Source organism: Magnolia sinica, chromosome 12 (assembly GCF_029962835.1).
Source record: "Magnolia sinica isolate HGM2019 chromosome 12, MsV1, whole genome shotgun sequence".
Lineage (NCBI taxonomy): Eukaryota > Viridiplantae > Streptophyta > Magnoliopsida > Magnoliales > Magnoliaceae > Magnolia > Magnolia sinica.
In genome coordinates, this window is record NC_080584.1 from 53,705,068 (window position 1) to 53,777,156 (window position 72,089).

Here is a 72,089-nt window from a genome sequence, read left to right on the forward strand (position 1 = left end):
GATAAAATAGGATTTCCAAAGTAACACGGGATTAATGGACGTGATGAGGTCAAACACCGTCTTCCTCAAGGGATAATTACTTTGAATCCACAAATTTTTTCTGGACTCACAGAGATTCCTTGAATCCACGAGGAAAAATAGAAATAAATTATAATAAATTTAAATTTAATCTATTGATAATTGTCTCTTCTGTATGTGTCTCATTACACCATTAATAAAAGGAAAAAACTATATTAAAATTCGTAATTATCAAGAATAGCAAAAATCTAACTCAAATAAAAATCATAATACTAGTAAAACTCCTCTAAGACTAATTTCTAAAAAATAAAAATTTCAAATAAACCTAATTAGAAGAGTCCTGATATGATTGCAAGTTATTTATAAAAATAAATAAATCTAGAAGTCTAAAAATAAAAAAATATTAAAAAATCGAAATTACTAAAAATATTATTATTTTCTTAAAATGTCTTTTTGAGCTGAAAGTGTGCGTTTTCTTACGAAACAGATAGATACGATCCACCATATGGGTCGATTCACCTCAGATGGCTCGTTATAGTAAAGATTGATAAGTTGTACCCCCGTAATGATACTCGGATCAAAAGTTATAGCAAATTATGATTCACCTTCCTTTGATCAAACTTTGCTAGAAATGTATCTATGACATGTCTTACATCAGACCCCTCTAGTTGGAAAAAAAAAAAAATATGTCCACGAGTTACTCAAGGGACTTTGCTTATAATAATCAAATAATTCATAGCACTGATGTTTATCAAATATTTTCTTATACTTTGCATTAGACTCTTGAACTAATACAATACATACACTTATGCTCTCCTTGACTTGACTAGTAGGGATCAGTTCCTTCACTTGTGCCTGCAATATCTCGCATTCTTTCCAATAATGTGGGTAATTAGGCAAACTTGCCCCTGAGATAAAATCAATGTAGTTTTGTATATCTTGTAAGGGAGATAATTCCTTAGGGAATCCATTGAGCACAATCATTTTGAACTCTTGCAACATTGATTTCAAATCCTATATAATGTTCATAAGCTCCATATATTTTGCATTTTCAACTAATAGATATACATCTCTTGTCACCTCAGATTGTTTAACGAAATCATGTTTGATTATGAGAGAATGTCCCTCCACTTTAAAAGCCTTGAGTTAGTTTTCCGTTCCCATAGAGACAAGGATAATCTTTCTACCGTCTTTAATACATATAAATATGTTCTCACGACCTTTATGCATAACACAACATTATATTGTCATGGTCAACCAAGTAACATGCGACAAGCTTCTGGTCGAATACGTCATACATTACTTCGTCTTTATAATATTTACCAATGAAAAAGGATATACAACATCGTTCAGTTACTTCTATTTTGTTAACCTCGTTAATCCATCCAATCGTGTATGGATATGGGTGTTTTTCTGTTTTTAGTTGCAACTTTTCCACTATTATTTTTTATATGAGATTCTTACTGCTTCTGACATCGATGATTACATTACAGACTTTTTGGGTTATAGTGCACCTCATTCGAAAGATGTTGTGCCGCTGTAAATCTATCTCTACCTTTGGTTTATATAATGGCTTCTTCGTGATCAAACTAGTAGCTTATGATTCACTATTATCGAGTGGTGGCCTGCGATTTATTACTAGTTTTACACCACGAGCATGATGAGAGAAAGCTTCATCGTCAATCCCATATTACTTATTATTACAAATATGGATCTTCCCGACGGCTTCATCAAATGGTTGATCGCTGCCTGCAGTCCTTGCATGCTTGTTTATTCTCTCACTACACTATGTTGAAAGCCACCGCTATTAAAGGATAATTCCCTGGAGCACCGTCCATGGAATTATCACCCGCACCTTTGTTAGATGCCATTGTCCCGAGAAAAAGCATCACTCTAATACCAAACTAACACATGGACGGACGTGATGAGGTCGAGCACCATCTTCTTCAAGGGATAATTACTCCAAATCTACAAAGTTTATTTAGACTCCTAATAGAGATTCCTCGAATCCATGATGGAAAATAGAAATAAATTTTAAAAAATTTTAAAAATAATTGATTGATAATTGTCTCTTTAATATGTGTCCCATTACACCATTAATAAAGAAAAAAATACTAAACCAAAATTCATAATTACCAAAAATATCAAAATTCTAACTTTAATAAAAATTCAAATTCTAGTAAAACTCTTCTCAAGCCTAATTTCTAAAAATAAAAATTACAAATAAACTTTTGCTAGAAGAGTCCTGCCAAGGCAAACATTGTGCCTAACGCTCTCAGCAGAAAATAATATAAGCAATAAGTTATAACCAGTCAATGACCTAAGAATGAGAGATATTGATTTTTGTGAGAGAATTTGACTTCAAGTTGCAATTCGTAAAACAGAAGATTCGTATATGCAATCTTCTGATAAAGCAAACTTTGAAGGAATAAATCATAGAAGTGCATGGTGAAGATGAGTGGTTACTGAAAAATGATAATTAAAGATCAAAATGATGATATGTCATAATATAGGATTGGCACAGATAAGGGAATTCGGTACTGCAATCATTTGTTTGTACTTAATGTTCTAGAACTAAAAGAAGAACTTTCAATCAAAGCTCATCGAATGAAATTTACCATCCATTCTAGGAGTACTAAAATGTAGTACGTAAAATTAAGCAAAGTGGTGGACCTCGAGCTATGCCTACTTAAACCAATAGACCAAATTAAAGTAAGGCAATTTAAAATTAAGGCTTCCAGGCGAAAGTGAGACTAATCACATAGACTATAAATGATATACTAATTAGAGCAACTAACCTATAATCAATAGTGTGCTTATGTGTGTTTTACAAGTTAAATGCCTAGCATATAATCTAATTCAAGTATTCATATGATTTAATTAATCAAATACAAAAGCATGAATAAAAATATACGCAATTCACAATTTCAAATACGAGCATGTATAATGGTTTGGTTTCCCTACTCACTCCTGGTGGACGCATTCTCCTTAAGTGTACCGGTATTCACTGTCGGAGAATTTTAATAGGTTCACCTCTAACCTTTACAGCCCTACATAAAGACCTTGACATATACTACTACAAGAAGCTCTTTTAGAGACTTGGTTTTCTATCGACTAACCAACATGTCTTAGTCTAAGGACCAACGTTTACTCCCACTAGAGGTTCTCACGGATACTAACATATACGCACCGGTGTCCGATGAATTCAATCATAAACAAAAGCCTAGGTCCTACAGAAGAACCTATTGGACTTTGGGTCACAAACTCTTACTCTCAATCATATACGTCTGGACTCGTATAATACACTTGTTGAATTGAACATCTTTGATCCGTCCTATTTGAGTCACTTCTTCAAAGCTCTCCTATACTTGAATTCTCTCATTAATTGCTCCCACATTTATTGATGCCCAAGGTTTAGCTTCATGAACAAACACCTTGTATGTGATGCTCCATTTGAAGTGACTAAGGTGATGGGAGGGTGGTAAAATCTCCTACAACTAATGGGATAGTTGAAATTTTATGAGATTCACTTAGAAGGTTCTTCTAGAAGATTTGGACAAAGGATATGCCAATAAGATTAGGTCTAATCTCTAAAACTTATTGAATTCAAGTTCATATTCTCGTTGGAGGTTGGAATCCTCATTAGAGTGTTAAAGCATATGAAAATGACTTGAAACTTATGGAATTAGAGGTATAAGATTTGGAATATTATTGTGGAATCACATAACCTACTATTACACCAAAAACCCTCCAAATGCTCAAGAACCAAATATCCTTTATAAAAAATTCGATCTCCAACAGTTAAAAAATGAGCAAAAAATGACTCCTTCATTAGGATCGAAAGACCCTTCAATAGATCAAGCATAAAGAATTTCCAACTGAAATTTGCTAGACAGATTTGATTCCCTTACTCGATGTCATTAAGTAGTCTTCGATATCATTGAGTAATTTATTCAATCCAATCGAATGGGATCCTGTTGCCATCGAGCAGCTCAAGTATACAAGTCAATGCTTGTTAAACAGTTCTGAGTTTCCTATTTGATACCATCAAGTGGATCTTTAATGCCATCAAGACCCATCGACAGCTTGTTGATGGGATCAAAGACTACTCGAAAATTGTTATTTTAAGCATATAATTTCATAGCAGCTTCATACCTCTTTTAGCCTTACTTATCATGTTCAAGTTAGGCTCTCAATGCTAAGGAATGATTAAATAAGTTTTACCTATTAATCCATAACCTTTAGGGTTGTTTTGGGTCAAGGGTTAGGGTCACCAAGCCACATTATATACATGTTCTTTGCTTCTTGATGCCCATGTCCTCTTGAGTCATCGATCTTTAGCTTCCAAGGGCTCAATCGACTACCGGATATATGAACTCATATGATTGACAAACAAGGTACGCAACTAAGTTCATTAACACTAGAATATGAAGAGACTATTCTAGCAGTAGAATAGTACATGAGTTTGTTTCTTGTTGTTTTACTTGTCAACAAGTAAAGGAAAATCATCAGAATCCATTAGGTTTATTGCAACTGTTGAAAATACTTGAATGGAAATGAGATTATATCTCTATGGACTTTATAGTTGGAGTTCCCAAAACTCAAAAGAAGCATAATTCAATTTAGATAATTGGTAATCGGCTAATAAATTCAGCATATGTTATTTCCATTTGCATTAAGTATTCAATGCATGAGCTCACCAAGTTATACATTAAAGAAGTAATGCGACTTCATGGAGTGCCTAGTCCCATTGTGTTAGATGGTGACCCTCGCTTTATGTCGAGATTCTAGACAAACTTACAAGAAGCTATGGGCACCACTTTAGACTAAAGTATACCTTATCATCTACAATCCAATCAGCAAGGAGAATGAGTAAATTAGATACTTGAAGACATGATACGAGCATGTGCTCTCTCGACTTCAAAAGAAGTTGGAACGATAATTTGCATTTCACTAAGTTCACCTACAACAACAGTTACCAAGCAAGCATTGTAATGGTTCTATATGAAGTTTTATATGGGTGTCCATGTCGTGCACCTAACTCTTTGACAGAAGTAGGTGAGAAGAGTTTGATTGGGCCAGATATTGTCCAATAGGCTACTAAGAAGGTCAATATTATCAAGAAGCGTCTACAAGCCGCTCAGAGTCAACCTAAGAGTTATGTAGATAATCGAAGGCGTGATTTAGAGTTCTTCGTGGGGGACCACATGTTTCTGAAGGTCTCCCCATTGAAATGACTTATGCAATTTGGCATGAAAGGGAAGCTTGTGCCTCGTTTTATCGGACCGTTTGAGGTATCAGAATGGCTCAGATCAGTAGCTTACCGTATTGCGATCTCTCCCTTATCTCTCTTATCTCTTGTATATCCCATATTGTGGACGTCTTCTTCTTAAAAGATGATACGTGAGAAATTAACTCTTAACCAAGAGTACCCGAGAGAGAGAGAGAGAGAGAGAGAGAGAGAGAGAGAGAGAGAGCAAAGAGGGAGAGTAGAGAGAATTTTGAAGAGAAGCTTGATCTGTGTTAGTAATAAGTTCTTTTTACTTTGTTTTCTTGTAATCTATATTAATTCCACCATGATATATGTGATGAACAGTTTGGATTAACCATACATCCATCACATGCATACACGTAACATATGCAGGAAGATCTAAATCATTGTGCAATTGTCTTTGGCTTTTGCATAGGGAACTAGGTTTGCCCCACAATGGCCTATGAAACTAGATCCACAAAATTCATTTATTTTCCGAGGTCAAAATATGCAAGAACTTCAAGGATCGTGCCAATGTAATTATTAGGGGGACCATTCAAATCAATGGTGATGGATAAAACATCATGTATTTTATACGGTGTCGGATCACTGGACGTGTCCCGTGTGAGATCCGATCTAGACAGTCTATCTGATTTTTTGCGATCGAACTACAATGATCTCCTAAATATCATATCGATCTGATTATATGGTGGCCCACTCTGATCAGACAACATTTATTATTAAATCATGTAGTCTTAAATGATGTGGACTATGAAGGTTTTAGATCAAGTTTATCAATGGACCTCTCTCCCAATTGATCATAAGAGGGCTAATGGTCAGTCTGGATCTAACCAACATTAATAGATGGATTCTAAAATATATATTAAAAAAATCACTAATTTTGATTTTGATTCGTCAAACTGAAGTAAGTCCATAGATTGTTGATTCGACCTTTGATTCGATTCGATTCGATCAGTAGGTCATCAATACTAGTCGATTTGATCAACAAATCATTAATTTGCATCGATTCGATTGATAGTGTGTCGATTAGATCAACAGTGCGTCAATCTGATTGACAGATAATGAAACAAATCTATTCGATTCTAAAATTAAAAATCCGGATTGATGAACCCATTATAATTGTAATTTCGAATTGGGTATACATCTCCAGATATTTTAAATGTTGCTGACATGATGGTCAGCCACTTTAATTGATCAAATGGGTTCCACTTTAGATCTTAATGTTTTATATTAGGGATTAGATATAAGATTAAATTAAGATCTTAATACCATATGTTAAGAGATAGATATGACCGAACATGATTGGACAACATATTGACCCAATCTGGAAAACTAATTAATCAAGAGTGGGCCCCACATTGTGATTTCATCTAAATTGAGAAATTATTATAAATGTATATTGCTTTAGGGAGTACTTAGGTTATGTTGATTGGATTATTACTCGAACGGAATCAAACTCACCTAATTTTCCAGATGAGTGATCCCAATGTGTTTCCTCTTCATTGGAAATTAAAATAGACATGTTTGTTATTAGTTTAATTGGTTGATGTACTATTTTGATATGTTATTTTGATGCTGTTTGATTTAGCTAATGTTAAAGTATGTTAATGTATGTTTACATATCAATCTCTTAATATATATATTCACATGTATAAATGCTTGATTGAAAAGGATGAGTAACTATAAACTATTAAGGAATGGTCAAACCTAACATCATTCACTTCATAGGACATGAATGGTTGATCCTAGGGGACTTCCCCAAAAGAAAAATTGATCCTTATAGAATCATTACCAAATGCAAGCCATGCCCATGCCAACTAAATACTAGAAGTCTGCCCAAGCGACGGATGTGGGTTAATGATCATCTAACCCAAGCAGATGGACGATGATCCCATCAAATGCATTCATGAATATAAACAAAGTTAATGGTTATTCAACGCGCTCTTTGTTATTTTACTCTCTTAATTATAATGTTAATGAATCATGCTGGAAATTCTAAGTAGGCCTGGCCAACTTACTTTCTATTGATGAAAAAATGTATAAATGTAACTAAGGTTGAACCATTGGTACAAGGACAAGAAGATGCGACCAAACTAGTGAATGATCCATAAGACACGTGGCCTTACTTGACTAAGGAGGAGCTCACGACATTGGATTGATTGTTGATCGCTCTATTTCATTACTTAGAATTTATATTTTTTTTATTTTGAAATAGCTTTTATTTAATTATTGCAATTATGGAATGAATTATGTTGAACATGAATTTACTGCTCATTGAATTAATACATGATAGTACACTTGAAGAATGACCTCAGATAGTTGGTTCTTTGAATGATTATAAATATGTAAAATGAATGGGAGATGTTTTCTTATTTATTGGGTGTGAATGATCGTGTATGGAACTTAAATGGAAAATAATCAATGCATCTGAATAATTATATATTTTACAAGATTAAGTACTCTTGGTACCCGAATTTCAAGTCATGACATCCTAAGTATTAAGTGCATGTAAAATCCATCCTTTCCAACAAGTTGGCCCCACCACTGAGGATTGCCTAATGCATTGGTCATTGCTACCTATGCATTAAACAAACCACACTATATAAAGCAATATCTAGACATGGGTAAATCGCGAAACATAAGCATGGTCCACTAAATGAGTGGTAATTACCGACTTCTTCAGAATGTGATCATCACGACCAGTTCAACCTATTAGATTGATTAGATGTCATATATATGAAAGGTTGGAAGTCACTCTTGTTGGACATTAACCTATAATCCAGCTGGGTGATCTTGAGAGCACTACATTTAGAAAAATAATAAATAATAAATCCCTTGTTTTTTGACTTGGCCACCGAGATGTTATATGTGAGATCTACTCGGACATTATATGTGTAATCTCATGTTGTGTTCACAGCCAAAAAAATAAGTTGACCTATGATTTGAGACTGCCAAAGCAAGGAAGTCTTGACCGTCCATATTAAAGGCCATAGATCAGATCGCTAACATTTATTATAAACTCTTCAGTCCAACCAGCTTGGAAACCTAGGGTTAATAACCAGGAGGAGTTACACTTGGGAAATTCGTGGTGGCTTGGGTTGGCCCCACCATGGTATTAATGTGAAATCTACCTTAACAATTACGTGCATCACCTTGTTTTAGGATAAGGCCAAATCAGCCCTACTCATGATTCAGGTGGACCATACGATGATTCAAATAGAGTACAAGGCAAATATCCCCCACGGAAAAAATCATTAATAGACTGATTTTTTAACACCACTCCTAAGTTTTAGTGTGGCATCTAATGGTTAAAGTGGATTCAATATATCGTTATAGTGGGCCCCATAAAAATCAAGGGTGGATGTCTCTCTCCGACAATTCATATCTATCTATTTGTTAGGTCCACGATCGGTTGCTTAGTGATTCTAAGGAACACTTTCGTTAGACAATCCATAGTCATTCCATACATGGATTGGAAAAGGATTGAAAAGGAGATGGCTATAGGTGAAAAAGGGTAATTTTTGTGTAGTAAATCGTGAAGTATTCCTTACAATAATCCCAATCCATGTAAGGGATTATTAGGATTGTCTGACAGAAGTATTCCGTACAATCATAAGCAATTCATCATGGCCCTAACAAATAGCAATTCATCTTGAGCCTTGACCGTCCATATTAAAGGCCATATATCGAATGGTTAACTTTTATGATATCAGAATGATAGCCCATGAAATATGGGCTGGGACCTAATGAACAATGCAGATCATTGGGGATTAATGGATTGGATTGCCTAATTGTCGAAATGCAGCTACGTGCACTAAAAGCATATTTCTCTCGATATATGTGGGAAATTATCAGCACATTGCGGTGGAAGCGGATTGGCTGGTGTGGGTACGTGTCGTGCGAAGACGCGCGCTTACGCTCCTTGAGCTCCTGGTTGTAGGAACGTACAAAGGAGATCAAAGTAACATGGGTCCGACAACGACAACGATGTATTTATTATATCCACGCCGTCCATCTATTTTCCGAGATCTTTTTAGAGTATGAACCTAAAAATGAGTCATATCCAAATCTCAAATGGACCGCACCACAAGCAGAAGTGGAACAATGATTCACACCGTTAAAACATTCATAAGGCCCACCATAACTTTTATTTTCCATCAAATATGTTCATAAGTTCACACACACCTGGATGAAGAGCAAAAAAAAAAATATCATATTGATCCAAAACTTCTGTGACCCCCAAAAGGGTTTCAATGGTAGATGTTCAATCCCCCACTGCTTTTTACAGTGTGGTCCACCTGATCTTTGGATCTATCTTATTTTTTGGCTCAGGCCTTGCGACAAGCTCTCCAAATGGACGGACGGTTTGGATATAACACATACCTCATGATGGGACCTACAGAACTTGGTGACGTCAACACACAGCTGTGGGGTCCACCAGCCAATCCGCTTCCGGGGCAAAGAGTGTCATGAGCACCACCATGACGTGTTGATAACATCCACTCCGACCATCTTTCACACCCTCCCTCATTTACACATGGGCAGAAAAAATGGAGCCAATCCATAACTCTGGTTGCCACACAATCAGGGAGAGTTGAGAAGGGATGCCCACCGTTAATTCATGTAGAGGGCCCACCGTATCATGTACATGACATCATATCCATTCGTATGAAGCATCCATCCAAGAAGATCCCACAGCAAACAATCAGACCATTCTGAAACTTTTTGAGTGTATATCTACGTAACTGTTTCAAGATTCAATCCGTCTTCAAAGATTCAACTCATGGAAATTACCGTTACTACTTTCACAAAGCTACAAAAACACCATAACCTTATCTGCCATGATCAATGCTTAAACTATTGCTATAGATTAGAAAGAATGAAGGCATTGTAGATATCGGCCGTCTGTTTGCATCTCAACATAGACTACTTGGAATTTTCTATGAATTTAATATGCTTTTCTATTTTGTTTAATCCAGTTAACAGCTGCAGCCTTGTTTGCTACTGGACCAATCACATAATAACACGTTAAAATGACACAAGCTCCAACGAACAGTGTGTCACACGTGTACAACGTCCCTACCCTTCATACAGAAGCTCTATCATGGATGGGCCATAGCCTGAAAATCACATTCATTCATTGAATGCTAACTGCTCATGACTTTTCTTTTCATCATCCCTTCTCTCAAAATTCTCATCATATGATCGCAGTTGTCCAACTAGCATGGCAAGTGTATCAGATGCCCGTGGTCACACGTCTACTCTAATTAGATCTATAAATTCTTAAACCTAGCAACTTTCCATATCCAAGGAGTGAAGTAGAGAGTCCACCCTGCTTTCAAGTACCGTTTATGTAGTTAGCTAATTCTTCTATTTTCATATAGAAGTCTCTCCCTTGCCCAGGGTGTGGGCCGCTTTTTCTTCTTTCTAGCCTAGGATATAGGCTTTTCCTTACTCCAGGTGTGAGCTTCTTTTCTTGACCTGAGGCGCGGGTGTTTTTACTTTCATTTTTCCTTTCTTGTTTTCTCTTTCCTGTATTTTTGGGTTATTTCGTCATTGATTTGTAATAAGAGAGTTTACTTTCTTGCCTACCAAAAAAAAGAAAGAGAATCAATAGGAGAAATGGTATTAGACAATAGGACCCAAGTTGTAAGGAACACCACCCATGCTCTATGGGATGGGGTGGACAACCCTTACAGCAGGCTACTGCGCATAGAAGTCCTCGTGAGCTTGAACACAGTCCTTCTGGTGTTCCTTTTCTTCTTTGGCTCATCCCGGCGTCGATGGAAAAGCACAATCCTAAGGACTTGCATATGGACTGCCTACACTTTGTCCCACAGCATAGTACCCTACACGGTGGGACTCATGCAATCGGCTCCCTTCCGCAATGACCTGTTTGCCATATGGGCAGTGTTTTTGCTCTACTCTTTCGGAAGTGTTGACTCCATCTCAGCATACAACCTTGAAGACAACCAACAAGTTAAAAAGTATGCATTTGAAGGACTAGTTCAGGTGGTTCTCATTACCTACTTGATGGTCACGTACATCTCTGGAATGCCAGTGGAGTGGGAGCTTTGGTGTTTTTGGTCTATCGGTGTTACCAAGATATTTGAAAGATGGTGTGCCTTCCTATCTGCAAGCAGATCATCTTGGCTACTGAGAAAAACTAGATTGGTTGCGGACGTCATGATCTATGAGCATGAACTGAGTAGTCCAGGCAAAGCAGATCCAACTGTCATGAGAGGGTACAATTATTTGGTAACTGGAGAAGAAGAAATAGCTGTGAGAGATGACACACCATTCCACCCACAGAGATTGAAGATTACCCATGAAATTATTACTCTTCAGAAGATTTGGGAATGCCATGGAAGACTCGTAACCCCTGACGGAGATCCGGACAGAAAGTTGAAGGACATGTGCCTCTCATTTGCCTGGTATAAGATGCTGAAACGGAGATTCACTGGGTATCCATTGCATGAATGCGACGTTACGAAAACCTGGGAGCTCATCAACCGTGGGTTCCTTTCCAGCAATATCTCACATGAAAGAGCTTTTAGAGTAATTGAGGTAGAGCTTGGATTCATCTATGATACCTTCTACACAAAGTATGAAGAAATTTTCTGTAAGGGAAAGTTCCCCAGGTATAAGTGCTTGTACCTCCTCCAGATCCTATTGTTTTGTTCCGCGATAATTCTAATGCTTAGCAACTATCAAACACCAATGGGGCACCTAAACCGAGTCACAGAGAGTGGGACTGACATCGATGTCCTGATTACCTATGTAGTTATAAGCACAATCTTCATTCTGGAACTTTCACAATTAGTCGCAATTGTATTTTCAGATTGGGTGAAGGTATTGGTGATATGTAGCTATGTTGAGAGACCCACATCTCTCCGCGAGAAGGCTGTCTGGTTTGTTTGCTGGCCACAGCTCTTCAAACCATGGGAGCGGAAAATTGGGCAGTACTCACTTCTTTAATCTTTCAACTACAGCCCTCTGAATCTACTATGCCTGATGACCATTGGTTTTGTAGATAAGACTAGAGAAGGGCAGAAAGCCAGCAGCTCCGTAAACTTGCCTGAAGAAGTGAAGAGTGCAGTACTTTGCTCCCTACGAACCAACGGCCGTCAACTGTCAAATGGGCAGTCTTCCTTGCAAAGAAACCAAATGGGAGATGAGCTCTCTTGGGCATGCAGCCTAGAGACGCACACTCACAGCATTTTGGTTTGGCACATTGCCAACAGTTTCTGTGAGATTGCACCTCCGCAACAACATACTGAAGAGCAGCCAGCTGACCGCCAAAGAGAAGAAGAGAACCACCGCCTTGTCGCCACCAGCTTATCTAGATATTGTGCTTACCTGGTGGCCTTTGTCCCGGTATTATTGCCTGATCATGCTTATACCACTGAATTGATTTTTGACAAAGTTGTACAGGAAGCAAGGAAGATTCTTGAAGAATGCCAGCCCAAAAGTAGATTATATGAAAACATGATGACAATCGATGGAGGGAATTCTGCTGGAACTATAATAGGAGACGGCATTAAACTGGGGAAGCAACTCTTAGAGATACAAGACCAAGGGCAGAGATGGAAGGTGTTGGCTGATTTTTGGGCAGAGATGATGCTGTTTCTTGCACCTTCAGACAATGCAACCGCACATGCAGAGAACCTCGCAAATGTTGGAGAATTCATCACTCATTTATGGGCTTTGCTTACTCACGCAGGCATCCTCCATAGAAACTCAAACCTCCCGGCCTGATTTAGAGAGCCAATTTCAGCTCCTCGCTTCTATCTAAAAGAGCCCCGAATAAGCCTATTTATTTTGTTGAGGATTGTTCAGATAGTATGTCATTTTTCTTATTCTACTTATGACTCAATGGCTTATCTTGGTTTCTACCCATTCAGTAAATAAGTGTTGTAGATTTCCATCATTGCATTAGTAATTTTTAAATCTCTCTCTAATTCTCCTTTATCTTCCTCTTCTTCTTCTTTTTTTCTTTTTTTTTTTTTTCCCTTGTAAATCTCTTCTATTAATCTCTTATCCTCCTCTTTTCTTTTCCTCTTCTGACTTTTTTCTCTTCCATTAATCTTTCTCCTATCCTTTTCTTCTTCTTTTTTAATCTCTTCCAATTTTCACTTATGTGGGGTCCATCCTTAATATCCACCATCCATCATGTGGGGCAACCTTTGATGTGGACTGTCCATTATGTTGGGTGCACCTTGGCCTGATCTTCAATGCAAACCCTCCATCCTATCGGCCTACCTACAATGTTGACCGTCCACCTTACGAGGCCCACCTATGTGGACTATCCACCTTGTGAGGCCCACATTAGATGTGGACCATCCATCATGTGAGACATTGGATGGGGATCGTCCATTATGCAGGACCAAACTTGGAATTTGGCCGTCCATCATGCAAGGCCCACCCTGGGCCATTCATCATTACAGGCCAACTTTTGATACGGGCCATCCATTTTATGGGGCCCACCTTGATGACGGTTATCCATCATATGGGACTCACCATCAATGTTAATTGTCCATATGGGGACCACCTTCAATGTCCAATGCCTATCATGTTGAGCCCACCTTTGATGTAGACCATCCATCCTGTCGGCCCTATCTTCGATGTGGGCCATCCATCATGCAGGACCACTTTTTATACGGACCGTCCATCATGCAGGACCACATTTTATGTGGACTGTTCATCATGTGTAGGACCACCTTTTTCTATGGAATGTCCTAGAGAAAAGCAAAAGAGTAGGACAACAGTTTGCTTAATTGTGGCTACAACTTTAAGGTATTAAGCAATTTTTGAAGAGTAGATTACCAAGTTGACTTCTGAAAAGTAGCTGATGTGCTGCTGGCCCAAAAAGCAAAAACAAATTTTATTTTAAAAAAAAAAAAATTACTTATCAAAGTGTATCAAAATAGGCCCCCAAGAATCCAACTTGACCTTCTGAATTTTAAGGAATGATATTAGCAAAAGTAACAATAATAAGGAAAATTCACCAAATCAGGCCAGTTTTGGTTAGTATCTTCAAACTGGGCCCTGAAAACCCCTAAGCGTCACAGTTAAATGCGATCTTCTTTCCTGTCCACTCCGTTATGAAAGCTGGCTCTCTTTTTTTCAGTCAGAATTATAGCATCTAAAATTAGCGACTGAAATTTTCTGGCTAAACTAAGAAAACCTAAATTTAATTGCACCTTCGTGGAGGGCAGAATGAGTCATGGAATAATCTCTAGTTGTGGCTATGTTATTGCTAATCAGTTTAACATAAATAGCAAATATACTCACAAGCAACCATGTTTATGGTGAGAATTAGACTAGCCTCCATAATCTTACTTGCAGACTAAAAAATGCACTTCATCACATGTAAGTTCCGGTTAGTAGCATAATGTGGTGATTGTGAGCATATAGCGGCAGTACTTGGTGTTTCAAAAACAACAGAATGGTTGTTCTACCTGTGTTTCAAGTGCACTAGTCATTCCCTAAGACTTAGCTATTGCCATACCCAGGTAAAAATCCCCAATCAAAAGGATATGATTGCTTTTGCTATTTTACCTACTTCCTCCGAAGTACTGAATCCTATTCCTTCCATTTATTATCACTATACCTAGCCTTGGCACTTTAGCAATCCATTTTGATGGCCGCAAGGACAGGAAGTGGGATCAATCATTTAGAATGATTTCTTAGTGGTGAAAGACACATTATGGGCCCCACTACCTAGATGGTTCCGATCGAGGAACACTAATGCCATGTTTACAATGGGCATTTGCATAAGCATGGATGATAATACTAATACTCTGCCAAGTGCCAACAGATCAAATAAATCCTTTCAAAACATACTTTTATTAATGCTATACTTCTTCTTGTCTAATAAATATAAGAATAGGTAAAAGAGGCAATAGAATCTCCAGAAGACGAAAGAGAGCCCTGCATGCATGTTGAAATGAAGAATCTAAGTTGCAGGATCCTCCTAACTCAGTGCTGCTCTTGCTACGAATCACTTTTTGGACTCACACTACCATTCCCACTTACAACCTTTATAATTGATAACTTTTGAAACAGGCTTCCCTGCTCCTGCACCCAAATCTGCCGTTGCTTCGCTTCACACTTCGTGCAACTATAGAAGAAATTATAGAATCCTCATCTCATTCCTAAAACTAATGAAAACATAAGAGACTGTTTGGATGTATCCCGAATTGTGGGTGAAATGACTATCCCATGTGAAATGGAAAAGCATCCATTTTTCCATTTTCCAAGCTCCAAGGCAGAGTTACCTTGTGTCCTCACCGATAAGAATGGTGCCTTCTTTTTCTTATCCAAATTTAGTCAAGTTGGGATAAATGAGATATTAGAACTGCAAACAATCTGCTTAGTTGATGGGAAACTACAATAATTACTGAAGTTTCCTACAGATGATCGTAATGAGGAAGTGGCCATCAATATGAATAGTATCAAAATCAATCCAATAATGCATCCAAATAAACACTCCGATAGGTCTGTAAATTAAACATGCTCACCGAGGGACAAAGGGCAATAAGTGCCAAGGGAGGGAGGGAGGGAGGGAGGGAGAGTGAAACTACATTGTAACAGCTTCCGTAGCCCCTAAGATCCTCCTAAGCACACACTCGTTGCTTTTTGAAAGTTAGATGGAAAAGAGATAATTACTGCTTTCTTAACCATGTATTTGCAGGCCAGAAAACAAAAGCTTTGAGATGTCCACTAAGGAGATTTTTGGGGCATGTGTCTAACCAAGGTGGGTCACAAAGAACCAAGGGTCTGGGTCGCCAATCCATTGGCCCTGCAGTGTTTTAAATAGAGAATACATGTAGCATAGCGTCAACCCCTCTGGAACATGAGATGTAAGCTACATAGCGTGTAGCGTAACATACACGTTACTTCTAGATTTTTAGGCAAGGTTGCACTTGGTTGCACCAATTTCATGATATTCTGCACCAAATTAGGCTGATTAATAATGAAATTTAACAAAATTTCATGATATTTGGTGCTGTTAAATTTCGTGATATTTGGTGCGACCAAACACAACCTGTAAGTAATAGCAAAGGGCAACGATTAAGTATAAAGGCATAACAAAACTGATTTACTATTGTTACTTATATTACTTTACCAAAAGCATTGAAAAGATTTACTAATCATTATTGAAAATGGAAAAATATAACAAATCATCGAAAACATTAATTGATTTTAATGTTGTAGTGAACATATATTATTTTCCTAAAGCATTGAACAAATCAACTAATCATTATTGAAAATAGAAAAATATAACAAATCATTAAAAACATTAATTAATTTTAATATTGTAGTGAAAAATAAATTGTAATGTGAGCTACAGAGTGTAGCATGTAATGTATGCAAATTGTCATTTACCATATGCTACATGTGACTTAAGCTATTTACATGAGCTACATAGCTTTAAAACTAAGCTATGCTATGTAGTAGAAGCTATACACGACATTGCGTAGCAATTTAAAACACTGCTCCATTGAGAGGGGCCTAGGTGGAGGTGAAAGCTGGGAAAAACTAATCCAGGAAATGCACAAGAAACTCAAAGGAACTGTGGTGGGCTTTCTTTTTTTTTTGGGTCAATTGAAAGACATCAATTGTCACTCAGTTGGCTCCTGCTGAAAGGTGAATACTCAAATTAGTGGTTGAATGGTTCCCAAGATGTGGAACGATCTGGGCCCCCAATTAAATGCATTCCATAGATTGACAATCAGCAAAACATTTGCTAAATACTCAAATTAGTGGTTGAATGGTTCCCAAGATGCGGAACGATCTGGGCCCCCAAATAAATGCATTCCATAGATTGACAATCAGCAAAACATTTGCTAAAGGACAAATCAGATCTATCCAAAGTTGGTCAGAATATCAATGGTAAGGTTTTATGTCATTTGGGTACAGGCCTGGGATATATCTTTGGAGGTGTGGCTAGAGGAGGTGCTAATGCGTATCTGTTAATGTCAAGGAGGGGTGGTTGAAATCGATTCCAGATATGCAAATAGGGATGAGATTCAGTGCCAGATTGCGGGTCCAAAAGAGGAGAGGAGATCCATAGCCTAATTCTGGAGATTTTTGGATTGCTGGGTCATGCATTAGTTAGCATGAAGGTTTTTCTTAGGTAACAATTTTATTGGAAAAGCTCGAAAAGCCGTGAAATAAAACAGAGATGACAAGAGATCATCTAAAAGACAAAACATGACCCTCATTTAGAGCTGTACACAAACCGAGTTAGCTTGGTTAGCTCACTCAACTCGACTTGAAAAAGCTCAATTCAACTCAGTTAGAAACTGAGTTCAAGCCGAGTCGAGCTGATTTTTTGAGCTTGAAAAAAATTTCAAGCCGAGTTCGAGCTTGCCCAAGCTCGACTCGACTCGGATCGAACCTCAACTCGAATCGACTCGGTTCGAATCAGCTCTGTGACTTGGTTATTTTGATATTGATGAAGCTCGCCGGGTGTTTGATGAAATGATTCAACAAAACTATTGTTTCAAGGTGTGTACATTCTCTGCAGGATCAGTTAGTGGTGAGGAAGGAATGAATACAAAACAAACGACCAATTTTTTTTTCTACATCATAAAACTGCCCCATATCTTGATATTGATTGTGCTCACCGAGTGTTTGATGAAATACTTATAAAAAGTTGTTACTATTTTGCATTCCGTTAGAAACTGAAGATGCATTCAAAGTGTTTGAGAAAATGCAGCAAAGACTCGAACTCAGCTCGAACTCGCCCGAGCTCCAGACCGAGCCAAGCCAAGCTGGCCAGACAGGCTCGAGGGCTGAGCTGAACCGAGTTCGAGCTGGGTTAGCCACTGGCCGAGCCAAGCAGAGCTGTGCAAAGCTTGACTCGGATCGACTCGTGTACACCTCTACCCTCATTCCATAATGCTACAATATGATCCCTTTACATGCTTTTTAATTCTTTAGGACTCAATCCCCAGCGAAGGCCCCTATTCCTTTCTCTTCAAGCTACAGCTTCTCAGAGTTCAGATTTGTTCTGGAACGTTCTATTGTAGCTTATCTAAATTGACCACAGAACTACCAGAATAGAAAGGTGCACCAGGGAAGTTCTCCTGCTGCCCAACTGGATGACATGCCAAGCATAGAAAAGGTCATCGATAATGCAACCACAATCAAATAAATTGAAACTAACTGCAACTGAAATTTACTTACCAGGATACCTCAAGCATACACATGCACAAATGGATAGGAGGACTAAAGACTTGCAAGGCTTATCAGTCCTCTAGCCTTTATGCTACGAATCACAAACCCCCTCCCTTCCACCATAAGAAAATTATCAGCAACTCTTACTGAAGAAAATCTCATAAAAGGTCCCTTATAAGTATGGCCATAAGAGCCTATTTGTAAGTCATTGAAGATTGATATTTCTAATCTACTACAACTGGACATCCAGAGAGAGAGAGAGGGAGGGAGGGAGAGAGGGAGAGAGAGAGAGAGAGAGAGACTTTAAAAGAGGAAATTGCAACAACTCTTGCCACGTGTACATAAGTAGGCCCTCATCAGGTCCTCTTCTTGTGCACTAGTGTGGAGAGTACGCCCCCAGCTTTTAAGAACTTGGCTCTGTCGAGTTAATGACAATGTACTCGTTATAGAGCTCCAGGTTGATGCGCTTGAAACCATCAGCGGAGAACCACATGCTGCGGATATCAGCCAACCCTCCACTTGACAAGAAACTTTTGATGTCCTCCCTGACATGTAGAAACTCTCTGGTCTCCAATACATCATCAATAACTTCCTCAAACTGGTGCGGTACCTCAAGGTAGCTCGTTCTCCTATGATGTTGTCTTCACCATGCCCAAGATAAACTATGAGGTCTTCCGTATTGAATATATGGTTGATCTTCATTTTGGGTGGAAGCTCGATCATTCATGCATCATCTCCTAGCTTCTTCGAAACACGATAAGGACCCACCATTTTGGAGTGGAGCTTGGTGTAAGACCCTTCCAGAAACCTCTCCCCTTGAAATTGTGCGAAACATCATGGAACATCTTCATTTACCCTTGTAATATTCATTACTAAGGTTAATCTTTTGCCTTACTTCCTCATGTAACTCCTTGGTATACTATGTGAAAGCCTCAGCATCCCGGTTCGGTCTAGTCACAATAGGATGGAGAACTAAATTGATAGGTTGATGAGGTCAGCTGCTGGTCGCAATTTTTAAAGGAGAAAGTCCCATACTACAGTTTATGAAACTATTGTAAGCATACTCAGCTTGTGATAACATGAGGTCCCATTAACTGATAAGGTCACCAACTAAACATCGAAGAGGATTCCCAAGACTGCTTGACAACCTCAGTCTGTCCATTTGTTTGTGGATGATAAGCACTTGAGAACTTCAATTTAGTTCCCATCTTTGACTACAAAGTCCGCCACAAATAACTCATACACTTTATGTCACAATCAGACACAGTTGTCTTAAGAACAACATGCAGGTAAACCACCTCCTTAAAGAAAATATTTGCCATGTGTAGAACATCTGATGTCTTCTTAAAAGGAAACGAAATGGGACATCTTAGAAAACCTATTGACCACAACATAAATAGAGTCATATGCATGTTGAGTCTTTAATTCCAAGACATTCATGCTGATCTTGTTTCCAAGGGACATCTTGTGTTGGTAGTGGAGTATACAGACCAGTGTTTTTCTTGCAACCTTTTTCCTAACTGACACCCTTGACACTGCCAAACAACGACCCCAACATATATATTCAAACTTGACCAGTAAAGTTGGTCCTCAACCAGGGTTGTCGTTTTGTCAAGTCCCAAAAAGTGACCACTAAGGCCACCTGAATGGAAATCGCTTATTACAAATTCTCACAAGGAGTTTTTGGAAAGACATAACCTCATATCATAGAAGAAGTACCCATCATGCAAACTATATCATGGGTACCCAGTACTTGAGCTTACGGGGAGTGCTAAATATACTTTTCCAAAATCATCATTAATTATGTAGTCTCTCTTGAGTTCTTCAAAGCAATGGATACTGATAAGGTAGGCAAGAGATGTGTCTTTCAAATAAGAGCATTAACTACCTTATTCTCTACACCAACTCAATGCTCCAGAAAGAATGTGAATTCCTGAATATAGGCACTCCACTTAGCATGTCGCCCACTTAATTCCCTCCAAGAGTTCAAATAATGCAAGCACGTTTACGATCGATTCATAATCGGAATATATCGTAAATTCCTAATGAATGGTAATGACACTAATGTTTTAAGGATTATACAATAGCATAGAACTTAACATCATAAGTAGAATACTTCTTTCGTGCAACATTAGCTTTTTGCTAAAAAAAGGTCACCAAATGTCCTTCTAACTAAGGGCACATCTAATGCCCACATGGAATGCATCACAGGCAACAACAAATACCTTCGAGAAATCAAAAAACTTGAGAACTAGAGCTTTCATCATCTTCCGCTTAATTTCTTGAAATGCATTTGTTGCAACTTTGGTCCACTCAAGCAGACCAACCTTTATGCATTCAATAATGGGTGCGTACGTTTCGATGAGAAGGAATAAAAGAAGAGGAGAGAGAGAGAGAGAGAGAGAGAGAGAGAGGAAGAAAAAGAATGAAAGGAAAATAGAGAGTTAGGGTTTGGACACCCCCCACTTTCTCATGTTTTATTTGAAGAGACTTTTCAATATTTACAATAATGCCATTAGTAACAAACATAGGAATACCCAACATGTCTACAACTAAACTTATGTCAAATAGGCTGAGTGACGGTCTGCAACTGGTGTCATAGTAGAGCTGAAGTTCTTGATGAACTTCCTATAGAATGTGGCCAACCTATGGAAAGTTCAAATTTCATGCATATTCCTCGAGAGAGACCAATCAACAAATCTTCTTTGGATTGTCTTTAACCCCATCAGCGCACGCACACACAAATCCTAGAAAAACCACACTAAGACTCATAAAAGTGTTCTTCATATTGATGAAGAGCTTTTCTTTCTGTAGATCTCCCATCACCTGTTGAAGATGCATAATATGATCCGGTGTGAACAGCTATAGACAAGGATGTCTTCAAAATAGAAGACAAAAAATTTTCCTATGAAAGGCCGAAGAATGTGTCATAACACGCATAAAGTTGCTTGGCACATTGGCTAGCCCAAAAGGCATGACTAACCACTCATACAACCCTTCCTCCGTCTTTAACATCGTCTTGCATTCGTCACCTACATGAATCCTAATCTAATGGTAGCTGCTCTTTAAGTCAATCTTTGAGAAAATTGTGGCATTTGTGATCATGTCCAACAAATCATCGAGTCGAGGAACAGGAAAAGAGTACCTGACCGTTATCTGAATGATGACAAGCAGTGTCTATACACATTCTCCGACTACCATCTTTTTCGGTGTCATTAAGGCAAGCACGGCGGATGGGCTAAAGGATATCACAAATAAAACCTTTAGCTAGTAATCTTCCACTTGTTGACAAAGCTCAGCGTGCTCCATTGGGTTCATACGGTAAGCTGGCATATTGGTCAATGTAGCTCCTTGCAACAGGTTGATTGCATGCTGGATAACTCACATGTTTGGCAACTCATCTAGAACCAAATCCTAAAATTAAGATAGTAAGTCCTGAATTTCAGGCAGTGTTGTTGTAGCACCATGAGTTGTTTCAGGTTCACATAATTGCCCAACTAACACACACATGACTTCCTGTGAGACATACCTAGCACTATCGAAACTGCAGTTTCTCCCTAAGGCTCATCATCCATCATTGGCTTAAAATTAATATGTGTAACTTTGTATGTAAAGGTACACGTATTCTTGTGACTGGAATGGTAAACTTTCCAGTTATACAACCATGGTTGACCCAATAGAATATGTGACTTTCACAGGGATGACGCCACACGACATCTCTTTATACCACCCAAAAGAGAAATTTACTAAACATCACTTGGTCACTGGAATATAAGTGTTATAAACCCAACAACTCTATATTGCTTACAGTGTTTTTCTTTTTTGAGCTTTCAAGCTATCACCATCTATGATAGCCTTCATGACAACTCCACACTTCACATGTGTGGAAAATGTTAGTTTGCAGCCAATCATCTTCCTCCATTTCTTTTAGTTCTATGAGAATGCACCTAACTACACATGATATTCTTCTCTGGTAGACCATTGAGCGCTGAATTGTCATCTTCTGCACTTGGGTCCTCACTCTGATCTACATAGTCATCATCCATGTTGTTTTCCCCATCGTACCATCCCTCCTCTTGTTCCTCACAAAAATTTAAGTTCCATGTAGGACAGGTTGAGGCAAAGTGTCCTTGGCCACCACACTTAAAACAATTGTTAATGGCCCTACATTGGTTTATGGCAACTGCCTTGCCCTTATTCTCAAAATTCCATCATGGTTGCATGGAGAGCAAGTTATCACCATCGCTCCCCAATTGCATCTTCAAACCTGTTGTTGTCACAATGGCCAGAACTGCGATATATGGATTATATTCATATATAACCAGTGAATAATTTATATCACATATAAATGTGTTTCTTCCGTCACATAAACATCCACATCTTGTTTAGAATCAGAATCATTCTTCAAACTATACACAGGATTGGCTTGTAGCAATTAAATATATCTAGCTTGACCGCCAGGGTCAGCTTTGCATTTAAAATCGAGAATAGTTCATTGTTGTAGTTTTGAATTCCTCTCTCGAGACGGCATTAACTGACATGACAAGTATGGAGGGCAGCGTCGTAAATAAACCAGCATTTGAAGGAAGTGATGGTGGCACAGTGACATCAAAACAAATAGAGCGCCCTACTGTCCCTTCAATGGAGGTGAATGAACAGCAGGATGTCGATGTTGGTGGTCATGTCCCTTTTGACCAGCAGAGCTCTCCCAAATCAGAGGACCAATAGGCTATTCAATGTCAAGCAACAGCTGAAGTTCTCAATGACACAGAGGATGTAGGAAAGTCTAAATCTCTGGTGAGGCATGCAGTTGGCCTCAATAGCAAAGGAAGTGCTTGGGAGACTGTCTATTCTTATGGGGAGATTAAAGAGAAGGAGAAATCAGTGCAAGTGGTCTCAGACCCTCAGGTTCATCATACAAATCATGACGTGCAGAGGTCTCAGCATAACAGGATAGGGAATCTGATTTTGCTTGGCCACTTCAGATCACTAACAGTGAAGTGGAGGAAAGTCAGATTTGTACCAGCCCTGTTAGTTCCAAACTTCCAATATGTAGCAGCTGAGGAAATCTGATGCATGGATGAATGTAATAACAGTTGGCCCTTGCAGGTGGAAGATGTAGATAATCTGAAACTGCAAGTGCAAGTAAAGGGGGCAGTAGCAGGAGTAGAAGAAGCAACAGCAAGCATCAAGCATGGCATTCAGCGGCTAAAGGATGCAATGGGCATGTTGGGAGATTAGTTGTCTCCTTTGGAGACTGAGGATATTGAGGCTTTATTCTAGGTTCTTTGGAAAGGAAAGTCCAGAAGCAGGCAGCATGTGAGGCTAGTCATGTAAGAAGAAGCTGAAAGGGCATGAAGGAGTTGGTAAATTTATCATCATAGATTACTTATGAATCTTATGATAAAGGTGGGAAAGAATTGCAGGGAGAAGGAAGGGGAAAGAAAGGTGAGAAGGGAAATATCATAGGTTCGAAATGAACATTTTCTCTTAGAATGTAAGAGAGCAGGGATTTTCCCAGAAAAACGGTGTAAATTAAGCAATTTTGTAAAAGCCATTAGGTCCAGCTGGTGGTGTTTCAAGAGATTAAAATTCAGATAAGGAAAAAAGAATTAGTAGCTCTTTATGGAAAGGGGAGAAACAACGTTTTCCGTATCAGTAACAGTGGCTGTAACAGCTACCAATGTTTTCTGTATCGTTATCGCATAATGTATCATACCCTTGGGATACAAATACATATCGATTATCACATAAGATATGTCGGTTGCATCGTGTAATGTATCGTTGTTGTTGGGAAACATGGGGAAACATCGGGAAATTGGTTGAATTTTTCAATGAAACTTTTGGGATTGTTAAAAAAAGACATGAATAGACACTTAGAAATCAAAACATCACAAAAAACAAGTGCACGTAAAGGTTTCCTTTGTATGGGGTCCTAATTTATGCATTGTCTATCATCATTAATATATATATATATAAACTAATGCAAGTATATTCAAAGTCAATTCATATAATTTATAAATATAATAAGACATTATATGAAAACACAAGCAATACATTCAAAAAAAAAAAAGCACAAAACTAGAAATATACCTGTAAATAATGTGTTTGTGACTCAAACCCATATGGTACTGATGCTCCACAAAACAACAGGAGACAATAGTATGTCCATGTAATAGTAGAATGATACCAGTGAAGAATACTCTCCAAACCTTGGTACTCATCCTCTCCGATTTGAAAAAAATTGGAAAAAATACAAATTTTCCCTAATTTTTCGCAAATCAACCCATCTTTCCCCAAATTATAAAATTAGAGTGCATGTGACAATGATTTCATCAAACACTCCTGAATAATTGGAAATAGGAGACAATTGGTTGTTGATCGAAGTGAAATTTCAAAAAAAAAAAATCTTTTTCTCTTTTTTTTATTTTTTAATTAAAAAATCTCCAAATTGCCAAGAATCACTAGATTAGGTTACAAACATGCTTCATTTCCAATTTGGAAATTAAGATTGCAACTGATGTGAAAATTTTTGAAAAAACAAAAAAAAACTTGAATTTTTCTGAATTTTTGACAAATCAGCCTACCTTCTCCCAAATCCCAAAATTAGAGTGTATGTGATGATGATTTCAATGAACACTCTAGAATACTCTGAAAGAGGGCCAACTGACCACTAATTGAAGTGGAACTTCGAAAATTTATATTTTAACATTTTTTAATTAATTTTTATGATTTTTTTTTTGAAAAATCCCTAAATTACCAGGAATCATTAGATCAGTTTACATACATGTTTGATTTTGTGTTTAGACACAACAATAGCAACTGATTTGAGAGAAATTAGAGAATTTTCAAATTTTTCCTAATTTTGCACAACTTGGTCCATCTCCCCCAAACCTCAAAATCAAGGCTCCAAATCCATGATTTTTCATGTTGAAAATCATGGATTTGTAACCATTGATGCTTCGATCTTGACTTCGGCTCGAAATTGGTATTTTTCTTCGAAAGGATTCATAGGAATGGGTCAAAATCTACAATAGATCATTTAGAAGTGGAGAGAAATTAAGAACAAGGGATTGGAATGGTTTTTTTTTTTTTTGTTTTTTTGCCCTCGGACGCGGACTTTCCACGCCCAAAATTCTCACCGTTGAAACACTTGAGCCCACCATAATGCTCTCTCTACCTCGTCCACCAATTTCTCCATATCATTTTCGGTGGTAGACCCAAAAAATGAGGCAGATCCAAAACTCAAGAGGGCCACATAGCAAGAAACAGTGGGTATTGAACTCCCATTGTTGAAACTTGAAATAGTTGTGAGGCCCACCGTGATGTTTGAGAAATCCACCTCGTCCATCAGTTTCGCTGGATCATTTTCTGGCATGAGCCCAAAAATGAGGTAAATTTGAAACTCAAGTGGGCCACATAGCAGGAAACAGTGGAGATTAAATGGCTACCATCCTTGATGTTTCTGAGAAATCCACTTTGTCCACCAGTTTTGCCAAATCAATTAAGGGAGTGGGACCAAAAATGAAGCAAATCCAAAACTCAAGTGGGCCACAAGGCAGGAAACAGTGGGTATTGAACACCCACTATTAAAACGTGTGTGGGCGACTGTGCGTATTGTTAGGATTGTGATGGAGAGAAGCACTTGATTGGGATGAATGATCACAAGTGTTCGAATGCATTTTGAGTTGCATGGGGCACACCCCTAATGTGCGAGTAGAATCCAACTGGTTCATCTAGTGCACCTCTTCATGTTCACCATATATCATAACAATCATCTTACCAAAGCTAAAATGGGGGCACACCATGAGAAGATACGTACAATTGATTGAAACAATCATGGGTCGCACCACAGGAAACGATGGGATTGAACATAAACCATTGTGAGAAACAACTGTGGGACCCACCACGATGTTTGTGAGAAATCCACCTTATCCACTAGCTTCGCCAAATCATTTGAGGGTGTGTGCCCAAAAATGAGGTAGATCCAAAAATCAAGTGGACCACACAGCAAGAAACGATGTGTATTAAACACCCACTGTTGGAACTATCATGGGCCCCTCCGTCATCTTTCTCAAAAATCCACCACGTCCATCAATTTCACCGAATCATTTTTAGGCATGAGCATAAAAAATGAGGCACATCCAAAATTCAAGTGGGTCACATGGCAGGAAATAGGAGACATTGAATGGCCAACGTTCAAACACTCGAGGCCCACTGTAATGTTTCAACAAAGTCCACCCTATCCACCAGTTTCACCAGAGCTTTCTAGGGTGCAAGCCCAAAAATGAGTTTGATCCATAACTCAAGTGGGCCACATGGCAGGAAACAATGGGTATTAAACACTCATTGTTGAAATAATCAGTGGGGCAATAATGGGCCCACAAGTTCTCCATTAGGCTACTATTTTTGTGTTTTTAGTTCATCCTAATGGGAATGACCTTATGATCAGTTTGGATGAGATATAAACAGCACGGTGGACCCCGGGAAGGTTTCAACGGTAGGCATTTCCCTCCTAACCATTTCCTACCGTGTAGCCCACTTGAGTTTTGCATATGCCTCATTTTTGGGCCCACCCTATAACATTAGCTTGCAAAACGAATGGAAGGGGCGGATTTCTCAAAAACATCACGGTAGGCCCCACCAGTGTTTCAAATAGTGCCCGTAGCGTAGCATAGCATACGCTACGTAGCATAGCGTGGTCGTAGCGTCCCAAATATCGTAAATCCCCCATAGCGTAAGCTACAGGGGTTGTAGCGTACGCTACAGCTACGTAGCACATAGCGTCCATAACATAAGCTACAATGTATTTTTTTACTATTTTAGTTTTTTATTATTTTTTCACGTTTTCTTTGTTTCTAATGTTGAGGAATGTGACATTTGTATTATACTTGATACTTTTAACCTATGGGATTTTTATTTCTTTTCATAATTATGACTTGTGGTCTCAATTAGACATTATTAATTAAAGTGGTTTGCTTAGAAAGTTGTTGATGTGATAATTATTTGAATTGGCTTATATATGTGTATTGGCTTTTGATAAATAATAACTAATAACTTTTTTAAACATACTTATAATTGATAAAAATGAATCATCGTTTAGGCATTTTTATAATTTTTCCGTTTTTCCACTATTTATTATATTTGTCCTATTTTTAAATTAAAAAATAGAAGTATCATGTAGCTTACGCTACACACTATAGAGGGCTGAGCGCTACGCACACGCTACCGCTATTGAAAACACTAAGCCCCACCTACCTCACAGGGTCGCAACATGCGCTAGGTTAGTGGGATTAAGTGAAGTGTGGTCAATTTTGTCATTACAAAAATATGAAGGTCAAACCATATACGAGACTAGCAACAGGCGATTGCTTCACTAAAAATGAAAAGGGGACATAGTTCTATGAAAATAGTTTAAATTTAGGCAGTTTTCGATCAATAGCCTAAAAGGCAAGCACCTATATCAAAAGGCATCTTCTTCTTTTTTTCCTTACTAGTTTGACAAGCATGAGATGATTGATCTTGCAATGGGTGCTGTAAATTTTACTTTACATGGTCAAATAAACACAACAGGCCTAATGTTCCTAGATTTGTTGAATGGGAGGAATTCCACATGTTGGCCACTGATGGTTTGCCTTATGTGGTTTTCAATCATTGTCCTATTATTGAGTCTCAAGAGGAAGATGGGGATATCCTCCATTTTGTTTTGAACGTATGTGGCTTGAGGAAGATGATTTCAATACCAAGATCAAGGAGTGGTGGAGATCATTATTTGACACAGGTTGGAACGAGCACAAACTAATGGTGAAACTAAAACTATGTGGATCAAGCTATCAAAACGGGACCATTAGGGAGGGGCAAGAAGCCACGGTCAAGATTTAGATACGATTTAGGCGATCGATAAAAAGGAGGATAGGATCACTTATTAAAGTGAACATTTTACCAAAACGAATCAAACTTTATTTTTTTTAAAATAAAAATTAAAAATTAAAAAGGTGAAAGAAGAGGAGATGGTCGGTGTGGCTAAAATAAGGGGACAAAAACACAATATTTTTCCATGTAGAAAGAAGGAAGGAAGCCAACGGGAAAGGATGACAACAACGTGTATGTCCCATAGCTTCCAGGTTCCCAACCAAAGGGGAGTTCCTCGGGTTCCATATAAAAAGCCAATGTGTTCTTTCACCAGTTTAGAAAAAGAATGACGAAAGGCAAATAGGACATCGCACTATCCCTGAGTGTTTTTGGAACATCAACGAGATTTTAAAATTCGATTGGAGGCACAAAACCTTCTTTTTTCCGTTGTAAATGCTGGGCAAACATGTTATCATATCCAAATTCTGAAGGTGGATGGAGCAAAATTTGAAGGGAATGTTGAAATATGTTATTTGATAGTAAAATTTTACTTGGATCTTCTCCTAATCTTGACCATCTTGATTTTGACCAGGTGTCTAAGGAAGATGCGACTTCATTGGAAACAACTATATGGGAGGACTATGTGATGCAACTCCAAGGCCAATGGATCCCTAATTGCTTTGTTTTGAATCCTTTGGGAAGAAGTGAAAGGGGATTTAATGGCTTTCATCAATGAATATTACAAAAGCGGGCATTTCTCAAAGGACATTGAAGCATCCTTATCACATCAAATCTTAACAAAGTGGGGTTGAGAGTTAGAAGGACTTAGGCCCATAAGATTGATTGGGGGCCATTGCCAAATATTAGAAAAGATCTTGGCTTCAAGGCTTTGCAAGGCGTGGGAGGTTATGATATCCAAATACCAAGAGCATACATCCTTGGAAGCCAAATTTTGGATGGTGCTCTAGCTACTCATGAATACATCAACTCAAGGCATAGTCAAGGTCGTTTGGGCATGATATACTGCTTGGTCTAGAGAACGCATGTGATCATGTTGACCCATAAAAGACCATATCATTTGGATGTCGGGAAAAACGAAGTCGTGACTCTTGATCATTTGAGGAACGAACAAATGATTGTCCCTAATGTATGTATAGTGTGCCTCCAAAATGCAAAATCAGTGTATCATTTATTTATTCATTGCAGTTTTGCCCATGAAGTATGGTGGAATTTTTCGATCTCTTTCAAATCTACTAGATGATGCCTCATTTGATTGCAGTCTACTTTCACAGCTAGGCATGAAAACTATGGCATTCAAAAGGACAAACATTTTGGAGACATTCCCTTCTTGTAGGCGAGTGGCCAAAATGGGCCGAACACAATAATAGATACTTCCACAGTTTATAAAGTCAGCCAGCAGCAATGCTCACGAGAGATAGAAGGAATGTGATCACTTGGGTGAAGTCCACGAAACTAACAACTATATTAGGTAACCTGGCACCTTTTTAGTCTATTTAAACCAACTACAGCACCGTGCAATCTCTCAGCCTTTTTTTAATTTTAGGAACTTCATGCCTGGTTTTAATGCATTTTGTTACCTTCTCACACATGCACACAGGTGCATGCATGCATGAGCGCGCGCATTACTAAGATCTTTTTGCTTCTTTGTGATCTCTCAATAGATTAAACAGATGTTGTTGACAAAATACAACCGGAGAATCGCATGAAGGGTAATTCCCTTGCTACATTGGAATGCATCCTTGGCATTGCATGAAGAACTAGCACATGTCTAGATGTTTATAAACAGGATTTGGTCACATCCATCTTTGACAATACTGTCGCCACAACTCCTAATACTAAATTATCAGCATACAGCAACCTACACTTCCATAATAGTTTATTGGGTCCGATATTTCAAAAAACAGTCTACCACCACCATTGTTGTCATGTGCGACTGCATATCCATATGCAGATCGCATATGCGATGTATGTGATTGCATACAGCATATGCGATCGCATATTGGCCAACGGTTGGCACATTATTTTTTATTTTTTATTTTTTTGTAAAAAAAAGAAACTTTTTGTCTATAAGAAGGCTTCCAAAACTCCACCATTTGCAATATTCTCACTACAAAACTCTTTTATTCTATTCCTCTCTTACATTTCTTAACTCTCTCTCTCTCTCTCTCTCTCTCTCTCTCTCTCTCTCTCTCTCTCTCTCTCTCTCTCTCTCTCTCTCTCTCTCTCTCATATTTCCTACTTCCAAGTGGTCTCTCTCTCTCTCTCCCCCCTACATTCTCCCTCTCTTGGAAGTTGAAAGATAAAGATTCAAGCACTTGTTATTTAATTCATTGTTTAATTGATTTTATTTCTCTCAAATATATTTTAAATATGTAAAATTAGTTATTTATTAACTTAGAAAAGTTACGCTTAATTTTCTTCTTTTTTTTACAATTTTTTTGAATTTTTTTCATATTTTTTTATTTTTAAAAAATTTTCAAAAAAAAATTAAAATAAAAAATATGCGGTCACATATGCGATTGATCACATATGCGATTCGACAACATCGACCATCACTAGTCCTAACTGTAGCTGATCTTGAAATAATGTCCATCACCCAATCCATCACATTTTCAGTTGCTCCGTGCTAAACGGAAACCCAATTGAAACCGAAGGTACCGAGTAACTAATTTTGAATGCTGAGATGACAAACATCTGCTTTTATAACCATCAAACAGAAGCACAATTAAACACTCGACATTCCATCAAATTCAAAGCCTCCCATGAAAATCTAACAGAAGCACAATTAAACACTCAACAACCCTTCAAATTCAAAGCCTCCCCTAAAAATCTAACAAACAATTTGATAGAAACTATCAGTCTCAACCAGATCCAAAAATAAATAAATAAATAAATAAATAAAAACAGACCCATTAATCACATTTTCTTTTTTTGGAGAAGTGACCCATTAATCACATTTGATTTTAAAAAAATAATAATAATAATAAAAGAAGAAGAAGAAGCATATAAGATCTAATTCTCTACCACGACACAAAACGCAATGCGAAAAAAAAAAATCATTAATCAAAGCAAGTTTTCTAACATCTATTCAAGATTTAGAACATCCCAACTAAGACTATCATCAAAACATAATAATCAGAAGGTCGAGATCATTCCATCCAACAAAATTCATAACAAAGCTACTGAATCCGCTTCGACCCAGAAAATCCTTACCCGAGAATTTCAAGATATGCATCCAAATGCAGCCTACTGTCATTTCCAGCTGGATGGCCAGAACCCATGGATCCCATAACCTGTCTTCCAATTATCCAAATACACCACCTTCTTCACTGCCCAGAACGAAACCAAGATTGCCACAAACATGAATGCCCGCTGGACAGTCCCATTCTGGACCCGCACCAGGAAGTGCGTCACAAACCCCAACAACAACCCCACCACCGTATACAAGAACCCAACCGCAAATCCCTCTGCTCCAAGCTGCATCCCCGACCCCTGATAGAAGAAAATTATTTTCGACGGATCATTCCGGTCCGTCATAAATAGGGGCATCTTCCGGATTATGTTATGCATTGCCCCTGAGACGCTGAAGAAGTAGATGAAGATGGCGAATGCCAGCCAAACTTTCGAATCGTGGAGAAGGGTTTCCCCGGCAATCACCTTCTTGATCATGAACGGAATCGAAATTACAAAAAGGGCGGCTAGGAAGAGTAGCTGATTCCTGGACACGATCGGCGGGCGCTCGATGGAGCCCACGGAGAGCTTGGTCTTGGCCTCGACGAACTCGGCCATTGACTCGGCGAGGCGGGCGAAATCGGACTGGTCCATGGCGACAGATTCCTTGAGGTTTTTGACGTTGGGCCCAACGAGGCGGATGTGGGGGAGGGAGTTGACTCCGAAGAGGGAGAAGGAGGACTGAGACTCCTTGAACTCGATGTCGCAGAAGAAGAGCTTGGATTGGGATGGACGGTCGCGATTGTGGGAGATGAAGGAAGAGGCGACGAGGCCGAACTCGGAGCGGAGGGATTGAAGGTGGAGATCTGGGTTGGAGTGGAGGTGGGCCGCATCGAAGAAGATGAGGATGGAGTATGATCGAGGGGTGGAGGTTGAGGTGAGGAATCGAGACAGAGAGTAGTCGTCGAGGTGGATGACGCCGGTCTTGGAGCTGGTCTGGAGGGAGAGTAATTCAGCCACTCGATCGGAATCGATGGTCGAATCGGTGGCGGAGGTGTGGAGGATGAAGAGGAAGAGGAGGAGGAGGGATTGGATGGGGATTTTCATTTTTGGTTTGGGTATTTTGGTCTTTTTGGGGTTATTTTGGGGGAGTTTTGATGGACCAGAGATCTAGTGCCTGCACTTTTTGGTGGAGGAGGAGGAGAAGGAGAGGCGACTTGCGTGGAACGACTCTTACACAGTCCGAGTTACACAAAACTCTGTGGGGCCCACAGAGATGAACGTGTGACATACGCTCCGCCCATCAGTTTCGCCAGATCATTGGGAGCGGATTAAGGTGCGACCTAGGATCGACCCAGATGGGCAGGACCCCTGACTGCAGGCCCACTGTAATGTATGTGACTACATCTACGCCATCCATCTGTCCTGAAAGCTCGTTTTAAGCATGATCCAAAAAATTAAGCAGAACTAAATCTCAGGTTGACCATAATACAGAAAACAGTGGAAATCTGCCATTAAAAACTTCTCGTGAGCCACAAAAGTTTTGGATCCGGCTACAAAAGTTTTGGATCAAGCAGATATTTGTGGTGTTTTCATCCGAATCTCTCTGACATTATCAACAGGTTGGACGGAAAATAAACATGCCCGTGGCCCAATGAAGTTTTTAATGGTTTGGATTCAATCACTATTATTTTCTGTGGTGGTATGGTCCACAAAAGATTTGGATTTGCTTCATTTTTTTAAACCATACCTAAAATGAGCCTTTAAAACTGTTGGACGGTGTGGATTTAAGGCGCATACATAACTGTAAGCTCCACAGCCAGGATCCCTCCCACCTCGGTGGATATAGGTCTCACCTAATCCGCTCCCAACTAAGAGACGTACAAATCTCAAGTGGACTACACCACAAGAGACAGTGGATTGAACGGCCACCATTGAAAGCTCACTGTTTCCGTCCCCACGATACCGTAAAGATAGGCTATACAGAAAATTAAGCTGATCCGCTTGCTAGGTGGGCCAGTCATGTATGTTGAGTCACGCCGTCAGATTCATACAGTTGGGCCCACATGATGAGCGTGATTTTGTGCCAGATGATCTTAGTGGCGGTGATTACCACTTTGATAGTACTGATGTCCTACAGAAGTGGCCTGCAGGAAACGGGCGCCGCTTCACTGGATCCCGTTTCCACCGAGGTGGGTGGTTCCCTGATTGTGGGGCCCACCTTGATCTATATACATTCCATCCACACTGTCCATCGGTTTTCATAGATCATTTTAAGACATATCTCCAAGAATGAAGCAGAATCAAATTTTCAGTTGACCACACCACATGAAATAGTGATGATTGAATGTCCACTAATAAAAACTTCTTAATGTCCGCCGTAATATTTATTTACCATCTAACCTGTTAATAAGGCACAAAGTCGAGGAAGGTATCACACAAATATTATCTTGATTTAAAAAATTTGTGGCCCACAACAAATTTTTAATGGTCAATTATTATTGTTTCCTATGGTGTGGTCTATCTAAGATCTGAATCTTTTTCTTTTTTTTTTTGGATCATGCGCTAAAATAAAGCTTTCAAGATAGATGAATAGCCTAGATATAATGCACATATATCAAGGTGGGCTCTACAACAGGGATCCACCCATCTCGGTGGATCAGGATCCGCTGAAGCCGCACACACAAGATAGTGGCTGTCACTGGACTTTCCGGGCATAGATCCGGTACTAACCCACCAGGACCTAACTAGTCACAAGTGATCACGTTTGGTGATTGTAGACACCCTACCCCAGCTCAATAAGATGATTGAATTTAAACTAATGGATTGTCAAACAAAATTCTAATTTAAACCTTAACCCTAGAAGCCTCAATCTAGATATATTCTTAAACCCTAATATTCTAAAACCTTAAAGCATTGAGACAACTAGATGAGTTGATTTGCTGAGTCAACTTATTCAGCTTATCTAGTCCAAGCAACCCAGTCAACTTACTTAGTTAAGCCCAAAATCACTGCAACAGAGCTTCAAAATGAGTGAGGAAGGTGGCCTGTCAAAAGAGAAGTTCCAAGTGTACGAATCATAGACCGTAGCTTAGGTCTAAGGGTGCACACTCTGTATCCAAACTGTGGGGCGTGATAGTCATTGTCCCACTGTTTTCTATGGTGGGGTCTACTTGAGTTTTGAATTTGTCTCATTCCTTGGCTCACACCCTAAAATGATCTCTCCAAATGGAGGGATGGTGTGGATACAACACACATCATGGTGGGGCCCACATAACTTGTTAACATCACTTTTTTTGTGAAACTTACTACTCAACCTGTCAGTAGCTAATTGGCACCCCTGTCGCAAGCCTTGTGGGGCCACCATGATATAAGTGTTTCATCACATCTATCCATCCATTTTGAAAGATTATTTTAGGACGTTAGGGTAAAAACCAAGCAAATTGAAGGCTCTAGTGGACCACACCACATGAAGCAGTGGTGACAATAAACCCCACCATTGAAACTTTCCAAGGGTCCATTGTGATGTGTAATCGTTATCTGTATTTGCCTTCCAACCTATTCATCAGGTCACATAGACTAGACTAAGTGAAAACATGAATATCAGATTACAAAACTTTTGTGACCCCAAGACGTTCGCATTCAACCCCACTGTTTTTATTGGTGTGGTCCACTAGATCATTTAATCTGTATCAATTTTGGGATCATCACCTTAAATGATTTTTCAATCAATGGATTGAGAGCACAAGGGCCCCGTGGAGCCCTTACAGAACTTCCGTCTCTAGCGGAAGCGGATTGGCTGGTGTGACACACACCACCAACCTAACTGGTGTGTTGACGTCACCAAGTTTGTAGGTCCCACCATTAGGTATGTGTTATATACAAATCGTCCGTCCATTTGGCGACCTCATTGTAAGGCTTGAGCCAAAAAATAAGACAGGTCCAAAGATCAAGTGGACCACACTGCAAAAGGTAACAAAGATTTTAATGTTTACCATTTAAAACCTTTTGGGCATCACAGAAGTTTTGGATCAATATGATATTTGTTTTTGCTTTTCATCCAAGTGTGACCTTGTGAATGATTGTACAGGAAATAAACGTTATGGGCTCTACGAATGTTTTAACGATAAGAATCATTCTCCCCACTGTTATTTGTGATGTGGTCTAGTTGAGCTTTGGATATGACTCATTTTAAGATCATGCTCTAAAATAATCTCTTCAAATGAATGAACAGTGTGGACCGTGGATATAATAAATACATCATTGTGGGGCCATATAACTTTGATCTCCTATGAACCGTTCGTACAGCTAGGAGCTCAAAGAGCATCATTGCTTGTCTTTGCACGACACGTGGACACACCAGCCAGTTCGGTGGTGTATCGTACACCGGCCAATTTGCTTCCGTCTCTAGCTAGGTCCTGGTGGGGGGAGTACCCAATCCGTGCGCGGGACTTTTGAATTGGCTCGGCATGAATGAGATGGGAAGGAGGCACATTAGGTCATGGAAGAAGGGTCAATGCGAGAGATAACGACAGATCTGGGCCATTCATCAAGTGAGAAGTGTTGATGCTGTGATCTGAACATCCTCCTTATACCGCTACAGACTTGCAAAAGGAAACACCAGTGGAGACTCCGACTATAACAAGGGACCCTCCGATGCCAAAGTTAGGACAGGTAAACTAGGTCTAGTAGAGCGTAAGGTATCTAGTGTGTATTTTGTGCATATCTTTCATCGTAGAGAATGCTCCTATTTATAACATTTTCGTCATAGAGACATATGTCAATGTCTTTGTAATGTAGTTGCGTGTAGCGGAAGAGATCCTTTTCCGAAAAGGCTCATGATTGTCCTCCGGGATCCTTGGCAAAGACTTCAAATAATTTTCTTCCGATAATATCTCCAAGTGGTTGGGGTCCGAGGAGATCAAGGTAGATGGTTGAGGCCAACTTACAGGTCGGCTAGGTTGAGATCTTGCAAGCCAAGCTGAACTGTCAATTGTGGGTTGGGCCCTTCTTCAAGGTAGGTTGGGTTGATACTCCTAGTCTTCCACGGTCACAACAGTGGAACACCAGCCCGAGCCAAGGACAACGCTTGTGGTAGATGCCTGGACCATTCGTAGAGGTCGTGCTCGACAGTTGTGAACCAGTCGGGTCCAAGCAACTTTCCTTTAAATGCTATGTTCTCTCTCATTCATCAACTTGGTCAGTCTATTTTTATCTATAATAAGAAGCATGTGGGCGTGTATGGGGCCAGAAAAGTCAACCTCGTGGGTGCCTTTGTGGGAAAACTGGACCGTTAGAAACGATGATAATCTCTCCACGCTCGACTCACAGTTTTGACACACTAAACAAGTCGGCCCGCGTGATGTTTGGGTCACCGCATGCTTATAATGATTTTACTTGATGAATGGTGGGATAATCATACGTGTGAAATGTTGGAATGTGTGCTTCTTCTTTCTCTCACTCAAGCAAGTTCGTATTTGTATCCCCGTCTTTAACATCAAGACCAAAGATCATGCACACGTGCAAATGCTGCAGATGCATGAGATCTTGACCAGAAAAATTTTAAATCTGTATTCTTTTGTAGATTTCAACCTGTTATAATGATATAATGGTCCATTCCTTGGTAATAATGTTATCTATGCTTGTGTGATGATTTTATCAACCTAATAGGATTTCATTGATAGTAAACTAACCTAAAATTCATTCAAGTTATAATATTTTTCCGCGAGGCCTTAAAACTTTAAGATAAGTTACTCATGCCTTAAGTAACTTATATTTGTCTATGCTCACTAAGTTTAAGTGATAGAGTACATTTTAAATAAAAAAGTTACTGATAATTGATCTTAAACCAAACTTATCTCAAATAAGTTATTTTCTTTTTAACACGCACCTGTGCACTCGTCGTAGTGGGTTTTCACTGCCTGTGGGTACTCAAACCCCAGACCTCGTGTTGAAACTCCTGGGAGTCTACGACTCTCAAGGCAAGGATAAGGACCCAAATAAGTTACTTATCTACTGCTATAAGTAGAAAAAGTAACTTATTTTATGGTATCCAAATGGGCCCTAAACTTCCCTAAGAAGTGGACTGATCTGCATTTACAGTTGCATTTCTAGCCATTCTTTCTTTGTATTTGTCAATGTTGAAGTTGATGATTTTTTTTTTCCTCTTTTGAAGTACTAGGGGTCTTCATCAGGAATATCCCTTGTCGCCTTTTTTCTTCACCCATGCTACTGAAAATTTTCTTCCTCCATGACCAAATGTTGGGAGAGTGGTTTGATTAGATTTTCTTTTTTCAAGGATTGTGTCTCTATCACTCATCTTCTCTTTGTTGATGATCTCATGGTTTTCATTGATCGGTGCTAACCCCCATTCCGTAATGAACCTTAAGTGCTTATTCTTTGAGTTTAGCAAATACTTAGGCCTGGAGATTGATTTTGAGAGGAAAAAAAAAAAAACTGACATTATCTTCTCGGATTCCTGCCTATGCAAAGATGCCATAATGGTCATCTTTTCCGTTAAAGAAGTGAGGCTCCCAATCAAGTATTTGGGACTTCTTTTGTTTTCAACGTGCCTCCATCTTATGGACTAAATCAACTAATAAATTCAACAAAAGATTTGGTGGTTGGAAAGCTGGCTTGCTATCTTTCCATATATATAGACTTGAGTTGATGAGATCTACACTCCAGCCTTCATATTTTCGAGTCCAATGTTATCCTTCTCCCAAAGCATTGTTTCTCCATTCTGAAAAATTGCACTAAGACCTTCCCTTATAATAACTCTAAACTTCATTCTATCAACTGAGATCAGATTTGCAAGCCTAAAAATGAGGGGGGCTTATGCATTTTTCCTTTGGAGATCACTGCTAGTGCCTGCTCAAGCAATTCTGAAAAATCTTAAATGAATACCAAACACTTTGGGGGTTCATGAGAAATACATTAGAGGTAACTCTATTAGGACCCTAAAATAATCTGATTTGAAAATTTTATTCATTCTCCTTCCAGTGGGAGTGGACCTTTTTTTGAAGGTTATCATTCTATTTCCAAGTTCTCAATCAAAAGAGTTGGGATCGGGCTGATGAGATTAACTGTTTAAATTAATAAATCATCAGTCCACATGTTGAACATTCCACACATCAACAAAAACCATTAAAAAAAATAAAAAAAATAAAAAATAAAAAATAAAAAAAATCCATATGCACGCATACAGGCACAGTATACTAGCTGCTTGTGTATGTAAATGCAAGTGTAGGCCACAATGTATATGGCCACAACCATGAAAATAGATAGATTAGACAATTATAGCTTCCAATATTGAAAGCTGAGGTTAGAGTATCCTTTACCCAGAGAGAGGCCAATGGAGTTGCAGATAGGCTTGCGAAGTGGGGAAGCCTTTCTCAAACAAAGCAGATTTTTGTTGATCCTGTGAACTTGCTGCACATTATCCAGGGGACTCTGTTCCTTGACAAAGTGGGGCCAGGGAATATTCGGGTGAGCTAAGCTGCCCCGGCTTCTGTGTTAGATAGCTACGGGATACGATAGGTAGGCCCAGCCTTTTTATGGTAGGCTGGACCCCAAAAAATAAAAAATAAAAAATTCCAATATTGGACATTTGTTTGTCTAATTTAGACCACCTATTCTTTTTCCTTTACCATTCCTTTTGATTTCCACAGTTTGACACCTAGGATCATTCAGTTGGTATGATTTTCAAGTTGTCACTGACTTATAATGGACCTTATTTATCTGGATGGTTTCAATTGAGAAACATAAATGCGTGGCTACACGTATACACATGCATGGATTTTAATACCCTGTAAGCGTATGGAATGAATTGTTTCAAATTGTGCTTTCACATAATCGTACATATGCATGGATGTGAATAGCGGCCAAAAGCATATTAAATGAATCCCTTCAAACTGTATGTTTACTGATGCAACACTTCATCCTGTCTAATAATGTAAAAAACAGGTATAAGAGCGCAAGGAAATTCATAATGGAGTGAGAATTTGCCTGATGTTCGTCCCTACCTAGAAAACAATGACAGCATAAGGCACTGTTTTGATGTACTTCGATTTGGGTGTACTGAATATTCCGTGCAAAGGTAGGCATCCATGTCTTTGCTGTGTTTAGTGCACCAAGGCCAAGTTAGCTTCAGCCCTTGTTTGTTGGTGAGGTAAGGAACAGCACCTGCCTGTTCTCATTCCAATTTAGGATAGATTTGGCTGCACAAATGGATTCAATTGCAAGCATTCAATTTAGTCAAGAGGAAACTACAATGATTAATGATGTTTCCTGGTGAGAGTAATAAAGACATAGCAATCAAATTGTTGCAAGTTTCTTTCATAAGTTATGTACCTGATCCTCAATAGTAGCAAGGAAACTACATTTTGATTTTTTCTTTTTCTTTTTTTTAATTTTTAATTTTCACTTTAATAAACTAAGAACTGCATTTCGATCAGACCAGAATCCTCTACAGCACCTGCCGTATAGAGGGGATACAAGACCTGATCTATGGCGGTAGTGTATGTGACATCCGCTCTATCGATCAAGTTGTCCTTCCCTGTTAGGCTCCAGTAAAAAATCAGCCTGATCCACAACTCAGGTGGGCCACACCCCAGGGAATAATGGTAAGGGGACATCAACCATAGGTTAGTGTGTATGGCCTACCATAAATGTGTTTATTCCAACCAATTCACCTTTTCATTAGATGTGTCTCAACAAGATGAAGGGAAACTCCACAAACCATCCTGTCCACTGAAGCTCAGACTGGCTGCACCTCGTGAGCTTTAGAGGTTTTAGGCATAATTTACATTGTTCCCCACGATGTGACCCACTTGAATTTTGGACCTGGTTGATTTTTGAACTGTACATTGAACATGAGAGGTGCTCTTGATGGACAGTGGAATTTAGACAGAAAACACAGTAAGCTACGAAGAACTCAGCTATCATACTGTATGTGATGCATACAACAAGTGTTGTGGGGGATTCTGGTCCTCTTCAATAAGATAACGCATCCAAACTCACACACAGATAGGGCTGGAAATCAAGCATACTCATCAAGTAACAGGGGTATAACCAAAGGTAAGTAGATAGAATGAAAGGTCATCTTAAATGAAAGAATGATTTAAAAAGAAACAAGGGAGAAGCAGATGATAAGAAAGTGAAATTACATTGTAATAAGTTCTGCCATCTGGAGAGCCTACATAATTCTGCAATTATGCCTGTTTTTTTATTTTTTATTTTATTTTTATTTTTTATTTTTTATATTTTTAAATAGTTATATGAATTTTGTTAAATGGTAAAGAATGATAATTAGAAAACAAAACTAAATTGATGAGGAATTTGTTCACTCCCCAAGTATTGGGTTGTGATGTAGTAATAAACTCGGTAAGACCGAGGTCGAATCCACAGGGACTGATACCTGTACGTTATCTAAAACCAAGTAGAACTAGAACTAGACTAAGATGTGATCTAACCAAATAGAATTTTAAAGAATAATTGTGGAATAATTATCTAAAACTTTAAGGAATTCAGAGGAAGGAAACTACGGATTCAGAAGATCCACTTGTAGAGATCAGGGAGATCTTATGCCTGCATCAAGGATTATGGAATTCAAACTGAACTTTACTTGATTTGGTTTTCAAGAGATGAAAGGTATATGAATTAGAATGGATTCCATCACCAAACCATACCCAGGAGACGATGTTAACAACAGAATTAAACTAATCACCAACCAATCAACATGCTATGAAGGTTAGGAAGGGTACTATCATCCAATCATGCCCAGGAGATGATGGTGAACAACAGGGCCTCTTGACATCATAAACATCAAAAGAGAAAATGAGATATTCAAAGCCATTGCAAACCCATTGTAATTTCAGTCACAACAGACCATTAAAGACTGAGAAAATATTCTTTTAATAATTAACTTAAAACCAAGTTCAGTTCAGAAATTCAAATTAAACACATGAGATAGTGTCTCCCATCTCGCTACAGGCTTCACGTCTTAGCCCTAGCTAAGAGGATTAGCCACACATGAATGGGCTGAACATTTAAAAAAATAAAGGAAATATAAATGAAAAGAAGAGAAAAACTAGGCTCCTCTCTCTTTCTCCCACGTCCCAACTTCACAGCCGACCTCTCTTTTCCTCAGCTTTTCTTCTGCCTAAAACGAAAACTGATCTTCAGCTCTCCCTTTCACGTCCAACCTTACCAATTGAATACTCCTCCCCATGTTCCAGCCTCCTCTCTTTATAGAGCTGTCTTCCGAGAGCTGCTGCAGAGTCCTACCAGAGATAGGTTGCGGAGATAGTCCTTACGCAGCCTGTTTGCAATGGAGCCGGACTCCCTGTTTACGCCAAAAAGGATTAAGGCCTTGCATCTGTGATGACTGGTGGGCCTTGGATTGATGTTGGACGAGAAATCCGACCCGTCCATCAGTTTCCCCTCGAAAACCCAGTGAAATCTGATTGGTTTTGGATCTGCTTCGTGGTGAACCACGAATTAGTTCAGTTCACCGTGAGTCTTCCGATTGGACGGTCGAAATCCAATTAAAGCTCTCTTCTGCAAGTCCACCACCTAGGCGAGGGAGGTAGGGCCCGTGGGAGTCCACTGGACGGTCCAGATCGGACCGATCGCTTCAAAGGGTGGCCCACAACAATCCACCGCAGGCTCTGTTGCGAAACAGAGCCTGCGCGTTGCGGCGCTGTGATGGTCGGCGGACCATTTTTTTGATGCCCAGTGTAGAATCCCCTCCGACCATTCGATTCTTGTCGGAAAACCACTAAGATTTGGCTGGTTTCATGCTGGATTCGGTGTGGCCCATGCGATCTTTTCTCCCACTGTCCATACCTGCGTTTTCATGAAATCTGCGTGTGTTTGCGTGCATGGGACTATAAGGACAGCTAGGATGAGATTATGCCCACCCTGAGGAGAGTACGGATGGTTCAGATCTCCCAAATGGATGATGGATGGGCTCCACTAATGAAAAACGGACGGACAGCGTCCGTCCGCTGTTGATGCGGAAGAAGAAGACGGGTCAGCCCGTCTTTGACCAGGCTGACCGTCCGGTGCGGTGCGGGCAGCTGTACCTTATGTACACGCGTTGTACATGCGGAGTCCACTGTGATGATCGTGAGAAATCCGCTCCGTCCATCCGCTTTGACACGTGGTTTAAGGCGTTGAGACCAAAATTGGAGTATATCCAGATATCAGGCGGGCCCCAAATCAAGATTTTAGGGGCTGATATGTCCGTTGGGCCACTTCTGGAGGGATCTGAAGGTTGAAATTCGCCATGTACGGTTAATTTGTGGGTCCTTGGCCATGTATGGAGTTTTGAGCTGAACGGGTGGTGGGAACCTCGTGATCTTGCATTCTGGCTGACTTTCAAGCCGCTTGAGCTTTAGTTTCTCGATTTTCGTGGATCCTTGGCGTGTAATTCCGTTGATCTTGGTCTCCTGGAGTCCATCCCATGCTTTGGTGTCATCAGAGCATTAAATCCATGCTTTAAGCATCCTTTTTCAGTCCATGCTCGTAAATACACTCTGCATCACAAACACAATTAAATCAGGCCATTAAACGATATCATGCTTGTAAATTCATGCAATAACTAGGTCTGATATGCAATATTTGACCCACAACAGAATTATAAGGACCAGATGCATAAGACCGCAAACTGTCTCCTAATGAGCAAGTTTATACATGGACAAATGATCCTGACCGTTGATATGAAAGAACTTAGAAAGGAATGATTGTCCCTAGCAAATCTCCTAGATGAAAATATTGGAACCATTGGATTAGCTGTTCATATACAAATAGTAAGGGGGTAATACGATAAAGGTACAAAATAACATGCAGAAATATGAAAGAATCATCAAGTCTCTAAAAATACTGACACTGGCATTGGTGCTCATATCAAATGTTTTAGATTACTGAAATGTGGGGTTGTACAAGGTGGATCTGTCATGACGCTGTTCATATTCTGATGCATCAGGGCTCTATAATTCCTCAACAAAATTGCATCTTAATATTGAAGTTCTAGAGAAAAGAAACACAATCATAGCATTGTCACCCCTGTTCTGGAATAAGAAACCTCAAGGATGAAATATTTCTAGCATTTACCTACTAGTTTCTCACCATTGATTTGGTTGTTGAAAGGATTCTTGGTTTGTGATGTAGAGCGTGTCGCGGACAGTTTCATGGCCAAGATGGATCAGAAAAGGCCCGGTCAACAACAGAAGTGATCTGGACCGTCGGCACTTAGATCGGGCATATCTCACAATCCGGAATGAGTTATCAGGCGTAAAATATATGATTTTAGGATAGAACGAGCTACTTTAGCCAACCAATCCCGCTATGCGGGGTTATGCAGCCCGAATTTGCGAAATACCCCTGGATCGACGGTCGTTTCCCTGTTTTAATTTCGTTTTTACTATAAATAGTAAGTTTTAGTTTGATTATAACTCTTCATTCGTCGGGCTTTAGGAGTTGTGTCCAACATGAAAGGAGCTTAGAATAATTAGGAGAACGGTTTGGTGAAGCAAAATAGGACACTTACTATTTTTGGCCGAAAACCTTGCACACTAGTAGACATCATGGCCGTCTATAAATAGTAAGTTTACTATTTATAGTAAGTCGCGGATTCTAGGAGTTTTAGTTGTAGTTTGATTCTATTTTTTTTTCTAATTTCTTGGTACCCCTATTTAAAGGGTTGTGAACTTGTTTTTATGGATTAATCAATTTCGAATTTATTAGAATTTATTTCTAATTTCTGCTTTCTTTCCTCATGGATTCGAGAAGTCTCTGTGAGGAGTCCAGAGAAGCTCCGTGGATTCGAAGTAGTTATCCTCATCATGTTCATCCCTACGTCAGTTTGAAGCAGTGTAATTTTCATATAAGAAAGTACAAGAAATACAAGTTAATAAACCTAATAAAAAAGATTACCAAAATTTGATAGGTTCTATTAGTGAACAGTAGGAACCTCCTTGGTGATACTAAGGCTGTTCTTATGTGATTCGCTTTATATTTATGTTATGTTTCTGATCTTATTAAGGCATGTTTGGATGAAATCACTTTCTCATTTTTAAAAAAAAAAAAAAACAAAAAAATTGTCCAGACAACTGTTAATGTATGAAACAAAGCTCAATGCAATATTCCTAAGACCAGGATTTTTATTTTTTATAGAAAGGTAGGTGCACACCACCTGAAATTTGATTGAGACATGAATGGCTTTACATCCATTCGGGTGGGCCTAACAAAAAGAAACCAAGCCACACCTATCATATAACCTATCCAAAACAAAACATATACTTAGACATGAGGAACACCAACATACTCATACACAATGAAAGCATATTTTCAAGTGAAGACACGAGCTTCTCCTTTATCAACACATCCTAATATTATATGAACCAAGATAAATGAAGTTCCTACAAGACACATGATTTAATACTAGCATACAACATGGAGATTATGAAAGAGTTTATAAAGTAATTCAATTAACAAAAGATGCCAATCCACCAAGTAATTAAGAGTAAGCAATAGAAAATAAAATTTGATTTAATTTAAATCACATGCCCGTAAGAAATCACATAAATCAATTAAAACTAGGCCCAATGGAAGGATATAACTTCCAATTTAGTATAGGCACGTTCCACACTGAAGGGACAGATTTGTAAGTTTTATGTTTAGAATTAAGAAGGTAAAAATATGAAATTTGAAAAATTAAAGTTCATGAGAATTGAAGATTTTGGAATTTGGGTTTTTAGAAGTATGAGAAAATATGAAATTGAAGATCTAATGGAAGGGAAAAGAGGAAGAGAAGAGAAGAAGAATAATACATTTCGAATAAGAGAAAGATGAATGCTGTACCTTGGGGAATCCACCACCAAACAAGGTTCTACCCTGCCATAATTCAATTAGAAGAGAGTTTCTCACAAACCCTAAAACACAAGGAGGAAAATTTATTCACACAAGATAGCTTCTCTCGTTTTTCTTTCCTCTCAATAACATCACTAGGGTTGGAACTCCACCCCCTTGTGCTTTTATAATTAAAAATTCAGCATAATTACTAATATGCCACTCACTTAAATAAAGTAGCTCATCATCCAAAATAAGAAAACTAAAACACTTATTATCAATCTCAACCATCAAATAAATCCTAAAAATAACAAAAAATACCAAAAAAAATATCAGAGTCCAAGGGCCTGGATCTGAAAGATTTGGTAGCTCAATGACCCGATCGACAAGATCCAATAATTGGATCATCACAAAATAAAAATCTTATGACTAGGGGTATACATCGAGTCGAACTGAGCCGAGTTGGCCTCGGCTCGGCCACTCGCTGACCTCAGCTCGAACTCAGCTTGGCTCGGTCCTCGAGCATGACTAGCCATCTCAGCTCGGGCCAGTTCGAGCCGAGTTCATCTATGCAGCATTTTCACAAACACCTGGACTGCACATTTAAAATCCCATTGTTTTAGTAAAATAATATAAATGGTTTTACAGGCATTTTATCAAACACCTTCTAAGCAACATAAAAATCAAGAATAGAAGGGTATTTGTTTCATTGATGTGTTAGAATGGCAAGGTACATATCCTACCTTTCTTCTACATATCCTGCCTTCCCTGCCATCGTCCAAGCACAGCATGCTAGTCAGGGTACATATCTTGGCTTCCTTACCATCGTTCATATCCTACCTTTCTTCTACAACCATCTCTTCCTTACCATCGTCCATATCCTGCACATCATAACACAAGCATCTCTTCCCTGCCACACTCGTTGAGTCATTTCATCAAACACTTGGTGAGCAACATCAATATCAAAGTAACCAAGTCACCGAATTGGTTCGATCCGAGTTCGATTTGAGTTGGGTTCGATCTGAGTCAAGTCGAGCTTGGGCCAGCTCAAACTTGATCGAACTCATTTTCGAGCTAAAAAAATTAGCTCGACTCGGCTCGAACTCAGCTTCGAACCAAGTCGAATCGAGCTTTTTTCAAGTTGAGTCAAGCGAGCTAACCGAGCTAGCTCAGTTCGTGTGCACCCCTACCTATGACTAAAATGGTCTCCTAAGCAGCCCACATGCATTATCCCAAAATAAGGTCTTCTTGATGTATGTTCAATGCATGTGGGGTCTTTAAAATGGCGCGACAGGCCTCATCTAGAACTCGTCTCCATTCCATAAAAAAAAGTTGCACTAATGTGAGTGGTCGTCTCCGTCTCCGGTACACCTGAGTAGGTCCTTTGATGTCCCCATTAATTTTCCTCGGTTGGGGAGATTTCGCCTCTGGCGAAATAAAGCTGCAGTGATACTCGAGGAGATCAAGGTCTCATCGCTGAAGCTCCGCCTTTGTAATCAACGTATTGTTTGACTTTAGTCTGCCCTTCTACTTGATAAGGTGGTACTGGTAACCGCCGTGTCGTTTGAAAACCGCTTCTTCATATAAGATGACCTCTATCTCTTTTCTTCTCATAGGTATGGATGGTACAGATGGTAAAGCTTGAGAAGAGGGATCAAGTAATGACCATGGGTTTTTGGACAGGTCAGGGGCATCATCATCAAAGTTCATGTGAGGGTTAGGAGAAGGTCCATGAAACAGTACAAGATCTTCCAACTTAAATGTGAAACTTATACCCATGTTAGGTAGAAGATCTAACAAGTAAGCATTCAAACCCAGTCTTTTCAAGATTTTATATGGTCTAACATTACGGGCTTGTAATTTTTTTATGGTACTCTGTGGAAACCTTTTTGGACGTATTTTAATCATGACTTCATCACCCATAACAAACTCTTTAAACCTATGGTGTGAGTCAGTAATCATTATGTATGTATCATTACTTATATTGATTCTTTTTCTAATCTACACATGCAAGTTATGCATATGTTTTGTAGATACATGTGCAGACTCTAAAGGCCTATGGAACACAGACATGGGTATGCAATCTATAGGGGTCACAGGCTCATCTACTTATCTTTTTGAATCCACTTCCTTCCCAAGACTCATTTGATCATGATGAAGGTTTGGTAGAGTCAATGCATGAATGTCCCGCGCAGGTGTAAGCTCATCCAGTATATATTTCTCTAAAATAACAAAACTGGACTCCTCCAATACCGGACTCACTTCAGATGGTAACTCTACACTACCCTCAAGTGTAACCTTAGGTGGCATCTCCATAATAACCTTAGGTGTGTCCTCACTTGCTACATGGACACACAACGTCAAGTCAATTTTAGTTTCTCTTTTAGACTCTTTAGCATTAGTTACAGGAAGAGACTCAAGCTAGAGTTTCGTCACACCTTCATGACCACGTTTCTTGACATCCTCCTTTTCTGAGGTCCTTTTGGACGGGAGAGGCTTCAAGACAATCCTTTTGCCTTCATATATAAAATGAACACGTATTCGAGCAACCGAATAATGTTGCGTCCCTGTCATACAACCAAGGCATGCCCAAAATGATGTGGCCTATATCCATAGGCAAAACTTCACATCATAACCTGTCCATATAGGAACTAAATTAGATGGGAATGAGATAACACTGAAAAACCAGAATCGAAGATGCGTCAACCCATGAGACTCGATAGGGCTGAGAGTGAGGAATGACTAGCATACCTAAGCGGCCTATGGTACCAGCAGAGACCACATTGATGCAACTGTCACTATCAATGATCACCTGACAGTTTTTGCCACCACACTTGACATACATATGGAAAATTGAAATCTCGTGCCAATCATCACTTTCTAAAATCTGGCTTAAGGCGTGGCTAATAATTGCGAGTAACACAATCTCAATTTGATCCCTGACTTGTGATTAGACACCTTCCTTAGTGTCAGAGTTCGTCTGAAGGGAGGCTTCAAGCTGATTGACATGAAGCAATTGGTCTTACACCAACTAAATCAAACAAATCTATCTTATCAATTATCCCTAGCATAATCTATCTTATTAATTATCCCTAGTATAATCTATCTCTTACTTTCTTTAGCATAGCCAAATCCTAATCTTATATTAGGAGTAGTACTAATTAATCCAGTAGCTATAATCCTTAGCAATAATTCAAGTCTATATATGTTTATATGGATGAATCCTATTTCAATACAAACATATCCTCGATTTTGAAAAGGTACTTTACAGTTACTCCTTGTGATGAACTCTAAGTGGGCGTTTGGCGCATGGTATTAGATAGATTTAAGTGGGATAGGATTGCATTTGGTCCCATGGAATTACATTTGGTCCCATGCGGGATTTTCGTGAAATTTGAAATCCACCACACATGTGGGCCCCACATTTGCATGTGTTTATCTATGCTGTCCATCCATATACACCATTTATACGTGACATTTCATTATATATGTGTACAAGTAACTGACATCCATTGTGAATTTGGTTAGTTGATTACAATTCCATGGCCACCAAACATGATTTTGCTTAATTAAGTGTTTTTCATGTAGCAAGATTTTTATCCCAAAGGATTGGATGGCAATAATACGATGATATTTCCATACATGTAATCACTGTGCAATAATGGTGTTAATCCCATCTAATACAATTCAATATCATTTGACTCCACGGACCAAACAAGCCCAGAGTGTTTCCTTTTTGTTTATTTTTAAATATGAAAGTCGTCTTCTATGAAAGACCAGGTGCAACACATTTTCAATGAACGAATTCTACCCTTGATAATTGTATGATCACCTCAAATCTCAAATAGCTTAAGAGCGGCTGAATAGGCAGCAGCAATCTCCTCATATCTTGATAATATACCATCGAGTTCGATATATCCGCCTATCTTGAAGCTTGGGTTTCGGTCAGAATTATTCGGTACAATTGGTTTTGGCAGACCCGCACATTTCACACGTGACCGAATACTGAAAGTGAGAGAGGGAGCAACAGGGTCCAAATAACTCAGTGACGTCAACACACCGTGGAGCAATCCGCTTCTGCGTTCCAGTAGCATGATGCGAGTGGTCTGTAACCTGGGTTACACGAATCCCCTGTAACCTTAAGCTCTGTGGGGCCTACGGTAGTTTCTGTTTTATATCCTATCCGTCCCAAGTCGCAGACAGAAAACTCAAGTGGGCCAAACTGCGGAAACAGTGCGGACGTAAACAGAGTAGCATGCGCCGTCGATTCTATGCAATGTTATACTATCGACGATGATTGCTATTGTTCCTCCAACGGGCCACCAGTAATGAACGGTGCGATCAAAAGTAAAAATGTCTGCAATATGTTTGTTGATATGCCGAAGAGTGGAGATCATCATCAACCGGTGAAGCGAGCAGAAGCGTCTTCAACTGCTGCCCGGCATTATGCTAATGATTCCGACGAGGGCGAATCGAATGTTGACAGGATTAAGGTTAATCCGGCCAGCAACTGTTCGTTGAAAAGCTTGACAGAAACCACATATCTTGTTCCTGTCTTTGACTTTGTCGCAGTGCGATAGATTGGAAGAACAGTTAACATGGACATGGAAACACAAGCGGATCCAGGAACATTCACGTGCTTTGTTGCCACTCATATTAGGATGGTGTTTTTACTCAAGAGGCAATTACATTCATCAGACCGGTGGTTGCCAATTACAATCAGGTTTGTAGTGTTTTAGATTGTTGATGATAATTCCTCGGCACCATGAAACCCAATTTATGGAAAATTCCAACGCTACTTTTTCATTTTCCATTGACTGTATTTAAAGACCCTGGTTGCAATGCAAACAGGTTGAGCCATACCATTGTTGGACCCTTCCAACCTTTCTCTGGTGAACCATGCACCTCGGGCGAGCCTTCATAGCATTTCTCTGTCTATACCCTCTTCAATATTCAAAAATTTCCTATCTGTAGGCTATTTTGATGATGCATATACCTGAAGGTATTCTAACTCTGCGGCATGATGTGGAGATCCAATGGATGAATCTGGTGCTCATCTGGACACTACTGTGATGGACAATGACCCAATAGCCATATGCTGAGAGGATGACTCTTGACCCCTAATTTGTGAAGTTGAATGTGAAGCAATAAAATAATTCATTTTCCTCTATGATTGAAGTTGGTTCGGAGATACTGATAGTCATATATACCATTTAAGTTCACAGATTATGGAATGCGATCCATAAAATAAAAGAATCAAGAAGGTGGACAGTCCTGATGATACCATAGATGTCTGCATGACGCATGCTGGATACTAGGTTTAAAGTATGGTCCAAAACCTGTACATGTCCCCCAATGCATTCTGGTATCACACATGAACGTGTCTTGGCCCCATATCGCCCAAAACAGCCCAATAGGGGAGCGATATAGGCAATATCAGTGGTGAATGATAATTTACGTATCACAACCATTTCAAACCTAGGCTGGATTAGCCTGAGTCATGTTATGGGGAAATACATAACATCATGTTATGGGGAAATACATAACACCTTTCAGTACTGGTTTGGTAGCACAAGCAACAAACAAACTTAGGTTACAAACAAACAAACAAACTTAATTTACATATCACTGCCATTTCAAACCTTGTCCCTTGATCAGCCCCAATCGTGATATTCGCAAAATAAGATGCAGAACACCTTTCAGCAAGATTTCCCAATGACCACCATGACTAAGTAGCCTGCGACATTCAACTTCTATTGGATAGTTTGAAGCCAAAGACAACTGAATTCTAGTGCTCTTTCATTTGCTGAGAAGCCAAAGCTGCTTCCTCTTGACTGGAGGAGGAAGCTGGAGAAGGGTTCTCTTCATCAAGCTGAGCAGAGTTTCTTTTGAGGATGCCTCCGTGAGTAAGCAAAACCCACAAATGTGTGATGAATTCTCCACCGTTGGCTAGACTTTCAGCATGGGCCATTTCATTATCTGATGGAGCAAGGAACAATATCATCTCCGCCCAAAAATCTGCCAATACCTTCCATTTTCGCCCTTCATCTGGTAGCAGTGACAATAGTTGTTTCCCAAGTTTGATGCCCTTTTCTACTATAGTTTCACCGTTCTCCATTTCCTTCAATTTCTTATGCACCTCAGTCTGGGATTTTCTGCATTTTTTGAGTAATTTTCTTGTGTCTGATATTGTTGCATCAAATAATATTTCAGTAGCATCAGGAGGATCAGGCAACAACGATGGAGCGAAAGCTACCAAGTAGGCACAATATCCAGATATGCTGGTGGCGACAGCACGATCTGGTTCTACCTTACCTGAATTCTTTTCCTTTTTCTTGCACTTTGCATCATGCTCCATGACACAAAAGGCGGTAGCGACGTGCCAAACGAAGATGGTGTATGTGTTTGAATCGAAGCTGCATGCCCAAGAGAGCTCTGCTTCTACCTCGTTTTTCCTCAAAGAAGACACCCCATTTGTCAATCGACGGCCATTATCTAGCAATGTATCAATAACAGCTTTCTTCACATCCATAGACAGTTCTACAGAGTCACTGGCTTTCTGCCCTCTCCTACGCTTATCTATAAAAGCATGACACAGAAAGCAGCATCGTGTAGGGCGGTAATTGAAAGAAGAAAGAAGAAAGTACTGCCCCATTTTCTTTCTCCAGGGTTTCAATCTCATAAACGGAGGATGGCAAACGAACCCCAGCACTCCCTCCCACTTACTCTGTTGCAAGAAGCGCTTCCGGACATATTGGCAGAGCAACCATACCTTGGTCCAATCTGAAAAGGCAACACTGAAGAATTGCAAAATCTGCATTATGACAAATACACCTATCACTACACAGGTGCCCAAAACATGCGTACGGGTGGGTTCATCGAGGGAAGGTGGTTCACAGAAATTGCTGACCCAGTCTTTGCCTTCCATGTAACAACCATTCAACCACCGATCGTCTATGTTGCATACTCTTATGTCACGAAAGCCTTTCAGGTGTGGTACATAACTCATAAGAGGTATTGCAATCCAAATGCTAGCTCCCAACATAAGGATTTCTGTGATCACATGGAATACAGTTGTACTGAAGAATGTCCTCCTATCACTAAAGATTACAGGGAAAACGGAGTAGAAGTAATCGTAAAGGAATGATAGCTCTACTTCGATGACTTGAAAGGCTCTTTCGTGATCATTATTTGAGAGGAGCCCATAGCGTACAAAGTTCCAAGTCTTCAGAAGATGAGATTCGTGCAAAGGGTATCTCCTGAATCGACGCACAAGCATCTTGAACAAGGCAAATGAGAGGCACATGTTTTTCAAATGCCCACCTCTATTGGAGAGAAGTGGCATGTTTTGGCAGTCCCATATATTCTCTATGGTGACAATTCCACAATTGATGTGATCCATTTTCCATTGCTCATTGCTTACCACTTCTGCTTTCTCTTCTCCCATGACCAAATAGTTGTATCCCTTCATGTGGACGGGATCTGTCTCGCTGCTTATATCTTGTTCACGTCTCATGAAGTCAGCAAGAAGTTTAGTTCTCCTTCTTAACACAATCGATGGTGAGTACCTAGAGTTCATGAGTATCAGTCTAGCGCCAAACTTGATGGCAGTAAGTACCAAAATCACTAGAAGCGGGCATTCGAACACTTTCTCATGATGATGCAGAGAATACAACCAACAAGCCAAATAGAGGAGAATGACTTCCTGCAAGGCGCGTGACTTTCTTTGCTGGTTATCTTGGTTGCTGTAGAGCGTGGAGTTGGCAGTTCCGTAAATGAGGAGGAAAAGCATGGCCCAGATTGCAAACATCTCATTAAGGTACGGTGCTGATTGCATCAGACCAAGGGTGTATGATATGATGTAGAAAGGCAGAAAGTAGGCTGCCCATAGGGCCCCTTTGAGAAACTTGTTGCGACAAAGACGCTTGTATGAGCCAAAGAAGATGATGATGGCGAGGAGCAAAAGACTGGAGATGACAAGTACCACCACATATGCAGGTCTGTCATAATCACCCTTAAGGAGACCTTTCACATCGAGTAATTTAATTCCAAATGTTCCTCCTGTGACTCCGGTGCAAATCTCGACGGACTTATTGACGCGATCATGAACGATTGTTGACTCCATGCATTCCTTCTTCGTTCACTCCCTCTGGTCCATCTATCACACTGCACCCACCTTAGAGAAATCAATATTCACCTTACTTTTGCTTTGAGAAGCCCCTCCACGTGATGATCCAGACCGTTCATTTGATAGATTCCAACAGAGATGGGCCACAATGGAAAATGTAAATAATTAGGGATGCTCACCATCCATAAGAAAGTGAGTTTGGAACAACAATCCAAGAACAAACTGTTTCATGTTGAGGATCACTGATGAGTAACATCTTCTTTCGGGAGGCCCATCTAATCCTTAACCTTTCGCATGAACAATCTCAATCATCACGTGGTGCTGCAGACGATTTCAACCAACATGTGCAAGAGCCTACTTCTCATCGTTATCTGGTGAGTAATTAGAACCTCAAATTAGAAGATCTTACGCATCTATATTTAAATATTTTACAGGCAATTGATCGAAGGACCTCTTGTCTCGGAAACTTGGAAGCCCTCTCATCTATGGTGTTGAGAGAATCCATGTAACGATGTGTAAGTCTGACCGCGTGCTATGTAACTATGTGTAAGTGAAACTAGGTGAGCGTGTCCTTGTGTATAGTAAGAGGTATCTCTATGCAAAGAATCCAGTCCAATCGGTTGGACCGTACATCTACTTTGGTAAGTGGTGAATAATTAATCTTGTTACTATGAGGAAATGACAATTAATAAATAAAGGGAAGGAAAAGGTTCACAGCTCAGGCAGGCCTACCATGGTGTTCATTTGACAACTATCCCATCCACCAGGTGCCTCACCCCATAATACGCTCAAGGCCCAAAAATTAAGCCCCATCTATGATTCAGATGGACCACATTATTGGAAAGAGTATACAAGGCCATCCAAACTATAACCCTTAGTGTGGCCAACCTAAATCACAGATGGGCCTTATTTTTGGGCTCCTGGCCTATATTTTGTTTTGGCATCTAATGGTTGGAATGGAGTTCATATGTTTCCATTGCTGTGGCTCCCTTGATTAACCATCATGGTGGGCCCTGTAAGAATTAAGGGCCAGCGTCTCTATCAACTGTTTCCATTGCTGTGGCTCCCTTGATTGAATCAAGGGGCAGCCTCATTTTTCGGCCTTGGATTACATAGCTAATCACTGAAAATGGTCTCGGATACACATCACGGTGGTCCTCTAACACAGTGGCCCAAAAAAAAAAAATAATAATAATAATAAATAAATAAAAAAATAATAATTTAAAAAAAAAAAAAAAAAAAGATGAAGAAGAAGAAGAAGAAAAGAAAGGGTGAGCATTCCCTAAAATTCCCTTTTTTCGACTCCAAATGCATTGCGTAGCACAACACCCCAGTTGCTGTATTGTGTGATTCTGGAAAAGCTCTGTAAGCCCACCATGATGTACATGTTTTGTCCACGCTATCCATCCATTTTTCCAGCTCATTTCAGGGCATGAGCCCAAAATTAGGTAGGTTCAAGTCTAAGGTGGACCACAACACACAAAACAATGTTAATTGAATGCCACCGCTAAAAACTTCCTAGGGCCCAATGTAATGTTTATTTCCTATCCAACTTGTTAATTAGGGCACACATGCCATGATGAAGGGAAAATACAAATATCAGCTCGATCCAAAACTTTTGTAACGCCCAAGAAGTTTTTAATGTGGGTGTTGTATCACCATTGTTCCTATGGCGTGGTCCACCTAAGATTTGGATCTGCCTCATTTTTGGATTTATGCCTTCATCTAAGCTAGCAAAATGGATGGCATGGATAAAGTGCAAACATCATGGTAGGGCCCACAATGCTTTTCTAGCAGCGGACAAAACCAACATTGGCGAACAATCGAGGTGGGCCACACTAACGAAAACAGTTGGAAAAGAAACATCTACCCTTTTTCACATAGGGCCCACTGCCATGCTTTTATGAAATCCACTTCAATCAAAAGATGCCATACCAAAATATAGGCCTGAGCCCAAAAGTAAGGCCCATATGTGATTCAGGTGTACCAACCTAAGTGTTAGGGTGTGGAGGGTGAGACTTGCCCTGTATACACTTTCAAATCATGTGGTTCACTTGAATCACATACGAGGCTGACTTTTGGGAATTGGATGTATCATGGGTAGATTTCATACAATCACCATGGTAATGCCTACTTGAGCCATCGACTTTTTTTCTTTTCCTTCTCTTCTTTTATTTATTAACCCTCATTTATTATCAGTAATTATATTAATTATTCACCACTTAGAAAAGTGGTTGTACAGTCAGATGAGAGAGAGAGTATCAAGTTCAACCAGTTGGACTGCACCTAAAGTTCAACCAGTCGGACTACACGTATGGTCCAACCAGCTTATATTTTATTAGTACGAATCAATGGTAATAAATGCTAAACGAGAATGATTTATAGATAAGACGATAAGAAATAAGTGAACGCATTAGTCTCGCACCTTGATTTTTAATGGGTCTAATCTAATGTTTATGTGAAATTCACTCTGGTCATTACATTTATCATTCCACGTTTAACCCATAGTAAAAAATAAATAAATAAATTTGGCTGATTTATGATTCAAGTGGTCTACACCACATTTGACCCATAGTAAAAAAAATAAAAATAAATTTGGCTAATTTATGATTCAAGTGGCCTACACTAAAGGAAACAGTTGGAGAGACATCCATCTTTAATTGTTTTTTGCAGGTCCACCATAGTTGTAATGACCACGGGTTTTGTAAGCCTTCATGTACGTGCACAATTGCATTCATCCAAGCATATGCATAGATCTATGCATTCATCTCTCTCTCTCTCTCTCTCTCTCTCTCTCTCTCTCTCTCTCTCTCTCTATATATATATATATATATATATATATATATATATGCAACCATCTATCTATGCAAGTTCTAACTATGGATATGTGTAACTGATCTATTTAGGACAAGATTGTAGGTTCGACCGGCTACTCAAAATCCGAGTAAGAAGGAAGGTCGAGCTCGGCATTCCGTCGCCAAGTCAAAACATCTACTGACCTACCCAACACCTAAAAAGAGCTCAACCACTCGCTCAGGTCGGTACAACTCCAGGTCGCAGCATGACTCGCCATGATCCACTTTCAATACCAACTTGATCCCAAGCGCTTCTGTCCGAGATCTTGACCGGAGATATAGGAGTTCACTTGAGTTACGGATCTTCTCGAGATCCCAACTGAGAATCTAGGAAGATCCTTGTAATATACACAGGATCCGAATCCTACTACAACTCATCCCTATTAAATAAGGAGATCTCTCCTAAGCCACCGCCTCTCCTCATCCATAAATAGGCGCGACCCCAATGGTGATTGACTTAAATTTGAGGTGAGTTAACTCCATATTCCCTATTTGGGTATGAAAGAAGGCATAATAGTCTTTTAATTAAATTACTCACTGTAGGAAATTGAGTCTTTCCCAAATCTTCCTTCCCTCAATTACTTACGGAGAATCTCGATTTAAGGTGAGGATTACCCTTTAACTTTTTCTATATCATGATAGTTAGCTTAGTTTATTTAGTTTGTTGATTACTTAATATAGTGCAATGTGAAGATAATGATGAGTGTTAGTTCAAATTGGGTAATCCTTTATAAATGCAACATGCTTGTATTTAAATTAAAGTAATTTAACACACTATGCATCTCTATTATCTTTATTCTGATTTAAGATGCGCACTTATTATGTGTAAGTGCTATGCACACTTATTATGTGTAAGTGTTAGTGACATTGTACATGGCTTGTTCTACCATTTGTGTTTACTTGATAGTGTTTTTAAGAAATCCTCAAACTAGTGGCCATCTGTGTATTGGAGTAAATAAATTTGCGTTGTATACTTCCCACTTCGTAGATCATTTGGGCCTATGTGACTTATGGGGAATAATCTCTTTTTATCACACCATTAGGTGGAATCTTTGGCCCTTGCGGCTTTTATGAAATAATTGCCCCACGTGGCTTTAATGGATTATTTTATGTAACTTTACCATGGTAAGTTCCACTAGTTGGAGAGTTCTACCCTTAAAACATTATGTTTAATAGTCTCATGAGCCAGGGAGGGTGGAATGAGACACTATGCCTGAGTTGTTGGCCTATGCTAGGTGATAAACCCTCCATGGTGACTTTTGAGCTTTCTTAAAGTGGTTGTTTGAATTTGGAATAATAATGGTTGGACTAATCATGCATTTTCATAACATACGGACTTTACCAGGTGATCGATGTAAGACACGAGAGTTTTCTTAGATCATCATAGGTTGTACCATAGAGTATTTTACCGGGTAATATTAAGTTATTATTGAGTGCATTCGAATCACTATGGGTTGTCCTCATTGCATGGACTTTTTTGAGTGCCTAGTCCTCCTTAGAGCGTACTTTTGAGTACTTTTCTGGGAGACTAGTTCACTTTACATGTCCTCGTTATATGGTCTTTTTTGAATGCTAGTTCTCCTTAGGGCATACCTTTGAGTACTTTTTCGGGTGGCTAGTTCTCCTTGGGCGACTTTTTGCCAGCTGAATTTGCATCCTCAGGTCTGTGAGTATGTACATGCATTCATGCATTTAAACAAGCTTATCTTTATAGAATTTATCTGATAAATGCGTATTTGATGAACCTTATCTAATTTCTATGATAATCATTGTGGAATATTTGTTATACGATAAATTTTGGGAGTTATACCTCACTGGGATAGCCATTGACGCTGTCAAACCGTATTTAGTGTGTAAGAAATGCAGATGACGCGCATACTGGTATTCATGTGGAATAGGAGGAGCCATATGATCTTGAGATTCTCTATTCCTGATTTCATTTGTATTTAATTTCTACTGTTATTTGTTGTAAAAACTTAAGACATTGATTTGTATAAGTTTTCAGGTAACCACTCGAATATTTGGTTTTATATATTTGAATTCTCTCTTATACTTGATTTGTTTCCATTCTGCTAGTTTGCCAACTCTGATAAAGGAAAAAAATGTACGTGCTATTTGAGCCACATTATTGGTTAACGCTTGGGTTTTTCAAAAACAAGTAGTGCACTCGGGTTTCAGGAACCGGAGTGTTATACGGAAACACTCAGAGATGAATCAACAGTACTCGCGATCACATAACTGAGTCCAAACATAAACACTACGAATTTTATATGAGAAAACCCGTGTGCAAAAAACTACGATACAAAGCGACAAGTAATGCACTATGAAATAATAAATTACAAGAGATAGAGATTACTGATTCGAACAAGGCTCGAATATCCCTTACAATCTCAAGCTATGCCCTTGAAACCCTTAATAACGAATTAGAAAGCCATCTTCAACTCTCAAAATCCAATTGCACCCAATATATAAGGTATCATGAGTATCACAATCGAAATATGAAACAAATTTTGCATTTATGCAATTCTGTGCGCGTGCTCGATGGCACATTTGATGAGATTTCGATGGCATCGACGATATGTCGATGGCATCGAGTAAAACCCCAAAATGTTCTAGTAACAAAACATGGATTTTCTACATTTTTCTGATGACATCGAGCACCTGTTGGTGGCATCGACTACTGTTTGATGGCATTGAGTGTTGTTTACAAATTTAAGACGTCAACAACAACCCTGTCATCGATCCTTCTTCCATCGAACACTTCCTTGCCGCATTCGCATCTACCTCATACCTAAATCGAACAAATGAAAAGCCCCTTGGTCGAGAAGAGTATGGGAATTTGGGGATGTACATATCCATGACTTAGCCATATTTGTCAAATATCATTATGTTGTCCTCCGACTAGCAATTGTAGGGGAGATTCCCAACCAAGAGGCTAAAGGAAGAGTGGGGATCACTTCTCCCGACCCCTTGCATGGGAAGCGATCCCAAACCCCTAGCAGAGGTGAATCAGAGAAACCTTCCCTTGGTGGAATGACATAGATTGGTTCAATGCCAAGCTTCTTGTCCTTTAGCCTCTTTGTGGAATAAAATGGTTTGACAAAATTGAAGACTGAAATTCCTCATTTCTTTGTTAATTAGTTAGAAACATCCATTTCCATAGATATTGGCCTAAGGTCAAAATAGTCAAGGTGGATTTGAAGAATGATAGGCGCTACATGATGGATTGTCGGATTTCATACAGAAGCCTTTTTCAAGAAGTTACTGTGCTGGGATGCTAGGTGGGGGCCAATGTGATGTTTGTCAGAAATCCATACTGTCCATCCCTTTTGAGAAGTCATTTTAGCGCATAGACTAAAACTGAGGTTCATCCAAAACTCAAGTGAGCTGCACCGGGGGAAATAGTTGGGATTCAGTGACCACCATTTGAAACATCCGTGTGACCACAAAGCTTTATATCAGGCTAAGTTTTTGTTGTTTTCACTTCATTCCATTAAAATTTTGTTGTTTTCACTTCATTCCAGTGGGAATGACCTTATCAACGGTTTGGATGACATATAAACATCAAGGTAGAACCTACGAAAGGTTTCAAGGGTAAGAAACTGTTTCTCGAATTGTCCCTCTCGTGACGCTGCCTTGAGTTTTGGATCCACTTCATTTTTTGGTTGCATACCTTAAAATGACCTATTAAAACGGATGGATAGTCTGGATTTCTCGCAAACATCAAGTTGGCGCGCACTCAGCATCACAGCGTTCCTTCTAAATTCATTCGCACGATATCCGTATCGACGTTCAGACTTTTGTAAGTAGAATCACCGAAAACGGAGTGGCTATTCATCCTGCCGCTAGTGGTCGGTGCTCTGTGGGCCCTAATATGATGTATAAGTCTCATCCATGCCGTCCATACATTTTTCCAGATAATTTTATGGCATGAAATCAAAACTGAAGTAGATTAAAATCCCAAATGGGCCACACAGTGTTGATTGAACTCTCACCGTTAAATGCTTATCGGGGCTACAAAAGTTTTCAGTCAGGCTGGTATTTGCTTTTTACTTTCATCGAGGTCCGTATGACCTGATCTACAAGTTTGGATGTCAAATAAGTATTAAAGTGGGCCTTAGGAGTTTTTAACGGTAGACATTCAATCACTACTGTTCTCTAACCGACAGTTTGATCTGCCTCACTTACGGAATAGAGTATTAAAATGATGTGAAAGACCGTGTGGATAAAACACGTAGATAATGGTGGGTCCCACTGCGCAACAACCACTATCCACCTGGCTAGTGGCAGCGTCACTAGCCAAACCGCGTCCATCATCACTACCGGAATGTACTTTTTTCAGTTTGTTTGATTGCCGGGATCACCCGGTTAATGAGAATTTCAAAGAGAGGGGGCAGTCAAAGGGGAAGCGGATTGGCTAGTGTAACCCACACCACCAACTTGCTGGTGTAGGTACGTGTGCTGCGAAGTTCGAGTACAGTTCAAAGGATATCAAAGTTACATGGCCTTACAATGATGTATTTATCATATCCACACTGTTCATTCATTTGTAGAAATCATTTTAGATCTTTCTCACAAAAATGAATCATTTCGGAGGCTCAAGCAGACCACACCACAAATAGCATTCCGACAATGATTCTCACCATTAAAACATTTGAAATGTCCACCGTAATGTTTATTTTCCATCCAATCTGTTCATAAGTTCACACAGATATAGATGAAGAGGAAAAACAAATATCATATTGATCCAAAATTTTGGTGACACCCAAAACGGATTCAATGGTAGATGTTCAATCCCCCATTGCTGTTTACACTATGCTCCACTTAATTTTTGGATGTCTTTTTTTTAGGGTCAAGACTTACGACTAGATCGCCTAATTGGATCGGACGGTTTGCATATAACTCATGGGAGCCACAGATCTTGGTGGCGTTAACACATCAGCCAGGTCGGTAGTGTGTGGTATCCGCTTCAAAGGTAGCATGCATAATGGAGATGGACGTCGTTTGGCTGCGCGCCGATTAACGTACTACCCCCTCCTCTCCGGAGATCGCGACAGGCAGAGGATCCGAGGGCTACTATTTTATCCACAATGTTCATTCATTTTTTCATATAATTTTAAATTATTATGCCAAAAATAAAGAATAACCAATGCTCAAATGGATCACACGGTGGGGATTAAATTTTTACCGTTGAAAAAAAATCTTAGGCACCACAGAAGTTTTGGATCAAGATGATAGTTTTTTATTTTTTATTTTTCAATTCATCCAGGTGAATATGACCATATCAATAGGTTGGATGGAAAATAAACGACACGGTGGACCTTAAGAAGGTTTCAATGGTGGGCATCCTTAGCACCGCTGCTTCTCGTGGTGTGGTTAACTTAAGCAATGGATCTCCATTCTTTTTTTGTTGTATACTCTAAAATGAAATGGAAAAATGGATGGACGGCATGGATACAGGTCATACATCACATTGGTCCTTTAGTGGCCCTCGGAGACTCCGCCTGTCCCGAACTCCCAACAGGCAGGGGCAGTACCTAATCCGCGCCCGGTTTGGCTACTAACCCTGTCAGTTGCCTGGCTACTTACCGGCGTTCAGTGCCCTCACCGTGACGTGTTTCGTCTACGCTGTCCGTTTATTTTTCCAGGTCGTTTTATGACATGAACTCTTAAATGAGATATATCCAAATTTCAAGATAACCACATCACCGGAAATAGTGTTGATTGAATGCCTAAACATTAGGGTGGCTCTACTAGAGTTTTAATGGTGGACATTCAATCAATACTGTTTTCCTATAGTGTAGTTCACCCGAGATTTAGATCTTCCCCGAGTCATAAAATGATCCGGAAAACTGGATGAACAACCCAATGAAAAATACTTACATGATGTGGAGCCAACATAGCACCAACCAGTAGCCACCTACTTATTGGCAGCGTCACAGGCCAAATCGCGTAATGGATTGCCTAGATCAATAATTGGATCTCTTTCCAATATCATAGATGCCCACCCATCTGTTTGCCCCGTGACCTTGTTTATGGTCACTGTTACGAGGAAATCTAGATCACGTTTTAACTTGAGGATGATCTCGAGTAGCAAGGCTTGGAGAGGTCTCCGAGTGGCGAGACTTTGAGAGTCTTCTGAGTATCGAGGCCCAACAGAGATGTCCAAGAGAGAAGAGGTGTGACGAAGTTATATTCTACTCGGCATTAGTCCTGAGGTGTGAGGTTGTCGTCATCCCTTGGGTTTGACTAGAAGAGTAGAGGTGACTAATACCATGTCCCGATATCACACGATCTATGAAATAACTGCACAACCACCAACACCTACACGTTCACCAAACGTGGTTAGTGGCTAAGATTGCCCCAAGAAATGCAGACATGTCTATCCCGATTGAAAGGTATCAATAATAATCAAATGCAAGGAAACAGGTACGCAAAATCTCTCACCCGAAACTCTACCTCACTACTCAGACCCAGATTCCTAACTTGACTTTGGCATCGGAGGGTCCCCTACTCTAGACAGGGTCTCCTTTGTCCTTCTCTTGTGCAGGCATCCAGAGGTTAGAGTTAAGGGCTCAGAACTCAAAGCGGGTGAACTAGATTTTTGCATCAAAATTTTCGCGCCATCTGAGGGAAAAAGGACAAAAAGTCTTTTGTAACTCCACTGTAAATGGCTAAGGGAAAAGGGAGAGCACTTGAAGCACAGGCAGTGAATCCCAAACCCGCTAGACAACGACACTTGTCCTGGTACTCCACGCTGAGTCAGCCCCAACGGGACCGTCTCAATGAACTTGAAGTCGAGGTGGCAAGTATTGAGCGTTACAAAATCACGTGCAAACATTGGTCAAGGAAATCAATCAACTGAAGTGGCAACAAGCAACAAATCAGTATCTACCTCCTGATCAAGGGGAGGCTGCTCCGATCACTGTAGAATGACCCATCCTCGTAGGCTCGCCAACAGGAGCATCTCAGAGCATGTCAGCTCGGGCCTCAACTCACGTACGAGATGTAGCGGCCCGAATTCCGACAAACGTGTCCGAGACCTCGGCCTTAGCTCCGACAGACCTCCACCATGAATTAGAAAGGCGGAGAAGGGGTAGGACGCCCGAGGTCAATGCTCCTCGAGAAGCTGTTGTAGAGAACAGAGATCCGTAGGAGACTTAGTTTGAAGAAATTCGGAACCATATCAAGAATATGCAGCAGATGAAAGTTTTGATTGTAGTAGAAGCAATGATGGAGGAGACTGAACCTCCATTTACTAACACAATTATGGAGGAAACAATGCCTCCGAGGTTCATGATGCCCCCTATCATCCAATATTCAAGGTCCGGAGGCTCGACGGAGCACATGGAGTCATATCGTTCCTGGATGCAGATTCAGTCGATATCGGAAGCGATGATGTGCAGGGCTTTCTCCATAACCCTCACAGGGGCTGCAAGAAATTGGTATCGACAACTCAAGCCAAAATCGATTAACATGTTAGCTGAAGTCAGCGGGGCCTTCTTGATGCAGTTCATTGTCGGGAAGAGGAGTCGGGAGCCGTTGACTCATCTGCTTACCCTTAAACAGAGAAGTGGAGAGTCATTGAAAGATTATATCTCTTGGTTCAACGAGGAGGCTTTGCAAGTGGATGATTATTCCGAAAAAATGGCGCTGACAGCAATGATTGACGGACTCAAAGACGGGAGATTCCTTTTCTCAATAGGGAAGAATCCCCCAACTTCCCTGAGCGAACTCATAAGGCGAGCTCAGAAGTACACAATGCCGAAGAGTTCTTTAGTTTCCGAAAAAGTGGTCAGAGCTTGGAACCCTCTTCTAAGGACAAGAAGCGTAAGGATGCTCCGCCACAACCTAGTACGGGTAAGAAGTGAGCAGATGAGGATTCATCATACAATCGGGAGCCGAGTAGAAATCCCGAGAGCTGATTTATCTCTTATACCCCTCTCAACACTTCTCTGGGGCAGATTCTGTTGGAGATCCGAGACAGGAAGTAGTTAAATTGGCCAAGTTGCATGAAGGCAGAAGCAGGTTAGCAGGACAAACGCAAATACTGTCTCTTTCATTGCGACCACAAGCATAATACCAGCGACCGTGTCGACCTGAAGGAAGAAATCGAGACTCTCATTCACAAGGGTCATTTGTGTCGGTACGTAAAAGAAGAAAAGCAAGCTCGAAAGGACGAGCAATCGAGTAGTGCTATAGACGAAGGCATGGAGATCTGAACAATCTATGGTAGATCGTTAGGAGGCGGTGACTCGAATCAAGCCCGTAAAGCTTATTCTCGGAGTACTAACCCCGAACATACATTCACTTAGCCAATAGGCCGAGAAAGGAACTCCGAGTAACTCTATGCAATCTTACGTTCATAGAGGATGACACCCGCGGGATTCAGCATCCCCATGACGATGCTCTAGTAGTCTCAATGACAATAGCCAATCACAAGTTATATCACATCTTGATTGACATAGGAAGCTCAGCCGACATATTATACTCCGAGGCCTTCGATAAGATGGGTATCGACAGGTCGCACCTCCGACCTGTAAAGACCCCGTTACACAGCTTCGCATGCAACAAAGTTATCTTGAAAGGTGCGATTTCCCTCCCGGTCACAACAGGAGAGGGGCAAAGTCAGGTTACTCTACTAGTAGACTTCTTAGTGGTAAACGTGTCGTCAACTCATAACATCATCATTGGGCGACCATCTCTCAATGTTATGAGGGCGGAAGTCTCCACGTACCACCTGATGATGAAATTCCTTGCGGTCGGAGAAGTGGGCTATGTCAGAGGTGATCAACGAGAAGCTCGGATGAGCTATTCGATAGTAGTCAGGAAGGGCTCGGTAAAACAAGCCTTCACGATTGGTGCACTCAATTCCGTGGATGATGTCTTAATCGAGAACCCCTCTATGGGGGATCTCTTGACCTCAATATAGAGTTCCCCTATGGAGGACCTCATGACTCTCCCACTCGATGACACTGATCCGACCAAGACAGTCCAGCTCGAGTCATCGTTGAATGCCAAGCAGCGAGATCAAATGATGAGCTTCCTACGACAGCACAAGGATGTCTTCGCATGGTCCCATTAAGACATGTTGGGCATCGAGTCTGAAGTTATGGTCCACAGATTAAATGTGGATTCAGAATACGAGCCAGTCAAGCAGAAGAGGAGAGCTTTTGAGCCAGAAAGGTATGCAGCGATTATTGGGGAGGATGTTAAACTCCTCAACGCTGATTTCATAGAAGAGGTCAACTACTCCAACTGGATCGCTAATGTTGTGCTCGTAAAAAAAACCAAAGAAAAATGGCGAGTCTATGTAGATTACTCCAACCTCAACAAGGCTTGCCCCAAGGATAGCTTCCCCCTCCCGAGGATCGACCAACTGGTTGATAGTACAGTCGGGCATGAGTGCCTAACATTCATGGATGCATACTTTAGTTATAATCAGATAGCAATGCATCCCTCGGACAAGTAGAAGACCACGTTCTTCACTAACAAGGGGCTTTACTATTTCCCGGTGATGCCATTAGGGTTGAAGAATGCAGGGGCAACATACCAACGACTGGTAATCAAAATGTTTGCTCAACATATCGGTAAGACCATGGAGGTCTACGTTGACGACATGTTGGTGAAGAGCGTCAAGTCGGCTGACCACACCTCGGACTTGGCTAAGGCCTTTTCTATCATTTGAAAGTATCAGATGAGGTTAAACCTGACCAAGTGTGCATTCGGTGTGGGTTCGGGTAAGTTCCTCGATTTTCAGGTTAGTCAAAGGGGAATCGAGGCTAACCTAGAAAAGATAAGGGCTCTCCTGGATATGAGCTTGCCCCGGAATCTGAAGGAGATACAGTGTGTAACGTCACGGATTTTTTCCAACTTGGCGATGGATGTCCTTAGGCAATGGGTCGATCATAACACCTTATTAACTTCTCAAAACTCAAATCCCAAAGTCTAAAATCCCCTTTTCAACCCATTTCCTCTAAAATCTCACCTTTTGCCACCTTATTCTTCAACTTTTTCTAAGTATTTTCATATTAGACACAAATCCTAAACTTTAAGTAATGAAGAGCAATACTTAAACTAAAATTTACTATAAATAATAAATAAATAAAAAAATAAGTTTTTGACCATTAACCCTATGGAATCTAACAAAATAAATAGGTTATTTGGATATATCAGCTTCTCCTACTCTAAAATCATATATTGCACGTCGAATAACTCATTCCGATTTGCAAGATATGCTCATTTCAAAAGTCACGTGGCAGAATTACGACCGGACGGTCCAGCGGACTGCGATGGCATCGCGCCTACCGCGATGGATTATGGTCGGGTCCAGCGGACTGCGAGGGCTCGCGGGTTCGGCGGCCCATCACCTCTCCCACACTCAGTTTTCTGCAGTTTTCAACCGACTTCAAAAAGTCATATCTCTCTCAATATAACTCCAATTTAGGTGATTCAAAAGCCAGATTGAAGCTTGATAAGTCTAGTTTCATATAAAAAAAGTAAAAAAAATATAATAAATTTTTTAATATAGTTGAATTTAGGTTGATGTGACAACTATCTAAAAATTATTAGTTCAGATAGCTGCTACTTCCAAAAATTTTAGAATTTTTCTACAACACGAAATCTAATAAAATTTGGTGGAGATAAAGTAGACTTGATGATGAACTACAAAAAATAAAATTAAAATAATATACTAACTAAAAGTATAAATAAGGGAGTAGAACTGCCCTAGGACTTTATTCTGTCGTAATTAGGGCGTAATTTAATTAAGTACTAAACTAAATAAGTGGTGGAATTAGCTTGAACCACTTTCTATACAAACTACAAAACCTAAAACTATTAAAATCGCTAACTCAACATTACCTAAAAAATCTCGGAGGAATCCCAAAACCCAGTTGCCCTTGGGAGCACATTGAAACTCCGTATCGGGCTTGGACCGTGCATCGAAAGTCCGACGACCGTGAAACTATAAGGTTATGATCGCCTTATTGGGCTTGACAACCATCATGGGAATCGAGACCAAAAAGTATTTAGAAATGCACAACTTGAGCCTTGAACGAAGTGTGTTAGAAACACGAGTACCTTTAGAAAGTGAACTCAAACTTAAGTGAATTGGGCCGTTCACTTGCAAGCCAAATTTAAGACTTCAGACCATCAGATTCTGACCCAACTACACCTGTGGATCAGAAAAATTTTCCTGCACCCATTGGTATACTTATGGCCCTGATCGAGTGACAATGATCGTTGAATTGAAACAGGTCCTCCACGGTCGATCCGCTAATCCGATCAGACCGAAATCGCATCTTGGCCTAGATCCATGGTCAAAGAACTTGCTCTATGCCGTAGGTAAGTAATGGACCTCCGGATGAGCCCTGTTTACCCGAAACAGGTGCCTTTTGGATACAAACTAGGTATACCATGGGTCTAGGGCCATTTGCATCAGTTCTGGGCCTATATAAGGACCTTAAACCACCCCATTTCTATCTCATACGATTTTCTCCAAACCCTAGGAGAGAGAAAAGAGAAAAGAGGAGAAAAGAGTGAGGGGAGAAGGGAGAGTCTGGGAGATCGTTGCAGGAATCCTCCCACACGACTCCACGCACTGAATCGCCTCCCCACAATCGCTTCATGATCGTCTCCAACTTTGATTTGGGTAAGAAATCCTAACTCTAATCTTGATTTAGGGATCCAAGTAGAGTAAACGACAAAATAGCTAACCTATTTTGTGATTTAGGTACCCGTTGTTCCGTATTCGGAATGTAGGATTCGTTCGTAACGGGCGTACCGACGAAAGGTGCGGACTATAAATGTTTAGGTTATGGTTTTCAAGGCTTTCAATATTAGCTAATGATTTATGTTTGACTTGATTGCTGTCATATGATTTTTTTAGTTACAATGTATTCGATAAATTATACATGTGTGTGAACTATGTGAATATATAATGCATTCCATGTGTTTGTCGAAATGTTTGAATGATGTTGGAATTATGATTTGTGCTTGCTATGACTATTAACCTAGAATACGTGTTTGTTGTATGTGTGACAATCCCCTTGTGAAAGGATTTGTCATATTATATGCCGTAACTAATTTAGTCTATGTATAATACAAAATGCATTCCATGTGTTTATTGAAATGTTTAAATGAAAATGTAATGGTGAATTGTGCTCGTCATGATTTCTATTTTAGATCCATATTTATTATATGTTTTATAACCTATGTTGTGTAGGAAATCGCTATAGTTCATGTCGTAACTAATTTAGTCTACGTATAAAGTAATGTGTAGCCTAAGTGTTTGATAAAATGTCTGAATGAAAAATTGCTTGACGAATTGTATTTAATAAGGGTGTTGAGTTGGGATTCTCAACTACCTTACTAATATCTATAGTTTCCTTCATGTAATCTATATTGCTACTATGTGATTTATGTAGTAAATGCATATATATAATAATATGTTCTATGTGTTTGATAAAATGCTCAAATGACTATTGTATTTTTAATTATTTGTTAAATGTCTATACGATTATCACATGTCTCCACATGCTGCGTTTGAGTATAATTGGGACTATTACGTAGTCTAGGCAATCGGTAACAATTGCCGATTGAGTTGCCGGATTAGTCTCGCTACATTTGATGCGTTCGGTGAATCTGAGTCGTACGATGATTGTCGACAGTGGTAGTATGTCGATTAATTCAGTGTACGCTCGTACCAGTCGAACTTGTCTAATAAACCAATTAGCCTATTGTGTGTTTATCATGTATGGACGCTACTGCTTGAATCTAAGGTGCCACTTACCAATGTAAAAGCCCATTTCAGCCATGGTACCAATCTGCTAAGACTCATGAGCCATGCATGGTGGTGTGAGACACCGTGGTCGAGCTGTCGGCCTGCGCTGGGGTGACGAGCCTCCCCGTAGTGACTAGTGAGTAACCCAAACTTGTGAGCCGAATATGGTGGTATGGGATACTGTATTCAAGCTGTCGGCCTACACCGGTGTAGCCTGGCTGTGGTCCCATGTCGGGTTGGTGACGAGCCTTCGAAAATAGACTGCCAGTTGGTAGGGCGTTAGTGGAGTGACCTCGAGTATAAACTCTTGAACTTGTCTATCCACTGCTATTAAATCAGGGGTGATGTTGCCCTATAACTTGCTTATCGTATGTGATTAACTAGGATTGATGATCTCAGATGAATCATTGTTTGGGTAAATGATATAAAGGGAGGTACCTTAGCTTCCCGAATCTGCTGTATGAATAGGTCTAATTAAGAACTTGGCTAACACGACCATGCACTGTATTGAATGTGCCTTTGGCGAGGGAGTTGAGCACAGTGGGAGTTTAGTATGCGCGACACGTGAGATGATGTTGCAGAGGGAGTGCAGGCGAGGGCATGCATCATTAATACATATCAACCTTGCATTAACCATAGTAGTTAGGGAATACTTGTTGTATTGCTTTATCATTACTGCTTGACTTTATCATTCTGATCTTCTCAGCCCGATGATTGCTTCCATACTTCCAGGCACACTCCATAACCGTCCTCACGGACCAACCCCTTCGACAAGTACTACAGAAACCGAAAGTATCGGGATGGTTGATCAAATGGTTAATTGAGCTTGGCGATTTCGATATCAAGTATCGACAAAGAACTGCCATAAAAGGTCAGGCTGTAGCTGACTTCATAGCGGAGTTCACCACTCAGAATAGTGAAACCGGTCTCCTAAGCTCAGATGCGCTCATAAGATCAACAGAAGATCCTATCACAACTCCCATTCCTCAGGGTGTGAGAGAAGTTGAGGTTGAAGAGAAGTGGGTGTTGTTCGTGGATGGTTCAGCGAATTTGAAGCAAGGAGGAGCCGGGATCATTCTGATTGCACCCGGCGCGACGACAGTCTAGGTATGCCATACGACTCGGATTTCGAGCCTCTAAAAATGAAGCAAAATATGAGGCCTTGTTGGCCGGGCTTAGGTTAACGGCCACCCTGAGAGTCCGAGTCCTAAATGTTAAATGCGACTCACAACTCTTCATAATCATATATTTACAGAATATGCGGCAAAGGAAGCTAGAATGATAACCTACCTGAATGAAGCTCAGAGGCTGATGGGAAAGTTCCAGGAGTGTAACATTAGCCAAATTCCAAGGGTGAAGAACTCTTGGGCTGATGCACTTGCTAAGCTCGCTTCGACAACAGAAAGGAGGATCTCGAGGTTTGTTCCAGTAGAATTCCTGGATAAACCAAGTATCAAGGGTCATGAGGTCATTCAACCCGTACAGATCATTCCGAGCTGGATGGATCTGATAGTTAAGTTTCTCAGAGACGGAAAGGTCCTCAAGGATAGGACGGAGGCCTGACGCTTAAGGGTTAGATCGGCTCGGTATACTATCATCGGAGATACCCTATACAAGAAGGGATTTTCTCAGCCATATCTGAGGTGCCTGTGATTGGACGAGACCGAGGATGTGATCAGAGAGATCCACGAAGGAATATGCGGGAATCATTTCGGGGACAGAGCCCTAGCTCACAAAATCCTCCATCAAGGATACTTCTGGCTGACTATCCAAGCTAACTCCGGAGACTTCACTTGGAGGTGCGATAAATGCCAAAGGTTCATAGCCATCCCCAGGCAACCGGTAGAAGAGTTGACTCCTATGAGTGGGCCCTGGCCATTTACCCAGTGGGGGATCGACATCATCGGTCCTCTACCTCAGGGCAAGGGACATACAAAGTATGTAATCGTGGCAGTGGATTACTTTACCAAGTGGGTTAAGGCCGAACCTGTGGCCAAGATCACCGAGCAGAAGGTGACAAAATTTGTCTGGAAGAACATCGTTTGCCGATTCGATATTTCGTATACCATTGTCTCAGACAACGGGAAGCAGTTTAATAACGACAGGTTCAGGACCATGTGTTAAGAGGTCGGCATCAGGAACGCTTACTCATCACCTCGACATCCTCAGTCGAATGGTCAAGTAGAGGCGATGAACAAAATAATAAAGGGTTATCTTAGGACCAAGTTGGAAAAAGCTAAAGGCACATGGGCAGATGAGCTCCCATTCGTGTTATGGGCATACAAAACGACAGCTCGAAACACCATTCTCTCTCTCTTATGGAGCAGAGGTAGTCATACCGGTCGAGATAGGGCTTCACACTACCCAAGTACAATCATATCACGATGGACAGAATGCTGATCAAATGACAATGAGCCTCGACCTAGTTGAAGAACTGAGAGAGGTTGTCAGACTACGGATCGCAGCTCGACATCAGCAAGTCGCCCGTTTCTATAACTACAGGACCAAAACAAGACGTTTTCAACTAGGAGATCTCGTCTTGCGTCGTGTGTTCCAATACACATCGGAGCTCGGAGTAGGATCCTTAGGGCTTAACTGGGAAGGTCCCTACCGAGTTGTCAGTTCGGCAAAGCCTGGTTCTTACCGGCTTGAGACTCTGGAAGGATGCCCTCCACCACATCCGTGGAATTCAGAGCATCTGAAAATCTACTAATCATAAAGGAAGCAATGTAAGGGTTAGCCCATTTCATCAAAAGTATACTATTTTAATAAAAGAAGCTCCTTTCTACAAAAAGTTGTCCAACTCTATAAAATCTACAGGGACCCCCATGAGGAAAAAGGTCCTGTGGGAAGGTCAGCCATCCAATAGGATGGTCGGTCCATCTCCCGAGTACACCATGAGGGATCGCCTCTCATGTGCAGAGGCAAAGTCCTTCGGCGAGCAGA

General features: G+C 40.1%; 3 protein-coding genes and 1 long non-coding RNA gene across 4 annotated transcripts; 1 reads left to right on the forward strand and 3 right to left on the reverse strand.

The window, feature by feature from the left end:
* Positions 1 to 10,912: 10,912 nt before the first annotated feature.
* On the forward strand, positions 10,913 to 13,048 carry LOC131220066 (uncharacterized). Its single transcript, XM_058215038.1, has 2 exons — positions 10,913 to 12,201; positions 12,283 to 13,048. The coding sequence occupies exons 1-2, from the start codon at positions 10,913 to 10,915 to the stop codon at positions 13,046 to 13,048; spliced, it is 2,055 nt and encodes a 684-aa protein (XP_058071021.1).
* An 18,344-nt stretch (positions 13,049 to 31,392) lies between these two features.
* LOC131221387 (probable dolichyl-diphosphooligosaccharide--protein glycosyltransferase subunit 3B) lies at positions 31,393 to 32,718 on the reverse strand. The gene has a single exon (XM_058216651.1). The coding sequence runs from the start codon at positions 32,627 to 32,629 to the stop codon at positions 31,604 to 31,606; it is 1,026 nt and encodes a 341-aa protein (XP_058072634.1). The 5' UTR covers positions 32,630 to 32,718; the 3' UTR covers positions 31,393 to 31,603.
* A 6,620-nt stretch (positions 32,719 to 39,338) lies between these two features.
* Positions 39,339 to 40,754, reverse strand: LOC131220520 (uncharacterized). Its single transcript, XR_009158653.1, has 2 exons — positions 40,690 to 40,754; positions 39,339 to 39,741 (listed from the first exon to the last, which is right to left on the reverse strand). It is a non-coding gene; the product is annotated as an uncharacterized LOC131220520 (long non-coding RNA).
* A 10,410-nt stretch (positions 40,755 to 51,164) lies between these two features.
* Positions 51,165 to 53,501, reverse strand: LOC131220067 (uncharacterized). The gene has a single exon (XM_058215040.1). It carries the CDS (start codon positions 53,499 to 53,501, stop codon positions 51,165 to 51,167), a length of 2,337 nt encoding a protein of 778 aa, XP_058071023.1.
* Positions 53,502 to 72,089: the final 18,588 nt, after the last annotated feature.

Excerpts from the sequence above, each read along its gene's own strand:
- LOC131220066 (XM_058215038.1), top strand. The coding sequence starts at position 10,913 with ATGGTATTAGACAATAGGACCCAAGTTGTAAGGAACACCACCCATGCT. Across the intron at positions 12,202-12,282 it reads CTCCGCGAGAAGGCTGTCTG|CCCTCTGAATCTACTATGCC; the intron begins GTTTGTTTGCTG and ends TTTCAACTACAG.
- LOC131221387 (XM_058216651.1), bottom strand. The coding sequence starts at position 32,629 with ATGAAAATCCCCATCCAATCCCTCCTCCTCCTCTTCCTCTTCATCCTC.
- LOC131220067 (XM_058215040.1), bottom strand. The coding sequence starts at position 53,501 with ATGGAGTCAACAATCGTTCATGATCGCGTCAATAAGTCCGTCGAGATT.